This window comes from Ceratotherium simum, chromosome 5 (assembly GCF_057802395.1).
Source record: "Ceratotherium simum simum isolate JZ-2026a chromosome 5, ASM5780239v1, whole genome shotgun sequence".
NCBI lineage: Eukaryota > Metazoa > Chordata > Mammalia > Perissodactyla > Rhinocerotidae > Ceratotherium > Ceratotherium simum.
Window position 1 is genome coordinate 28,351,400 of NC_141904.1, and position 72,089 is coordinate 28,423,488.

General features: G+C 39.9%; 1 pseudogene; it reads right to left on the reverse strand.

The window, feature by feature from the left end:
• Positions 1 to 8,297: 8,297 nt before the first annotated feature.
• On the reverse strand, positions 8,298 to 52,799 carry LOC101396147 (small ribosomal subunit protein uS2 pseudogene; annotated as a pseudogene).
• Positions 52,800 to 72,089: the final 19,290 nt, after the last annotated feature.

Here is a 72,089-nt window from a genome sequence, read left to right on the forward strand (position 1 = left end):
ATTTCATTGGCCAGAACCGGTCACATGTTCCACCTAAATGCAAGAGTTGTTGGGAAATATGTGAGAGTAGAAAGTTTGGTGAGCACCATTCTTTCTGTCTCATTATCCCATTTAATTCTTACTACAATTCTCTGAGGTATGTATTATTATCCCTACTCTACAGATGAACAAACTGAGACTTAGAGAAGTTGAATGAACTACCCAAGGACAAAGCTAGTAAGTGGAAGATGCAAGATTGAGGTACCAAATTGGTAGGACTAGGCAGAGGAATTGCAACCAGAATATACTATCTACATCTTTTAAGTACTTCCAAATTCATTCATTTACCAAAAATTCATTGATTCACCACACAGAAGTCCAAACGTCACCACCATAGTGTGATTTTGTACAACTCATGACTTCAGTCTCACAGAGCTTAGTAATGTGAGACTGAAAAAACACCACGTGAACCTCAGTTTATTTATCTGTGATTGAGGAAAGTGGACTAGTAATTCCTAATGCCCCATCCACCTCAGATGCTTGTGATTCAATTTAGTGGCCAACGTGAAATTGCTTTAAACCTCAGATATAAGCCCTCCAACTGTGCTGCTTCATTACAGAACTGTGGTGGCCAGGACGACACATCATGAGAAAGGCGATCAGTGTCATCAGTGCTTCTTTGTATTCACTAGAAATCCTTGAAATGTTTTATTTCTCCTTCTTTTCTGGGGTTAGGCTATTGACATTACTTCCAAGTGGGATCCCCTAGATAAGAAAAGTTAAATTTCTATTGTTTCAACCCATTTTAAAATTGACCATAAGAAGAGAGGGCAAAGGATTTTTTTCTCCAAAGGAGATTTTTCTCCCAAGTCGTCACCTACAAGCTGGTGAGGCCTTTGGTCAGGAGGGGAGGGATGGGGTCAGGCATTTGGGTTACATGTGTCTATCAAAACAGAAATATCTAGTCCCCTCCCTGTTGTACCTATTCATGTCATCCCCAATCAATAAACATCAGCCCTTTTTTAATTGAAATGGAAGTCAACAAGTTACCAATAGATTGAGGATAACTAGGACTAACTACTGTCTAGGTTCATTTGGAAAATTTATGGACTGTGCCCACCAGAAGCCTCTTGACACAGGGGTTCTTCTTTCTCTTTAGGAGAAAGAAGTCTGGAGAAGATGTAGATAGCCCCAGTGGGTCTCTGTATGTAGAGAGGCTTCTCAGCCTTCATGTGAATGAAAGAGGAAACTGAGCACTAAAGGCTTCGCCCAGTAAAGAAGACTGAGCTGTAGGATGGACGGACAATTCTGAGTCTAAGCAAGCTCAAAGGCATAAACAGCACTGCTCAGGACACCTCTGCAGAGCAGAGCACAAAATCCAAAAGGAAAGCAAGGCATTCTACTCCAGTGGTCTATTGCTGCACAACAAACCATCCCAAACGGAGAAGTGTAAAACAATAATCATTTTACCATATCTCGTGATTCTGGAGGTCAGGAGTTCAGACAGGCCAGCAGTGGGAAAGGCTCATCTTTGCTCCACAATGTCTGGGGCCTCAGCTAAGAAGAGTGGGAGGGATGGAGGTAATTCAGACCACTGGGCACTGGAATTATCTGGAGGCTTCTTCACTCACATCTGCCTCAGATTACTCAAAGTCTGGACATAGCTGGGACTGTTGACCAAAGCACTTACACGTGGCCTCTCCAGGAGGCTTGCTCTTGTCACAGTGTGGCAGCTGGGTTCTGAGAGACAGCATCCCAAAAGGGAGCACCTGGAGAAAGAACAGTCCAAGAGAGCCAGGTGGAAGCGCGTGGCCTTTTATGATCTAAACTCAGAAGCCACATAGCACCATTTCTGCCCTACTCTGTTGGTCAAAGTCATGACTGGCCTGCCCAGATTCTAGGGGAAGGGACACAGACTTGACTTTTTGATTGAAGGAACATCAAAGAATTTGGAGCCATATTTTAAAACCATCGCACACTCTTCCCCACTGTGGCTTTGCCATCTCGAGGGCTGCCAGGCCTCACTTGTGGCAGACACAAAATTGGTGACATGGTGGTACCTAGCATGAGCCTGGCTGGCTTGTAAGCACATATGAGATACCCAATGGGGACACCTAGAAATACTTGAGGGATACCTCACAGGAACCTAAGATCCATGTGAATAGAAGAGCAAAAGCCAGAGAACCAGCTTATTCTTAACACTGTAGTTCCACTTGTAAGCAAGCCTGGAGAAGCCTGGACAAAGGGTAAGAGGAAGGTGGCTAATGCTTAAGAACAGACAGATAAAACGGGGCAGCCAAAGAGGAAACCCACAGGGACTCGGAAAGACAGGAACTAAAGCAACACCTACTGTCATGCTACCCGATTCTGGATGGCCACAGATTGTAAACTAGATGAGCTATTTTGTTCTGTTGAAATAAGGAAACAAGCTGTGCTTTTCAAGCCAATTCTTTAAGCCAACCTTGAGTTTTCTTTAAAGAATTGCAAGCATGATGCTCTTCAAAATGCCAGCCACGAATGCTCATGGAAATGCAAGCTTCATGTGTAAAAGGAGGAAAGAACTTCACATCAGGAATTGGCTTTTCAGCCACACACATCCCCCTCATGTCTTTAAAAATAAAACAAACCACACAAAATTTATTTCCAAGCACTTGATCATTCTGAAAAATCAGAGGGAATTTGAGCCAAAAGGGAGGCGAGTAACCCCTTTCCACAAAGGATAAATATCTGCCCCATAATTTATGGAGAATGCAAATCATCCGAGCAGCGGTCTATTGGCATTGACTGTTATTTCATTTAATTAGATGGCTATACAAGCCTCAGAATGCCATGTCTCCTGCCAGCTGACCCTATTCCCACGACCTTCCCTCTGCAGAGTTCAGGGGAAGGCAATATTTGAGAAAGACATTGCATTTTAACCTCCAGGAAAATATGGATTTGTACATGAAGCAGGGGGCTGGGGGTAGGAGGGCTTTTCCCTTGATTGGTTTGTGCCATTGAAGGCTCTGTGACAACTGTGTGTGAAAAACTTACACTGCCTTGTTTTTTAAAAAAATTCAGAGAGCAGTCAGCCTCATCGCTTTTTTGTTATCATGCAGCTATATTTTGCATGCAATGTGCGTCACTGTTTATGCTGTTTTTAAACAAATTCCAGTGCTCAGCATTTCCAATTCTTGTTTTTGCCACTAAAATCTTGACTCTTGAGCAAGGTTGAATCTCCTGAGTCTTCTTTGGGAACTAGAGTTGTGACCCCATGATTAGGTTGATTAGGTCTTGGAGGGTATGTAGGTAAAGTCTTAATGGGAAATTTCACGCTGGCTTATCTCACCTACCAACAGAGCCCAAGGATGGTGGGTCCATGCTGGGTCTACCTTAAATGAACCTGCACACTCTCATCTCCCTCTCTTTTCCTTTTACCCATGACCCCCTCCTCAGTCTTTTTTTTTTTTTTTTTTTTATGGCTACACCCATGGATTTTTAAAATATTTTCATTGAGTTGTATTAAATATAAAAGGGGATACATTTTTACATTTATAATATAGAATATTTCCAACATTCTAAAAGTTTCCCTCATGCCTCTTCTTCATCAATACCTTCCCTCAAAGGTAACCACTGTCCTAACTTTAACCACCATAGATTAGTTTTGCCTGTTCATGAACTCCAAATAAATGGAATCATAGACTATGTAGTTTGCATACTGTTGCTTCTTTCATTCATCATTATGATTGTAGGATTCATCTGTGCTGTTGCATGTACCAGTATGTCTCACTTTCTTATATCCCATTGTATGAATATACAACAGTTTATTTAGAGACATTCTACTGCCACAGTTCCATTCTACTGCTGATGGTGCCCTCAGTCTTTTTTCTCCATTTGTTATCCTTCCCAGAATTCAGCTCTATCACCAAAGGAGAGAGTCAGATTCTTCTAGAAGCTATGAGCCATTCCAGGCTCCACAAGGTGAGTAGATGAAGGGGATATATTCAAGCCTTTGAAGTTCTATCCTGGAGGAGACTTTAGAGTCTTCTAAGTGAAACAACCGAAAAATAATAACAATAATAAGCATTTCCTTGCTAATGTCAATCCCTTCCAAAGTTTAACTTATATGTTCAACTAATGGATTGTTTTTAGTACCTATTGTACGCCAGATATTTTTTAGGTTCTAGGAATGAACCATCAAATAAGACAGATAAGGATGCTGTTCTTCTGAAGCTAACCTTCAAAGAAAGTATCAGATGTGAAAAAAGCTATGGAGAAAATTAAAATAGGACAGTACAATAAAATGGTCAGAAAAAGCCTCTCTGGGGAAACCACAGAATGACAAGAAATAGTCATCTGCAAGAGGATCAGGGGGAAGCCATCAGGAGCAAGTGTATTCTGGGCTGGCAGGAAAACTAGATCAGTGCTCTTAAGTCAAGAATGAACTTGGCTTCTTAAAGAATAGAAGGAAGACTCATGAGGCTAGCATGTAGTAGGCAACGTGAAGATGAGAAGGGGATTGGATCTGCATGACTTTGTGGTAAAGAGTTTAGATTTTATTTTTTCTAAGTATGATGGGAAGCCATTAGAGGGCTTTAAGCAGGAGTGTGACAATTGCTCTGGAAATTGAGTGGAAAATGGCTTAAAAGGGGTCAGAAGTAGAAGCAGAATACCAACGAAGAGGCCACTTCCTTCAATGATAGATGATGGTATTTTGGATCAAGATGGCAGCAAAGGGGTCAAAGAAGTGGACAGAGTTCAATGTGTTTTGGAGAGAGAGTCAACAGAATATGCTATGGAAAAGATGTATTATTACGCTAAACAAGTTTTTGTCTTCTTACTGCATCTTACTCAAGACTCCTTCTATAAGCTAGAATGTGGTGGAAAGAATGAAGAAGCTTACAGGGAAAGATGATCCTGCCTCATAATAATCACTTCCATTGGCCCACGACATGCAGAAAGTACTCTTACATACACATTCTTGTTTGATTCTTACAACAATCCTATAAGGGAAGGAAGCAGACATAATAAGTTCAATTTAACAAATGAAAAACTCAGGATTTGAAGATCAGAATGGACTAACCCAAGGATTAGGATACACAATTAGTAAGTTCCTAATCCAAGACGTGTACTCATCCTTTTGGCATCTGGCCCTCCATATTGTTTTCCTGAGATATTTACTCCCGTGACCAAAAGTTAAAATCTTAACTTTTATTGAGTGCTTTCTTTCTGCCAGACACTGTGGTCATTCACGACATATACCACCTCTTTTAATCCTACAACGTAAGTACCATTATTGTCATCCTTATTTTGCAGACCTGTAAACTTAAGGTTCAGAGAGTTTCAGTAACCCTTCAGAGCTGTCCCAGCTGCTGACTGCTAGAACTAGAATTTCAGCTCAGGCAAACTCACTCCAAAGCTCATTTCCCCAGTCATAATACTAAGCTATTATAGACAGAATGAGTAGAATCTGTTGAAAAGCCCATTTGCCACCTCCAGTGTTAAATATCTTAAAATAATTTCAAATACTAATATTCTCTTAGACCTTTAACAACACCATACTGATAAATTAATAGACAAACATTTTGGACATTTTCCTCCTCTCCCATGATATTCATTGAGGGATCTATTTATCAGCTTCTCTCCCTTGTCTCTGAAAAATGTCCATGACGTGAGATCTGATCATTTTCCCTTTATCATTTGATCCTCAGTGACATCTATCTATAGCCACCAAAGTAATTAAAGATGTGTCAAAACATCAGGGCTGTCGGCAGGGTTGACTTTATCCTTTTCTCAGAAAATATAAAATATCCATTACAGAGCCAGCACTTCATAATTATACACATTTCTTGAAGACAAATAAATTAGCAATAGACACACTAACTTATCCAGATTAAAATAACTGTTTGTGAGATCTCCTTCAAGATGTGTTCTATCATTTAACCAAACATTACCTTACTTTTCTAAAAAATCCTATTCAGAATGCTTTCTGAGTGAAATTTTCTTTTGGTTTCATAAATCCTGCATCTGCTATTTAAATACACTCTATTAAATTATATACCATTTGGAGTCAGAAGAGACATCTGGGACTATGTAATCTAATGGCCTCAAGTTATAGATGGAGAAGCATAGTTCCACAAAGTTTACTAGGCATCCAGGGTCCCCCAGTGAGTTGATAACAAAGCCCGGACTATGTCTGCCCCTGGCCTCTGACTTCCAGCAAAGCAATATTTTACCATCCTCCTTTACATGTTACTTTTACTAGCGTATTAACATTCTCCCTCTCTCATAAAGAAAGTTTAGAAACTTAGTCTATAGTTATGTACATAACCCTATACGTAACCATATAGTGATGATCTTTTTCTTTTTTTTTTTGGTGAAGAAGATTGTCCCTGAGCTAACATCTGTGCCAATCTTCCTCTATTTTGTATATGGGACACCGCCACAGCATGGCTTGATGAACAGTGTGTAGGTCCACGACCAGGATCCAAACCTATGAACCCCAGACTGCAGAAGCAGAGCACTCAAACTTAACCACTACACCACCAGGCCAGCCCCACTATATAGTGATCTTTTTAAACAAATTTTCACATACTTGAGAGTTAGGTAAACTCTTCCAGATCCAGTTCAAATGGGGCTGTGTCAACTCCCTCAGACAGAATGAGTCTTTCTGTTGTCATGTTCCCAGGGAGTTGTGCTCATCTCTCAACTATAATAGTTATCACATTGTATTCTAATTTATCTGTTTAAACTTATGTCTCCTCCACAGGACTGTGAGCCCATCTAGGCAAAGATGGTGCCTTAATCCTCCTTATGAACCCCTGCATAAAATATGCACTCAGTAAAAGTGTTTATGAATGAAAGTGTTGTGGAATCAATCAGTTATTAGAGAACACCTTGTCCACTCCCTGAGCTCAAAGAGATAGGAAAATTGATTTACTGGTGTCATGCAAAAATGCCTTTGTATAAATAAGTCATAAATAAAGCAAAATAGACAGTTGAAGAGATTATTCGGAAGGAGAGAGGGAATGTGATTGTATCAGTCTGAATCCAATTAGGAAATCAGGAAACAGTAATTAAACAGAAGTTTAATATAAAGAATTATTAAACTCTGATAGGAGAATAATTACAAAGATGTAAAGAGAACTCTAATGGGTACCTTGGACCAAGGGAGCATGTCCAAGGAAGGACAACTTGGAAGGGGGCCCCTCCCCAAGGCAGAGGTTCAGACCTCACGGAAGAAAGTGTGCTTGTAGCGCACAGGATGGTGGAGAAGTTCACTGGGTTGCCTGGGCCAGGGCTGGGCCAGAATTGCTGGGCAAGCAACAGGGACCATTCTGGACACAGGCAAGGTGTGGCTGGTGAATGGGCATGCAGAGGGAGTGTGGCACCACTGCAGGTGCAAGGCCTGGAATGCATGGTGTCCACTGCAGGAGAGCCACAGAGAGCAAACCTTGGGAGCACAAGCCAGCCAAGGTTGGTGGGAGGGCACACAGAAGGAGTGGGGATGCCACTGTGGGCACAAGGCCTGGAGCACTCAATGTCCACGTCAGGAGGGCCAGAGCAAGGTGGTCACTGGGCCCAGGCTGCAAAGTTGCTAAGGGACTGCACACTCCGGTGCACAGCTGGGGAGGGCACCACCGAACAACCACCCACACGCGAGTCCCTGACTGACAGCAGCAGGAGCAGGAGAAGGCTGACACAGCAGCCAGAGCGAGGAGAGCACCTTCCTCCTACAATGTCCCTCCAGCTCCCTCGACTGACAAAGCTTAATATCACCCCTAAAATGTGGGGGGAAAATGTCCTGCCCATTATTCCAGAGCAAATACTGAAGGCCAAGTCTGGAGCTGAGAGACAAGAGACTGATAACTGGGACAGAGATCCAACACTCAATAAATAAAAGATGTTTGGACCTAAGTTATAGTGTCCCCCAGCTCTCAGTTTCCTCATCTACAAACGAGGAGAGTAATAGTATGTACCTCCCATGTGGTGTCAGTATACAGGAAGACAACGTGTGTACGCAGAACAACATGTGTGATGATCACAGAACAGCGCCTGGCACAGAATGAGAATTCAATAAACGTTCACTCTTATCACTTTCATGTCTTGGAAAAGCAGAGCTGGAATCAGAAGACTGAAGTTCCATCCCCAGCCCTGCGGTTCCTCTGGAACACAGAGCAATCACTCCCCACCGGGCCTCAGTTTCCGCTGCTGTCAAGTGGCCCTCTCCCACTTTTTTTTTAGAAACTGTTTATTTTCTGACAGCCTTATTTGCCTTTTCTGTTTGAGTCTGTTGTGAAAGAACAGCTTAAGACCACTCCGTGGTTGTTCTGGCCCTTTCAGTGGTCCGAGCAGTGGGAGGTCTTCAGTGGCGGCTGAGCGCTCCAGTCCTCACGAGGGAACCGCGCAATAGGCACAGAGGACGCTGCACCTTCAGACCCGTCTGCGGGCTCGGTTGAGTAGCAGTAAATTCGGGAGCTGGAGCAGCCCGTTACCCTGATGTTCCTCCTGGGTCACAGCCTTTTCAGCAGCGGCCTGCTCTGCCTTTTCCATCTCCCCAGGATCTCTGTAGAAGCAGACACCAGGCGTGACCTCCCATGGGTGCTCACGGGAGACGGTGCCACCCATGCGCAGAACTCCCCGAGCCGGCATGCAGCACCTCAGGCTCGCTGAGCGCGCTCCCTTGTTGCACGGGATGGCAACGTCCACCTAGTGCAGAGGAACGTTTGTGTTACACAGAGCAAGGGAAGGCAGGTGAACATAAGGCGCCCCTGTGAGAGGCTGGTGGTGGGCCGGGGATTGGTAACCACCAGAAGCCACAACTCCCCAAAGACCGCCTGGATCCGGTTAGTGAAGTTCCCAGGAGTGAAGTGGCCAGCAATAAGAGTGGCTCCAGTGACAGCAGCACAGCTCCTTGGCCAGTATTCCTGGAGGATATGACACTGACATCAACTAGGTTTTCAATAGCAACAATGACACAAGCCGCCAGCGGAAGCTTCTCCCAGGTTCTCATCAGATTTATGATGCAGATGCCATCACTTTCCCTTTTAGATATACTAGCCCATTTGGAAGTCAAGGCAGGGGCCTCCTAAGTGGGTTCCTGCTGCAAAGAATTTGAAGACATCATCCTCCTTCATTTGCAGGCTATCAAGAGCTCCTGGACACTGCGAAAGTTTCCCTTTAAGTTCCTAGGGGAACCCAGAGCACCACCATAGAAGCCCTCTCTGGGGAGTGCGCAAAGGCCCTTTCCCGCTTTTAACATCCCATTTTCCATTTCACATGCCTGACATCCGTGCCCTCTGCTCCATACCAGGGAAATCCATTTTGGAGTATACGGTAAGCCTAACGCTCAAAACTGTAGCTAGAAGATGAAAGAGTAAGGTGAGTTAGCCACACTGAGAAATGTTGAAGACATTTACAAGACAAAAATAACAATCCAATGTGACAATTTTTCAGTCTATACATTTAGAAAATCTTCCTTGGACAAATTTGTAGACACTTCTGAGATTTTTTTCAGAGCCAGCCTTGGTTAGAAGCAATAGCAAAAACTAGGAACCAACTGATATGTGCTTAGTTAGATCGGATGACTTCTCGTAAAAGATGATAAGAGGAGCATGAGGAAAGTTCTCTTGCCTTGAAATTGTTATCCCCCATCACTACCCCACACACACATCTGCACACAAACTGTCCTGCATTTATTCAAGGGAAGAGAATTGCCACATATTGAATTGCAAGCACACATGGGAAGAACATTGCATTAAATTACGATTTGTCATATACCTCAGTTGAATTCTCTTTTCAAATACCTTCCAAGTGGTCCAGAATCCAAGAACACACCTGGATGCAGGAGGCTGAGAATAGTTCTGGTCACATGGAAGAAAGGCAGGGACTGTAAGGGAAGCTGGAAGGGTCTGAATGATAACATTGCCAACTTCACAGGTTTTCCAGGAGCCAGTCCTCAGTAGGAGGACCCCCTAAAAGGAGCGGACCACTAATATTTTCCTGCTGCTCCACAACAAATATCCCAAATTCCATCAATTTTATTCCTTGGCTTAGAAAAATTTTCCCCAAATTACCTAATTATCAGAATCATCTAGGGTGTTTGCTGAAAACACAGATTCTCGTAGGGTGTCATCCCAAGCACCCGGAATCAGAAGCTCCGTGGGAGAGTCCCGGGAGTTTGCGACAAGTCCTCACGTGATTCTTATAACCAGGTGAGTTTGGGAAATAGTGGGTTAATAAAATATCTGATCATAACCCTCCCTGGGTAGACTGTATATAAACAAATCTCTGGGCCACAGGTCTACTGAATCAGAACATGCAGGGCCTCTCAAGAGTGCCAGGTACTGGCTATGCTCAGTGTCTCAGCTCAGCCTGCCAGAACAAAATGCCATGGACTGAGTGGCTTAAACAACAGAAATTTATTTCTCACGGTTCTGGAGGCTGAGAAGTACCAGGTCAAGGTGCCAGCAAAGTAGGTTTCACTCTGAGGCCCCTTCTCTTGGCTTGAAGGAGCCATCATCTCGCTGTGTGCTCACATGACCTCTTCCTTGTTCGCACACCAGGGGAGGGAGCAAGCTTTTTGATGTCACTTCTTAAAAAAGCACTAATCCCATTATGAGAGCCCCACCCTCATGACCCATCTAACCCTAATTATCTCCCAAGGTCCCTTTCCAAATATTATTCACATTGGGGGTTAGGGCTTCCACACATGAACTGGGGGGTTGGGAGAGGATGCAAACATTCAGGCCATAACAGACAGATATTTTGAAATCACTGGGTTACAGAATTGTTTATATGAAGGTTCTTCCAAAATTCGTAGGTTACCTAGGAATGATAACACATTTCAACTATTACCAGGCACTAATTCATTAGTAAGATTTAGTTTAACTAGTGGATAGTAAGGCCCGAAACAAATAGGGCACAGAGAAAGTCGTTTTAAAAACACATTCAAAGGGAATGAGGGATGCCACCTAGGAGGGCTGAGGTGGGATGTGACAGGAGTGGGAGAGCAGTGCTTCTCACACCTTAATGTGCATCTGAGTCACCTGGAGATCCGGCTGTCATGCAGGTGTGGATTCAGCAGGCCCGGGGCGGGGCCTAAGTTTCTGCATTTCTAATGAGCTGCTGGTCTGCTCACCACACTCTGAGCAGCACAGTGGGAGCAGACAGATCCGTGCCTGTGGAGTGTGATGGGAAAGACAAGCTTTTTCCACTTAAAATTTTTGCTTGGAGTGAATGAAGTCATTGCAGAAGCCTGACATCCAAAATCTCATCTAGAAGAAATGAGCTTCAGAAAAGCCAATCTCTGAATTCAGTTTCTCCCAACATTTTAAAATAACTTCAGAAATGGTGTAATTGAATAAACATAACAGGTCAAAAATTATTTTAAATGATCATCAGATTATACCAGGGGTTCCCCAAATTTCTCACTTTCAAGGGATCCTTAGTGACTCTGTAATTTTTTCACAGTGTCCCTAGCCCAAAAGAAATAATCGTCTGTTCTATTTACTAAGTAGTTAGGTCCATACAACTTGGTGAGGTTTTTTTTGCCCTAACAACTTAGTAGTATTTGAAAAAATAATACACAGAAACTCAAAGTTAACATGTTTTTATTTCATCCTTAAATAACCACAAGTACTTACTAATTGGGACGTGTGCCTCTGTTGGGCACTGCACAACTTCTCAAACTTTGGAATCAGATTGGTCACCGCCCCCCTCATCCCCCACTCCACTTTGCTTTTCGGGTGGTAATTGCTATTTATCACAGCAACTGTCAAAAACTCAGCTTCGCAAATATATGACACCCTTGAGAGGAATGTAGTACAATCTTACTAAAGAAACTGTGAACTGTCTTGGGCTAGCAGTTTGTGTGGTTTCCAACAAATACTGAATATCGCTGTGCTTCCCTCAAAAACTAAACGTTTCCTGAGGCTTTCTTCCTAAGGTAGCTTGGCTCTGTTTGGGAACGACAGGATCATGCCATTTACAAAGTATGAATCCTGACCAACGGCAAAGTAAGAATACTAAAAGACGATAGAAATTTTTGCAAGGAATACCTACAAAGAATACAGCAAAATTTCCCTTAGACGTTAAGAGAAATTGGTGATTCTCTGGCTTGTTAGATTGAAAGCACATCCCTCTTAAATTAAGATTTTTTTTTTAAACAAAATGCTATATCTTTTGAAGGAAAATGATCTTCCTAATATTTTCCCAGTAACAACACATCACTTTCCCATCAGAAAAAAAGACTTAGCATGTAATTATTATTATTCTTTTATTTTTCTTACATTCACCTTCTATTTCCTTGACATTCAACTTCAAATGAAACATAAGGAACAATTTTGAACATTCAAGCTTCACAAAAAAAAAGAAAAAGGAACCTTGATTGATTCAAAGTTTTACTTTATGTACCTACAATTTCCCAGTAGTCCTATTTCTCAATCAGAATTTGAATAATCTTTACAACTTGTATTCCCCCAAACTCAGATTTAATGACTCAGTATGTTCAGAAAGAGAAATAACAGCTGTAGCTCATCCCGATTTGCTCTTCAGTAATGACAATGTTATACCACATTAGCAATTGTGACATTAATAAAGAGAAGCCCATAGGATTAACCAAAGACAGCTGACTTTAGTCAAATGTAGGTCAGGCTTTGTTTGCTCAGAAGCTGGTAATAAATTCCCAGGTAAGTACTCTCGTGTGTCACACATATATGTCAGGAACATAATTTCAGCCCCACTAAATGATTCACAATTTTATGTTTCGGTAAGCCATTTTTGAATTATTGTTAAGCATTTAATTCCACTGCCAGGCCTATAGGCTCCTTAAAATTATTAACTTATGTGACATTACCGTGTGTTTTTCCTTTAGGCACCACTTAAGAACACCTTGGAGATTTTCACGTTCACCTTCCGGATACTGAAGCTCTTACTCGAAGAGGTTCAGGGGTCACCCCTAATTTATAGCATAATTATGGGGAAAACGGTGTTGATGGCTAAGCTAGCCATCTGTAATCGCAAAGTCCTCATTGTCATGGGAAACGTTACCATAAGCCTAACATGAATATTGCATTCTTAATCAAGTCTTGCAGTCGGCTTTATACCAACAAGAAGTCCAGATCCACATAATTCTAAAATATACTTTAAAAATATAAATACTTTGGAAAAGAGTTTAGCAGCTTCTTAAAAGGTTAGACATATACCTACCATATGATCTGGCCATTGCACCCCTAGGTATTTGTCTAAGTGGAACCATATGTCCACAGAAAGACCCGCACAAAAATGTGCATAGCAGCTCTATTCTTAATGGCCCCAAACTGTAAACAACCCAAACCAACAGGCAGATGGCTAAACAAAGGGTGGTATATTCTCAAACTGGAATACCACTCGGCAATGAAAAGGAAGAACCAAAGAGCTATGCAACAATCACGACTCATCTCTAACCCACTATGTTACACGAGAGCAGCTAGACACAAAACAGTACATGTTGCATGACCCCACGTACGTGAAATTCTAGGACAGTCAAAACCAATCTGTGGTGATCAATCAGAACCACAGTTGTGGGGCAGGGAGTTGTGCAGGATTGTCTGGAAGGAGCACGAGAGCACTTTTTGGGTGATGCAAAGTTCTGTATCTCAATGGGGTGAGGTTATGTGCATGTATACATTTGTTGAGGTCATCAAGCTGTACATTTAAGATCTGTACATTAAGATCTATATGTAAATTATACCTCAATAAATAAAATACCTGTGAGTATTCTGTAAGCTCTTCAATTTTATACTTAAACTTCATTAAGTCAAATACCTTTATTGAATGCTTATGTAACTGTAAAACATTATGGGGTCCTTTAGATAAAAGTAAAAAGAGACGTCACCTGAGAGTTACTAACCCAGTATTACCCAAGTAAGGATAATAAACCGCATATTTAACGAGTTAGATCATTTCAATCTATTTACATTTTAATACCTTCTACATGCAAATGGCATAACTTGAGAGATCTGAGTTTATAAATTTGAAAAATATCAATTGGTATAAATGCAATTAAGTACTTAAAGCTAGTTTATATTAATGTGGAGGAATGGTTGCCAGATGAGCCAAAACCAGTGATGATACAAAAATCATTTGAATTTCTAATACTAAGCAAAGTCCAGTTGACCCTTCCAGTCAAACTCTCCCCGTGCCACCTCTCTGATTTAGGCCTTGTTATTTATGTCACTAAGTACAGCAGATTCCTAGCTGGCTTTCCTAACTTGACTGTCATCCTCCTTTGATCTCTTCAACGCCACCACGTTAATCTTGAAGCACGGCCTGAGCATTTCACGCCACACATCACAATTACAGTCAAGGTCAGCTCCCTAGCCTGCCGTTCAAAGACAGGTGTTGGTGTGACCACAGCCTCCCCGCCGTCGTCCCTAACCTCCCGGCCACTTTTTTCCCCGGCCTCCCATCGGTCCACAGATCCCTGCACTGAGGCAGCTGAACGGTGTTCCCATTCCTGCCACTGGGCCTTTGCTTATGCTGCCTCTCCATCTGAACTTTCTATTGCTTTGTCCCCACATTACCATGTCCAAGTTCATCCCAGCTTTCAAGACCCACTTCAGCTATCACCACCTTGCTCAGGAAGTTCCTCATTTTTCTCACCCAGAGTAATTTTTATTTCTTTAAACACTCATCACATCATATCCCCAGTTCTCTTATCATAATCACCACAGTCCGTCTTACGTTGCGAAATGGTTTGGACTTCAGCTCCAGGCAGAAACACACAGCTTCAGAACTGAGCTCCCCAGCTGTCGGAATTTAGGCAAGATGCTTCATTTCTCCATGCTTCTGTTTCTTCACTGCAGAATGGTGATGTTAATTCTAAGCAGGAAGAGTCTGCTGAAAAAAAAAAAGAATAAAAAAAGAAGTAGTCCAGGTAGTGAAGAGAAATGGAAACACGTGTCCACACCAAGACTCAGCCATGAATATTCAAAGCAGCTTTATTCGTAATAGCCCAAAACTAGGAACAAATGCCCACCAACAGGGAAGTGGATAAACAAAATGTGTTGTATCCTTTCAAGAGAACACATCTCAGCAATAAAAAGGAGCACACGACTGAGAGAGCAACAACATGGATGAATCTCAAAATCATTAGAAACAGGGAAAGAAGCCAAACACAAAAGGTACCTTCCGTATAATTCCATTCATATGAAATTCTAGAAAATGCAAGCAACCTATCATGACAGGAAGGAGATGAGCAATTGCCTGAGGACTGCGGATGGAGGGAAGGAGTGGCTGTAAAGGGCGTGAGGAAACCTTGGAAGGTAGTGGAAACTTATGTGTCTCAGTAATGGTGGTGGTTTCAGGGGTCTATACATACTTCAGCCAAAATTCATCAAATTGTACACTTCAAATAGGTGTAATTTGTTGTATATAAATTATTCCTAAATCAAACTAATTTGTGGAAAAAAAATAACCAAAACAGGGCTGATTGGGATACGATACATTTTCATTAAGAATATGGGGCCAGCCTGGTGGCGCAGCAGTTAAGCATGCGCGCTCCGCTTCAGTGGCCCGGGTTCACAGGTTCGGATCCCGAGCGCAGACTGACGCACCTCTTATCAAGCCATGCTGTGGTGGCATCCCACATACAAAATAGAGGAAAGATTGGCACAGATGTTAGCTCAGGGCCAATCTTCCTCACCAAAAAAAAAAAAGAAAGAAAGACAATGTCATGTTTGTCTGAGAGTTTTTCCTTCTCCAACAGGGCTACCAGGTTGCAGTATCTGGGAAATGCAGTGGATGCAACTGCCTGGATATTTGAAGAGATTTTTCACAATACGCTGTTGGATCAAATGAGGTTTTAGGGGCTAAGTGCAAGGACAGTTGGAGAATTGAGTGATGATTCCTGCGTCATCCTAGATTTCTAGTGGCAGATCACAGGGTTCTATATTCAGTCTATTTAACATTTTTATCAATTATTTGCCCAAACACCTAAGGGCACAGCCATCAACGTCGTGTGGACTGAACATTGGTACGTTAGACAAGAGATGAAACTCTAAATTATCTTGTCAAGCTAGAGCAGTAGTTTAGACATAACAAGGTGAAACTATACAAGGACAGCTATTAAATAGCTGAATTGTGTCTAAAATCCAGCTTTCCAAGATAGAAGTGCCATGCCATACCAACAGGACATTAGAAAAGTAGTCTTAGGATTATAATCAACAATAAGTTCAGTGTCAATTAACAATGAAATGTAACTCTTAAAGAAGTTAACATGCCCTTGGGTCGCATCAAGAAAGATATAAGCTTTAATAGAAAGGAGGTGAAAATCTTGTTCTATTCTCCATAATAGGCTTACATTAAAATATTGCAGTAAGTTCTTGGTGAGATGCTTGGTGGGGGAATGATTAAAACTATATCGGATAAGGAAAAAAACAGTATGTTTCTAATCTATGATTTCCTTAAGGACAGGGTCCATGTCTTAGTCATCTTAGCATCCCCAGCACCTATCTCAATTCCTGGCATGACCATAATTATTATTTACAAAATAAATGTTGTTTATACATTGATAAGATTCAGATTGAAGCCAAGGAACAAGGGCTTTTTAGCCTAGAAAAGAGAAGACAGAAGGGTGGGAGGAGGGGTGAAGCAAAGAAGATAGGGCAAGATGTGCCTATAGTGACTGTGGTGGATTATAACAGGCTGCAAAATCCTTGTCAATTCCCTCCATCAAGTGGTGGGGTTATATCTTCCAACCCTTGAATCTGGGCTGAATCTGTGACACTTTGACCAAGAGAATGCAGGGAAAATGGTGCTGTGCCAGTTCCAGGCCCGGGCTTTAAGAAGACTGGCAGCTTCCATTTCCCCTCTCCTAGAACCCAGCCACCATGTTATAAGGAATCTCAAGCAGCTACAAGGACAGGTCCCCATGTAGCAGGATTGAGGCGCCCAGCCAACAGCCCCCACCGAGCTCCCTGCCAGCCCGTGTGAGTGAACCACTTGGAAGTGGATCCTTACCTCATGAAGCTACCCCGGCTAACACCATATGGAGCAAAAATCAGCTTTCCCCCACTGAGTTTTGCCAAATTGCAAGATCATTAGCAAAAAAGTTATCGTTGCCGTGTTGAGACACAGTGTTGGGGTGATTTGTTATGCAGCAGGAGAAAACTGTAAGAGGAGGCACCTTCAACTATATGAAGAGCCTTCATATACATGGGCCCACGGGCTGGAATTAAAGCCCATATGCAGAATTAGAACCAATATGCATACCTTGGAGAGACTCACTGAGGGGCAGGCTGGAACCCCAACGATAAGACTAGGAAGAGAAATCCAGAAGAAGAGAGTGCAAGAATTGTGGGACTCATCTGACGTTAGGACCGGCCTCAAGGAAATAGGCCAAGAATCTAGATTAGAATGCTCAAAGGTACATGGCTAGCTCAGGCTCAATTTCAGATGGTATCAGTTCCCAAGGGTTCCATCTATACTGGCAGATGGGGGCACCATAGTGCCAGGGGGAGGATCATTCAGGTTGAAGCCCATCCATCCAATGGCTGGGGATAGAGGAAGAGGAAAAGGCTAGAAGGTTGTCAGGACCCTAGTTAGGGTGAGATTCAGATTCAGATATCAGTCCCAGAGGGACCCTAGAGTGACCGCCCCACACCAGAGGGAAGCAAAGGCACAAACGCTGGGCACCGGCGTGGGAGCTTGAATGGGGTAGCTTGCAATGGGGGCACACCTCAGACCTAGCAGACCTCAGACCTGGTCTTGATCCCACCGTCTGACAGGAACGCACATCCTAATGTGCCATCAAGATTAGCTCAAAAACTAGCCAGTTGACGAATTGGCTTAGGAGTTGGGATGGGCAAGTAGGCAGCTAGTGGCTCTTCAGTATCCTTAGCTGTTTGAGGATCAGACAAGAGGCTTCTGATGGGAACTAGAGGAAAATAGGTTTCAGTTTAACACAAAGAACTTTCTCAGTCAGGGGTGTATTGCCACGATTGCAGTAGCCTGAATTATCACCTGCCATGAGTTCTATAGAGAAGACGCATTCATCTAATAAGAACTACGACTAACTTTTAAATTCCCTTCCAACCTAAGATTTTCTGACACTGAAAATACACAATGTGAGGGCAAACTGCTTGCACAGAGTACGCAGGTGCTCAACAAGGAGTGGATGGATGAATAAATGGATACATGAATAGATGGACAAATGGATGGATGGAAATGGATGGAGGGATGATGGATAATGCAGTCTAGATGGATGGATGGATGGATGGATGGATGGATGGATGGATGGATGGATGGATGGAAATGGATGGAGGGATGATGGATAATGCAGTCTAGATGGATGGATGGATGGATGGATGGATGGATGGAGGGATGATGGATAATGCAGTGTGACATTTTCAAATACTCAGCACCACCTGTTCATGAACACATTAGCTGTATGAAATAAGCTGCACTCCAGAGAAAAGAAATTAAAACGTATTTGTGCCTCAAAGAGTTTGCCAAACACTTATCTTTGAGTATCCAAATATAGGCTGCATTTTTGTGCTTACGAAACCAATTTCCTAAGAAAATTAGAATTTCATGTGAAAGTCTCTTCATTTGTCCTGACTGGCTGAGTCCGAGCAGGCATCACCGTGACCCTGTCTCATATGGAAGTGGGTAAACGCGGTGCAGCTCTGCTCTGACAGTCGGGAACCCCGAGCTCCAGTGCAAAGGAAAGACTTGAGCAACGCGCAGGGACCTGCCGGTGTCCATACGTTCTCCTAGCTTTTCTCCCAGGGGATTTCTCATCTCCCATTGGGCTTTACATGACTGGCACCTGTTTTTTACCCATGCTTCTGTCACACACTACCAGGTGTGGGACGTTTCTGCGGGCCTCTGACACACAGCACATACTGTCCCTTCAATAACAGGGCTCTTCATGGCAAAGGTCTTATTTAAATAAATTTTCTAACATCTTCATGCACAAAGAACATCTTGGTGTCTAAGGCAGAGGATGAAACTCTGAGTTCTAGGGAGGGGCTTGTAAAATTTTTTTAACCCCAACCCAGAGTCAGAAAAACATTTTATATCACAACCTAGTACACAGAATACGTACAAAACAATATTTACCTAACCCTGTGTCATGCATTCTAATATTTTCTCTTCTATTTCATTTTTTCCTCTGCCAGTAGAACTCACTTATTTGATTTTATGACACACTAATGCACGGGGACTGGTGGTCTGAAAAGCACTGCTTAAGGAATAATTATCAATTAGTATTTGCAGGGAGTGTGGCAGTGGACCAAGTGCCCAAAAATTGTGTTAGCAACATTAGAAGCAAAGCCCAGATCCCCCCAAACCTATAAATAATGTAACCATTTTCTAAGAATGAAATTAATAAGAGTTAATACATAATGGATGAGATTAGCTAAATGTAGAAATTAATTCAAAAAACTGTAGGGCCTCAGGGATTTGAAAGTATTGAAGTCCAATCAAAGTGTCCAGGATGTGCGGTGTGACAGAAGTCGTACTGGATTATAATTCTAATAGGAAAATTTGAGACCTGAGGGTTTTCTTTTGCCTTGTCTGAAGAAATCCTATCGATAGCAGGAACTGACTGTATTGGAGTCTTGTAAGTGGGAAGTCAAAATACAAGGATTTTATGGTGAGTCCCCCATCCAGGGCCCCTGAACACAAATATCCAGTCTGCTTGGCAGCTGGGGGCCAGGAGGGACATGGAGCATTAGACTCCTGGCTCAGTGACAAACGTCCTGGAGTGACAAACTCCTTATTTGGACCCGCTATGCAACCTGTGATTTAAACACTGGTTTCCCATACATGTTTTCCTAAAGCAGTAAGAACACACTACTTAGCTAATATGAATTTCTCATCTGCTTGCCAGTTATATTTTTCCTTGTAAATTAATAGTTCAGGATCTTTATTAATATACATCTGTCTTGTGGGTTTGGTTATATGATCCTTTCTGCACTGAATGAAATATCAAGTTTGTGCAAGGCAAAAAAACAGACCAAGAATAGGGCAGCCCTGCTGGGACAATGACCCTCGAGAGAGAGCCTGCCTGGGCAGCCAGCCAACCTGGCTCCGAGAAATCCCTCTCTCAACTCTATCACTCCACCTATAACAAGTTATTCAGAGGTTATAAATGACAAACCGAATAAAAATGTATTGGTTTTGTAGAGAAAAGCATTGTCTTACCTCCCTTTAGCCAGCTGGAGCAAAGGAATATTATTGAGACCCATTCAAATTTGCTTTCCCATACCAGGGCTGTGTGTGACCCAAACTTCCATAATCTAAAGTTAATATTTTTAAGAGAAGACAAAACAATTTGCGTCATAGGGTCTGACGGCCACATCACACCTTAGTATCTCAAATCAACTGCTGGCTGTGGCTTTTCATTGCTCCTCAGCATCATTCATTCAATTATCCCACACACATTCCGTGAGCACCCAGGTTCAGGGGTCACAGAAGAGACTCTCCCTCAAGGGCTCTCCCTCAAGGAGCTCAAAGACTAGACCAACATCTCAAAGAAGGATAAATAATTATAAATCAGTGTGGGAAGTAGTGTTATATGCAATATACAGCCATGGCATCAAGCAGGATCTACTCAACTTGAGAGAGGAAAGTGCGGGAAGATTTCACAGGAGAGCCATTTGGGGTGGGTCATGGGGGAAAACTGGAGATCAGGAAGCAGACCAACAGAGAATTCTAGGCAGAGAGGACATGCACAGAACTTTGGACTGGCTTGATCATGGCGGCTCCCATGAGTTTAAAGGGGGCATTTTTGTTGTTAGAGATTTGCTTTATTTTGAGGAGAAGAGTATCGCGATCAGCCTTGCACTCTTTCAACGACTCTCTGGCAGAGATGGAGCCTACACTGGAGGAGGTGGCAATACTAGAAACAAAGTCTAAGATTATTTAGTGTCTCTGACACCAGATTTGTTGGGGGTTGTTTAGAAACTAACCCCCACAGACAAGACTATTGTACTGGTTTTTGTTTGGTTTTCTTACAAAAAATGGAATTAAAGCTAATGTGAACTCTTGCTCCAAGAAATACAGATAGTTTTCATGATGATCTGTTTTGTTTTATCTCTTTTCTCAAAACCATCCAAAGTGATAGGAGAATCTTTTTAGTAGGAAAGTACTACAACTGTAGCTAATTTTTCAGACACATAATTTGTCTCTTTTCACATAATCTTAAGAAGTATAATTGTGTGAAAGGCACTCATTAGAAGTGGCGATGCCTGGCAACTTTCTGCTCTGTTTCCTAAATTATCATGCACAGGAGGAACAATCTCTGTAGATGTCCAGTTCCACTTCTGGTTTAGTGAAGGTCCAGAGCACCAAGGGCCCAGCTAGGAGGGGTGGGGATGCCAGACGCCCAGGCCCAGACTCAGGATTATTTGATGAGCACTGGAGATGGCAGGAAGGGCTGTGTGTAGAACAGGGATGGCTGTCGAGCCCAAGCCACACACCGAGGAAGAGTCCAGGTGTGCAGGCTACAGGATGGAGGCAGGAGAGATGGCTCAAAGCCAACATTGTGAGGAAAGACCCAGAATGAGCCCTCCACCAACAAATGAACAGTGACAGCATCACTGTCATGCTGTCATGACATTTTTTGTGGGATGAGTGGTTAAAGACATATTCAGGGAAGGGATTGTGTTGAAAAGATTTTCTCCCTTCATAGTTAAAAAGGATTAGTGTTTCTACCAAAGGCAGGTGCTATACATTACTTTATAAAATCAAACTCTTCTATGATATCAGAAATAAACATAGCCAAGCAAATTTAGTTCTAAAATCAAAGTTTGAGAGGACCTGAGGGCAAGGACAAGTCACATTTTTCCTAATTATTATGTTTGTAATTTTTCATGAGTCACTGATCTACATAAAAATAAACCCTGAGTAAAATAACATCAATTTTGTTATGACATCAGCACATGGTCAAATTGCCCATTTTTGTTTAAGCCAGCATTTATTTCTTTGTTTATATGTTTGTTTATGTATGCTTCATTCCCAGAAGAATTGGAGACGGCTTATTCAAAAGAGCGAATACAAAAGTGTTTGCAGGGCCGGCCCCGTGGCTTAGTGGTTAAGTGTGCGCACTCCGCTGCTGGCGGCCCGGGTTCGGATCCCGGGCGTGCACCGACGCTAGGCTCCTCTGGCCATGCTGAGGCCGCGTCCCACATACAGCAACTAGAAGGATGTGCAGCTATGACAAACAACTATCTACTGGGGCTTTGGGGGAAAAATAAATAAATAAAATCTTTAAAAAAAAAAAAAAAAAAAACTGTTTGCATACCATCTTCCTGAACTACAGAGTTAGGATGCAGCATTGATGCATTTAAAATATATCTAAATAAAAATATTTGTATTTAAAAATAAATACATTTAGGAGCCGGCCCAGTGGTGCAAGCAGTTAAGTGCATGCGCTCCACTTCGGCAGCCCGGGGTTCGTGGGTTTGGATCCCGGGCATGCACCAACACACTGCTTGGTAAGCCATGCTGTGGCGGCGTCCCATATAAAGTGGAGGAAGATAGGCACGGATGTTAGCTCAGGGCCACTCTTCCTCAAGAAAAAAGGGGAGGATTGGCGTCCAATGTTAGCTCAGGGCTAGTCCTCCTCACAAAAAATAAAAATAAAAATAAATACATTTAGGGGCTGGCCCTGTGGCCTAGTGGTTAAGTTTGGCAGGCTCCACTTTGGTGGGCTGGGTTCTGTTCCCAGGTGTGGACCTATACCACTCATCAGTGGCCGTGCTGTGGCAGCGACCTACATACAAAATAGAGGAAGATTGGCACAGATGTTAGCTCAGGGTGAATCTTCCTCAGCAAAGAAAAAATAAATAAATAAGTAAATATATTTATATAAAATATATTTTAAATTTGAAAATAAGAAGCAGCCACTTAACGCTGTCATGGACACTACATATAACTTCATGGGGTATTACCTTTCCACTTATACATTTAGAATAAAAACCGTATAGTGTAGGAGATCAAACTTAGAGGATTTCATTTACGTACTTAAAAAACAAAATTAACACAAACAAAAGACCCCTCCAGAAGTACCCTGATTAACACTTTGCATAAGAGTAAATTCAGGGGATACAAATTATTTCATTGGTTTTCAGGAGTTTTAAATGAAAACGTTAATGCTAATAAGTGTAGGAAGTCTTATTTTCATTTCAGGTGCATGTCTTTCCCTCTCTGCTACAGTTTCTCGCTATTCCATGTGTATGCTATCACACCTCCAATTAGCAGCTAAGCATGCACTGTTAGCATAACAATATTCCAGCCAGCTTTAGGCTTCTATGGTTCAACAGGCAATACTGCTCTCTCCAATTTCACTCACAGAAGTGGCTTCAAAGCAGTTAAAGCGCTCTACAAATTCAAAATAATGATGAAAAGAAATGGATGAGCTTTTGAAAACACAGAAATAATAAGGTAGTTGATCATACTGTGCATATTCTCATCTCTGAGGCTATTTGAAAACCTACAAATATTACATTTTATTCAAGGCTTTATTAATGTTTTCATATCAGAACCCCTTCTCCCAATTTTTAATTTATTGAAAGTGTGCAGAGAAAAATTATTTCATTTTTTATTTGAGTTGATTCTATTATAATATTACAACAATTATTTTTACCTGTATGACTCATGCACAAAGGAGAAGCTTACGAATACTTCCCCTACTCCAAGACTTTTGAAAACTGCTTGAGATGACTAACCAGATTAGTGAGGTCATGGTCAATTAATAATTAATTATCACAAGGTTGAGGAGCAAAGTCACCTTTTTTCTTTTTTTAACAAAAGTAGACTAATATGATTCATGAACTACATAATATAGCCAGGAGGGTCAAAAAAGGTATCTGTATTCTGGTGTCTAGTGTATTTAAATGTCATTTTAAAGATAGTGAGCACATTTGTATCCTCTCTCAGAAATTAACTCACTCTTGCATTTAGAAAGTTATTTCCACAATTCCGTTTTTCTGTGTTCAGTGAGCTGATGACACTACCATCCCCGTGATAACCTAATACATATCAAGCAAAATGAATTATCTGGCAGCAGTGGCGGGATGGGGAGAGGGTGATTGAGGCTCAAAAATCCCATTTTTACTGGAATATTGAATTAACTGATACAAAGGTTTATATTTTCTTGAACTGTTTGGATGACTGTATTTGTTCATAGAGATAAGTAGATTTAGTCATTCAACAAACATTTGCTAAGTGCCTCCTAGGAGATTCCATGCTAGTTCTTGTCCTTGAGAATAAGAGAGGAGTGATGTTTCCTATCAACTAAGTGGCTTCGGGAAGTCATTTAACCTCTCTCAGCCTCAGTTTCCTTATCTCTGGGTCCCAGGGCTCTCACCCCACATGGTTTTGTGCATCTTTTACTCACACCTAGTCTCCCACTTCTTTTCCATCACTCAAACTCTTCCATTGTATCCCCTGGAACTCAGTCTGTTACCAGCCAAATTCTTAGATCCTACATTCTTAGGAGGCCCTTCACTTTCTGGTTCTAAGCAAAGCCTGGCTGTCCTCCACCGCTCTTTCCATACAGCTCTCTCAAGCGAGGGCTGTTTTTCTCCTATATCCCGCATGTCACTGGCCCTGATGTATAGATGTCCCTCTTGCTCTTTTTCACCACTTCCAGACCCGAGTGCCTCCTCCAAAAGACCTCTAACTCCCCTCCAGAGGAGCACTATCCTCATACCATTCCTTAAGCTCCTTGCTGCAGCATCTATAGTCTTGCAATCACCACCCACCTCATTCCTTGACAATTTTAGTACCAGGCTCTCTGTCATCTTCTTTAAGAAATAAACAACTTTAAATAAAAGATATTGGTCTCCAGCACAAACATTCTAGCAAATGTAGTTGCCTATAAGAAATATTATTCCTTGGATCTATTAAAGAAACACTCTCAAGATTACATGAAACTTTTTGCCATTCTCAATAAACATATTTTAGACAGAAGCTCAACGTTATAATGACAAGATAAAGAATAACCATAATATTAACTTAAATATTATGATAAATGATATGTAAATATCTTCCACCGTTTCTTATCTTTTCTCATTAAAGGGCAATGACTTAAATCAGTGTTTTACATTTTCTAAAGTCCTTGTGTAAATGGTTTCTTTACTTAAAGGTTTCATTAAGCGACACCGAAATTATTTCAACTCTAATTTTGAACTCAGCACAATGAAAGAAGCTAGGACTTATAATAATTTATTTCTGCATTAGCAAAAATTCTTTTCTTTAGTCGTAAAAATTCAATTGGAAAGGGCATCGTAAAACAGCCATTCTTATCTATTTTTTGATGAGTGAAGAAATTTGTGTAACCTTTTGAAGAGGCAATTTGAATATATCAAGAGCCTTATATGAGTCATCTATTGTTACATTAAAAATTACCCTAAAACAACAGACATTTTTATCTCACAGTTTCTGTGGGTTAGGAATTCGGGAGCAGCTTAGCTTGCTAGCTCTAGTTCATGGCCCCTCATGAGGTTGTAGTCAAAACATCGGCTCGGGCTGTGTTCCTCTAAAGGCTTGTCTGGGGCTACAGGATTTGTTTCGAAAAGGATGCACTTGCCTGACTGTTGGATGGAGGCCCTGGAGGAGGCTGCTAGCAGAGGTCACCACATGGACCATCTGACCTGCTTGAACTTCCCCGCAACATGGCAGCTGGCTTCCCCAGAGCAAATGTCCCAAGAGAAAACAAGAAGTTGTCACAGGCCTTTTATGACCTAGTCTCCAAAGTCACAGCCATCACTTCTGCCATAGTCTACTCATTAGAAGCGAGTCCCTAAGTTCATCTCATTCTCAAGAAGAGAGGAATTCAGAGCCATCTCTTGAAGGAAGGAATAATCAGAGAAATTTCAGACATACTTTAAAATCACAACAAGCCCTAGAGTAGTTTGGAAAGTTGTCCAGAACACACACACACACACACACACACACTCCTTTATGATATTGTTCATTGCAACGGCGTTTATAAAACAAAATCATGAAACCTTCAATATCCCACCATCGGGAAAATGTTGAGTAAAGCAAGATATATGCACGTTATGCAACAATTTCAAATAATCGAAGAATATCAATAGCATATGCAAGGGCTTCTGTTACAACATTAGGTGGAAAAAGCATTACATGAAAAAATATTAATGGAAAAATATTTAAAAGAAATAAATCAAAATGTTAAAGTCAGTTGCCTTTGGGTGTCAGAGTTGAAGGTTAGTGTTGTCCTCTCTCTACTTTTCAATATTTCCACATAATGAAGCATCTAGTTTCCTCTATCCCAGCTTGTGGTGTACATGCTTACGTGTACTCAGAGGGGCAATGCTCTTTTAAAACTTACAAATCCAATCATTTATCAAATAGTTTCCGAACTTTTAACAGGAGAATAGCTTCATCCCATTTTAAAATTATAAAATTAGTGATTTTTTAGTTATAAAACCTCAATATGAAAGACATAGCAAAACAGACATTCCTGTTCACCGCTGACAGCAGGAAGAATGCCCACCCTCCACTCCGCAAGCGGTCTCGTTACATTCAGGAGAGGCCTGGAGCGGTGCTGGAAGGAGACAAGACACTCGTAGTGAAGGGCATTTGGAGGCCGGGTCTCTGAGTACAAGCAAGGTAGACAGCTGGTCCCAGAGAGTCACTCCTGGACCCAGAGAGGAGTCGTATGAACTCACACTGTAACTTGTATATAGCTTCTCATAGCCACTCCCCTGAGGGCTTCCCAGAAAACAGACCTGCAAGGGGCCACTCTCAGGAATGGAATTCAGGGGTCTGATCAGTCAGACCCACCCACCCTTCTCCTCCTCCTTGCACTCAGCCTCCACCCACCCTGTTCCATCCATGTTCCCATTACAGACACCTACAACAGAGGCTGTCTGTGCTCCACCCAGGTCCCCTGGAATCCTCCTTACCAGTTCTGAGCATCCATCCCCCAGCTTCTGGGTGCTTTGCTTCTAAGGGCTTGCACCTGCAACTTTCTTCAATGATTTCTTTTGAGCTACTAGACTACTTTAGCTGCAAACACAGAGAATTGAAAATGCTTGGGAGTTCATATCTGACCACTTGCACCAAACACCCTCATCCCCATTACACACACTACACACACAGAGCAGTCCTTAGCCAATGACTGATAGAAGTAGGAATATGAAAACGCAATGCCCTTGTGTCAAGCCAGGACAATCTTGAGGTGTAATTTACGCTCAGAGCTTCTCTGGGGATCAGCCTCAGGCTGAAACTTGGCCTGAAATATCGTTCTGTCTTGGTGTCCCTCCTTTCCTGCCACTTCCCCACACTCTTTCCAATTCTCCTGGGAGCTCTTTCTCAATAAACCCTTTGTACAAATTCTTCCTTTCAGGGTCATCTTCCGGGGAACTGATGAAAAGCCCAAAGGCTAGATAGGATTTATATGACTGGAGACCAGAGATGTTAAAAGTCCTTCAAGGCAAAACATCCCACACAACAAAGAATTGTCTTGCCCGAAATGGCCATAGCACCCTGACCAAGAAACACCGGGAGAGAGAGGAAAAAAAAAGTGTACTCAGTTCAGACCAAAACCAGAGAAAGTCCGCAGTTTAGATTTGGTTGAGGAGGAGGAGCCAACAAAGGACATTGAGAAGGAGAAGCCAGAGAGAGAGAGGAAGAAAACCAGGAGAATGGGAAACCAAGAAAGGGAAGTGTTTCAGAAAGAAGGGGGTATCAGCAGTGCTGAGTGCCACTGAGATCACATAAGTCAAGAACAGAGACTGGCCAGTGAGTTTGCTCCATGGAAGTCACTGGTGCCTTTGATAAATGCAATTTCCAAGGGGCAGTGAGAGTGGGGTCAGATAAAGCGAAGAATGAATGGCATAAGGGAATAGGAGAAAGCTGGTGTGTGTGGCCTTGAATGGGTGCAGAATAATAGGAAGGTGATTGGAGAGGAATTTAGGACAAGGCAAAATTTTTTAAGAACATGTTTATATAAGGATAGAAATAATTTAGTAGAGAAAGTGCAATAGATGATGCATGAGAAAGGAGAAAACAGAAAGAACATAGCTAGAGCACTCAAGAAGGGATGGGGTCTAGATATCCCAAAATTTATTTACCCTTCCCCAAGGGCCCAATTCTTAGAACCATAATGCCTGTTCTCTCCCCAACAACCCATCTCTGACCCCTCCCTAGGGTCGGAGGGAAACACATTAATTTTTCATAATGACTCACTCTCCTCAAACAACAGATTGAAAGACTTCCTGTTAAAGCACACACAAAATACATAATAATAACTCCTCCCCTCGTATATTCAGTTCTCATGCCCTATGTGGTCTTGAATAATGGTCAGGGCAGGTGTGCGAGGTTGACCTCGATTTTTGAAAGGCACATCCTCCTTGCTTACCTCTTATGGCCTTCTGTGACCTCTCTGGAAGTACACTGCTCAAATCTTTCTAGACAGAACTTGCCGCAAGGAATGTGGTTAGCTGGCTACCTTCAGCTGCTGCATCTTTGAGATCTGTCCCAGCACTCACATGGAGGCCATTCTCTTCCCAGGTCGCTCCCAGCCAGTGCCTGAACTCCCCAGGGCTACTAGAGCTGGGGTTCCTGGCCAACACAAGACTCCGCTAACCAGCAACCTTTGCTCTGAGGCTCCCCATCAGCCTGGTCTAGACTTTCTCAGAGCTGCACTGCAATCTGAGGTTCTTCCCACAGATCCTGCTTCCTCCTCCCTCTTCTTTCACAGGTGTCAGACCTGCAGCGTGGTCTGAAGTTTCTCTCTCACTGCTTCTGTGACCTCTCCCCTTTATCTTTCGCAGGCATTTCCTCCTAAATCTCTTGCACTTCTAATTCTGCCACGGTGTCTGCTTCCCACAGGACCAAACTAACACAAATTCCTCTTCCCCTGGATAGCCAACACATGCCCCATGACTGAGATCTTGTTAGCTCACCAGTTTGAAGATTTTACGCATTTTGCATTTTCAACCAAAGGTTTGGCATCTGTGGAAATATCAAATTAAATTTTTGTACTTTCAAGAAGTAGATGATTGATAAATTGCTGTTATTATTGATAGCTATGCTAATTTCATAACTGATTTTTATAACCCCCAAAGGATCTGGCACCAACTCATATCTGTCTGTTCCCTATTGAATAAGCATAGTTCAATAGATTGTTATTCTTGTTGTTTGCTCTTTCTCAACAAAGAAATCACAGTGTATAGTTGCCAAATGAATAGACTGGAATAATATCATGATACAAACAGAGCAAAGAATGCCAGCCAGGCATTCTGTATCAGCAGGGTTCTTGGTCACAGGCGAAAGCTAACTTAAGCAATAGAGACTTTACGGACATGCTATAGGGTAGGGGGAAGGAGATTGACGGAATGAACAGGGGGCCAGGGCACCAGGCTTGGGAAAGGATTGAAAGAAGCAAAGGAGTTCTGAGGGCCAGGAAGCTGGGACTCAGCAGTCATTTCATGGTGGAAAATCCTGGACAGGACTATGCTACCATTTGTGCCACTGTTGTAACAAGTCACCTGCAACTATCTCTGACGTCCGTGTGTCCAACTGGTTGGGCTTAAGTCAAACAGCTGTCACCTGGCTGCACCAGGGAAAGGGAGCGAAGAGACCCAGGAAGTTGACCTTCATGGTGGGAGGACAGGCACTCTTACTACCAAGGCTATGAACAAAGTGGGGAATAAACTCCTTCAAAGGAAACTAAGGAGACATTATGAAGGTGCTGAGTGCTGGGAAGACAAAAATAAAAATAAAAAAGACAAATTCCACCACACACTTCTAGATCTCAAACCAGCCCTTTTCTATCATTCAAAAGGCATAAAAAGTTTGTTCAAAGAAAATATTAGAGCAGCAGTTCTCAGCTTTGGCTGATGGAAGAATCATCTAGGGAGCTTTTATGAATCTTAATGCTCAGGCCAAAACCCAAACCAATGAAATAAGAATTTGGGGGTGGGACCCAGGCATCAGTATCTTGTAAAGGTCCCCAGATGATTCTAACATGAAGCCAAGGTTGAGAACAGCTGTATTCGTAGAAAGTCCAACACATAAAACAGACAAGGCAGAGCCGCTCCAGTTGGGCAGGTAGATTGGCATCACTCCCATCCTCTCAGGTCCCTAAGGCACCTCTAAGGAATCCTTTTATACCAGCACTTAAGACGGGTTGTAATTATACATTTGTTGACTCCTCAATTTTCCCACACCCCAAATCCAATCTGTCAGTTTGGCTCAACCTTCAAAAGATCATCAGAATTCAATCCCCTCTCACCACCTCCCCTGCTGCCACTGTGATCCGAGCCACCATCATCTCCTGCTTGGATTGTTGTGATAGCTCCCTGCTTCTACCCTTGGCCCCTGCAATCTGTGCTCAACACAGCAGCAAGAATAATTCTTATAGAAGATAAATCAGAGCATGGCCCTCCTCTGCTCAAAACCCTGAGATGGCTTCCATTTCCTTCAGAGTAAAAGCCAAAACCTCTGAGGCTTTACCAGGGGTCAACAAACTTTTTTAGTAAATATTTCAGGCTGTGTAGGCCATATGGTCTCTGTCACAACTATTCAACTCTGCCTGGTAGCCAGAAAGCAGCCACAGACGACGTGTAAATGAACAAGCATGGCCGTGTGCCAATAAGACTGGATGTACATCGGGCCGGCCCTGTGGCTTGGTGGTTAAGTGCGCGCGCTGCGATGCTGGTGGCCCGGGGTTCGGATCCCGGGTGCGCATCGAGGCACCACTTCTCCGTTCATCCTGGGGCCGAGTCCCACATGCAGCAACTAGAAGGATGTGCAGCTACGACATACAACTACCCACTGGGGCTTTGGGGGGAAAAAAATAAAATAAATAAAATCTTAAAAAAAAAAAAAAAAAAAGACTGGATGTACAAAAGCAGGCAGAGGGGCCGTCAGGCCGATGTTTGCCACCCTCTGCTGCACAAATCAGACCCCCTGTTACAGTTCCAGCCTGATAACCTCATGCCCTCCTCCTTGATCTCTCCTTTGCAGTCGCACCGGCCTCCTTGAAGCTCCTGGAAAGCTCCAGGCATTCTCCTGCCTCAGGGAGTGTGTTCTCTGTTCCCTCTGCCCTTGACGGTTTTCCTTGGGCTAGCTCCTCCCCACCTTCAAGTTTTTGTTCACATCTTAGGTTCTCAATACGGCCCATCATGACAGCCCTGTTTAATGCAGCACCCGCCTCCACTCCGATGGCACCCTAGATTCCCCTTACTCTTTCCTTCTCTAGTTTCCTTCTCTAATTTTCTTTCCATCACACTGTCACTCTCAAACATACTTTACAATTTACTTATTTATTAAGCTGTTTACTGTCTGTCTCGAACGTAAACCGCACAAGGGCAGAGAATCCGTCAGCGTTCAATCAGAGCAGCAGAACCACAGTGGGAGCCAGAAGGCAGGGATGGCTCAGAGGGATTCGTCATTATTCAGTTGTGGGGGCAGGGGGGGCAGCTGTGCGGGCTGTTGCCTCTGCATCTGGTGTGGAGCCTGAAGTCACCCTGAGTCAACCATTCCGGCTCAGGAAGGAAACCTGCATGTGCACGAGAGCAGGGAAGAAGTGGAGCTCACGAGGACAACCGCACACAAACTAGAACCAACATCTGTCTCTCACTGACTCCAGCCTCAGTGCTGTGGGGAATCTGCAGAAGCTGGCCCCTCTGCCACGGAGCGGCACCGTGCTGGGCCCGGGCCTCAGAGAAGCAGGAGGAGGAGATCCAGCAGGGCCCAAAGGTCCCCCACAGCACACCAGGAAGGTGAGCCAGGAGATCAGCTCCAAAGTGCATGAGCTGTAACAGTGCCCGGCAGCCACGCCGACCTTCAGAAACTAATGGCTGCAGCCTCTCTCCCACCTCCCAGATCTTAGGCAAATTTCTCTTGGAGCCATCCCTAACCAGGAAACTCACAGACATGAAATTCTGGGAAATGTAGTTCCAGCTTAGGTGGGTGGGCACATTATAAAGTCACCACAGGCAGGAATAATATTGTCTGTTTTACTGATGAATCAGGACCCCAAGAATCTAAAATAGCCCCTGGCACGTTATAGGTGCTTAAAAAATAGTTGATGAATGAATGAATGAATGACACTTTGGTGGTTATTTGATCATGCCAGCTCCCCCACTAGTGTGTAAGGTCATGAGAGCAAGAGCATGTGTTTTGTGCCCACCGTTACTTCATCAGCACCCAGCATGCACATTCAGTCTCTGTGCACTCACTCTTTCCAGGAAACACTGCCCAGCAGCCAAAAGCAGAGAGAGAAATTCCTACCCGAATGGTATCTCTGCAAGAATGTCAAAGGGTATCCAACGCAGACCCACAGCGACACTTCCTAAAATCCTCTCTCCAAACTCTCAGGGTCTCCTATACCTGGAAAGCCACCCCAAGGCTTTCTAATCTTTCCCTCAGCAACCCCTCCCCGAAAATTACTCCCTCACCCACTCTTCGCCCTACTCACCTCACCTTCCTGCAATGAATCTTCTCTCCCCTACCTTTCTAATGGAAATCTCCTGATGCCCACACCCCAGTCCACTGCCAAGCACCCTAATGTACATCAGAAGCACCGCTAGTGAGGTGCCAGATTCACTCTCCCTTAGAAGATTTTCTGTGATGTGTGTGTGTCTGTACACGTAAACATATATATAACTTTAATATATTTATTATATGTAATTTTAATAGATTTTCTCTTCTCCCTTCTACTGAGTGAATGAATAAACAAACAAAACAAATGAATGAATGAATTTGTAAATCACTGGCCATCAGCAGCTCTGCAATTGCATGAACTCTACTGACAATAGGACTGGGAACTTGTGATAAATTAAGTCCTTTTGAGTACTAATGTAACAGAACCAAACCAGGTGGTAGTTCAAAGATATATTTATATTTTATATATGGACATATATATTGAGGAGAATATTCTGCAAATTCTTGGATCATAGTAATATTAAAGACATAATAAATTAAGATTATTGAGAAAATTACACAAATGCTACAGATACGAACTTATTTAAATCTTTTTAAAGGATGATTCCGTTTCATGCCTTTGTGCTTATCTATTAAGCAATAGAAATATAAAGTCAAAATTTTTCACTTAGTAAAGGCACTGATAATAAAGAAATGGATAATATAAAAATATTTTCATTTGGCTTTGAAACACATTATATATATTTTTTTACAGTCAATTTGTAGTTCTACTGATGTCATGCTAGTATCGAAATGAATTTGCATTTCCTAGCACATGTTTATATTCAGGAAATGTAGCCTAACATTCACCCCTGACAATTCACAAAGTGGATAATCCACAGGCAAAAATAATCCAGCCTTAGCCTTCTTCAAACAGAGAATTAAATGTTCTCTGGATACAATAGACAATAGAGGACAAAGAACAGGGCTGTTCGTCTCTGACACATTTAGAGCAGGGCAAAGAAATTCCCAGGAAATCCCCAACCCACTGCCACAATTATTCTGAGCCGAGGTCAAATTCAAGAGGGAGGTAAATCATGCACCCTTAATACTTCCTGAAACATATTTCCCAGAACAAAGAAAAAGACTTTCTCTAGACTTCACCCCCAAATCAGGGAATAATCTCATGTTACCTAAAAGATGATCTAATATGTGTGACTAATGATTAGGCCAAGGATAAAAATCCTACAACCATTCATTCAATTAATTCACACTGATTCTGGAATTCATTCTAATTGATTCTGGAATCAGTCAAATCCAGAATAAACCTCTCTGTCTCTAATGTCCTGGGCCAGTCTTGGTCTTAACCCCTGATCCATAGCAGATCTCATTCATTTAAGAGCTTCTGGGACAAACTCTGCAAATCGTCCTCGCTAGTTTTCCCCTCACTCTAGAGTGGCTAGAATCAGACAGCTTTGGTGTTTTATATAACACAAAACCACTATCTATTGTTCGACTGAGTCCACACAGTCTCAAAGTAGACTGCTTCTATATGGGGAAACAGCATGGCTCAGCAGTGAATGAGCGTCAGACACCAACACCTGTAAAAGCCAACATGTGGGTCATCGTTAAGTAGTCCTCTTAAAAGACTCGTGGTTATGAATCAATTTGCAATCAATTATCCATAAATAAAAAACAATTCAACGAATCATGTAAATCCAGGAAAGTAAAGTGAAAAATTAAAAAAGAGTGACTCACACTAATATGGAAGTGTGGGAAAATATGGTACTATTGAGTTAGATTTCACGGCTGACAGTCAGAAACCAGGAAAGACACATTATCCCTTTAGGCCCATTGACATGGGGATACTGTGTCTTATATGGCAAAAGGTATCTGTTTGCTCTCAGAGTGCCCAACACTTCCTAAATGCACGACCTAAGTTATTTGCTCAGAGAATCTGACCAAGCCTCTTTGAGCTTATAATAATAATAACCACATGGAAATAATGAACTTGACTTCCACTTTGAAATAACAAAAAATTTGTTTCTTAAGCCTAAAGGGAACAGAAAGTTCCACTATTTACCCTCCTGAATTTTCTGCTTTACCCAGAGGAAGGAGGAAATGACTCAGCTTCCTCTAAGTACTGGCCATCCTCATTTCTCCGACTTATTTTTACATGCATAGTGAGGGTCTTCTACTCATTCAGCAAATATTTAAAAAACATATACTCTATGTCGAGTATTTTGGGCAAACATACATAACCCCTGCCAAATTTATTATTAGGTGTGTTTCTTTCAAAATTTCCTTCTGATATTTTCCTTTGGTTTAGAACCATATTTGCAACCATCTTTAAATTTAATTTATGTATGTCTTGAGCTTAGTGCAAACCCTTTTGTACAATGATTTCCCCCTCGCTGAGTTCTGTATCTTTAAGTCAGCTAGAGTTCACCTTTGAGCCATTTTTTTCAGGGAACTTTCTTTGGTAACCTCTTCATTTACCTTTCCAGAAATGAAATGTTATATTTTGGAACATTTGTTGGAATAAAATTCTTGTACCAAATCTTTGCCCCATCATCCCTATAATCAATGCACTTCTAAACTTTAATATTGCAGACAGAAGGTCAGAGGGAAATATGATGTCCCCTTTTGCAGGCCACCTGATTTTCTCCCTGGATGCTTTGGAAGTATTTGAAATTTTAATCTATGCCCAGGATATGAATGGATATTTTTTCGTTAATACAGACAGATGCTGCATTAGCCATTTCTGTACCCATCATCAGGTCTTCCAGAGCTCAGGCAAGTTTTGTTCTATTATATATTTGAATGTAACTCTCATCCTTTTGCTCTGGTCTCCTTTTTAGAAACCTCAATTATCTCTGTTTAACCACTACCCTCTGCTCCTAAGCTATCTATTTGTGATTATTTTTAACTGTTTGTCCTTTTTCTCTACATCCTGAAGAGTGGGTTCTCCATTTTTCTTTCCATGAGCTCCTCTGGGTTTTCCTACTTATTCATCCTAGAGGAAGGTAAGGCTTACTCTGGCTTGGTGTTTCCTCCTCATCCTGAAAGGCTGGACTCACCTATTTCTCCTGCTTGTGCTTGGACTCCTCCTGTAGGATTACAATGCAGAGGGCTAGCTGATGTCAATGTCTATTTCCTGTTCAGCCTGAAGTAAACGGCATGCAGTGGGAGTCAAGGGCATTCTTCGCAGAGAAATGTCTTTGCACAGCTTCCTCCCAGCAGTGGTGAAGCTGTAACTTTCTGCTTCTGGCTTGTTGTTTGCCAGGCTTTCGTGCCAGGTAACAGCTGTGCCTCTGCCCACCCCCTTCTCAGTCCTGCTGCCAGCCAAATCGGGCACAAGCCTTACCACCCTGCTGGATGCATTCCCTGTGGCTGCTGTGTGAAACCAACTGCCTCCCAGCGCTGCTAATTCCAGCTCCCTGGGCTGCCAGAGTGGAATGGAAACCCAATAGTGTGTTCTGTGTGACCCCGTGACCCTGTATATCTCCAGACTGTACTCAACAGATTGGCGGTGTTAAATTTTCCCAAGGTCTCCCCCTTGACTGCATCTGAGTGCAGCTCCCCTGTCACACAGTCCTTCCACTCAGCATAGCGACAGCACTCACAAACCCTGGAGATTCCCTTTGCCACTAACAGATGCTGAGCTGCAGCTACAAAACAAAACCCACCATGAGTATTTTAAATCTCGTCTCCACTCTGTCAACACACCACACGTGATCCCCTAGAAACCATAATGTTAGAGCAGTATTTTGCAATGGTGTTGGTTCTTTTCTTGGTACACTGAAATATTCTCCCCTCAGAACACCTGACAAAGATGAAAAGTTATCTCTTCTCCTTCTTTGTCAAAACAATCTTCTTACTTTCCTCCTAGTCCTAAACCCAACTGAAGTGTCCTAGATCAGAAATCCATAGCCCAGGCTGCTGGGACAGAAACACAGATGCAGAGATTCATTTTATCTGGCCTGCACAAACGCAGACAGCCGTTTGTAATACAAATTCTCACTTTAGAGTTTGCAAAGTTGCACATGGCTATTTCACTCACTCTTCATGAGATTCGTGCGAGAGAGACATTGTTATTAGCTCTGTCTCCCAGATCGCAGGAATGTGCTTGCACCCTTTGCAGCTCTGCTCCACCAGCATCCTTTGCCCTGGACATCCACTAAAAAGTTCCCGTTACCCAAGTCTCCCCAGACTCTGGCAGTCTTTCCAGTCTGCCTCCCAAACTTGCTTGCTCAGTCTTGCAGGTTCTCTGTTCCCAATCCATCCCTTTGGATAGCTGGACTGGGTGGGGGCATTTCCCACGCCCCCTTGCTTCCTGCCCTGCCCTCCCATGGCCTGCAGCCCTGCTTTCAGCCCCACTTTGCTCCGTGCCCTCAGCTGTGAGCCAGCCCCGCTCACCCCCACGCTAAGTCTGGAAACTTGGTCTGGGCGGAGCCCTGGACTCCCCAGTTACCTAGGAGAGGAAAACAAATATAGATGTGGAAATTAGGCCCCAGAGGAGGCAGAATATACAGTGAATAAATGATCTGCCTGGCCAGGCAGCCCCATTGGAAATACAACCAAGTCATCTACTAAGAGAGTGACCCTGAACAAGTGTCTTAACCTTTTAAAGTCTCTATTTCTCAACTATAAAAAGGATATAATGATAATATATCTCCCTCTCAAAGTCTTTTTGCAAACATTAAATGAGATGGATATAAGTTAAGCGCTCAGCATAATGCTTGGGACCTGGTAAGCTGTCATAAATATTAACTGTCATTATTACTATTATTATTAATAAGGTCAAAGAATGAGTAAGTGGCAGAGCTATGAACTGAATCCTTCTCTCTGTCTCTTCATTTTATTTTCAATAGCACATAATTATAGAAAATTAGTATATGATGGTAGACAGAAATGGTCACTAAATAGCTTTTGACTAAATAGCTTTCGACTAAATGCGGAAAGGTTTGATTACTTTAAGAGCTTACTAGAGGTCAGAAAAATATTACTTGCCCTAGATAAATATTACTTAACAGTTTCTATTGTTTTATTAGACTTCTCTGACAGGGAGGTCTAAAGGAAATATCACTATTGACAGGTGAATTGAAACACATTTTCTTGGTCTTTGTTGTTGTAAGTGAATACACGTTATTAAATCCAATGGCTTTCTCTGCGGACTCATGAAAGCACACTGCTAAAAGCATTCAGGGTGGAATTGTTCTCTCTTGCAGACAAGCTCTGGAATCACTGCATATAGTCATCTGGGCAATTAACATATGCAATTTTGCAATAGCTTCTTCGGAAGCTGAACATGGCCTAAAGAAGCAGTAGTATTTTTGATGGCCCTCGACATAAGGGCTACTTCAGAATCTTTCCTGAAGTAATAATATCCATTAGAGTGCACGGTCCAGAGGCAGGCTTTCAAAGCCGCCCGTAGTACATGTCAAGCTCCGTCGGGTAATTAATTATGTGTGTTCCAGTGGAACTGTGTTAGCACTTCCAGTTTTTCTCAGTAACATGTCTGTAGTAGGTTTCTAATTATATTTGATGGACAAATTGGCCAAAGTGTTTATTATGGGCCACAATCTTTATGGGTTTTGACAGATTATCTTTTGATGGTTTGCAGCAGACGCTACTACAGGAGAGGCGATTTGTTCCTTCTCAGATGATACACTTATCTTACATTTTGCAAGCTTTTAAAGCATGCTTCCAGATTTCCTGGCCAGGAGATAAACTCTGGGGCAGCTAGAGCTCTAAATGGATCCAGATAATCTCTCTATATAAAATGCTTAGTTATGGTTTCTCGGGGTTTACCAGCGGTGGTTTGCACTCCGTTGTCCCAAGGTTCAACTGGGTGCGATTTTATTCTGCTCATTCTGACAGTGACCCTGAAAAGACGCAAAATCCATGGCAAATTGAACATCAGGCAAGCAAATCTAATCTAGATGCAAGAATAACTCCTCTGGGCCGGGGACTGTGATAAACATTTCACATGCATGAGCTCATTTGATTCTCATTACAACCCTGTCACATGGGTGCTATTCTTAAGCCTATTTAATGATGAGGAAACTAAGACTCAAAGGGGTTAAATAACTTGCTCAAGCTCAAACTGCAAGCAAGATGAGGAAGAGGACTTAGCCAGATTCCCTAATTCTAGAACCCCAGCTGTCTGCTAACCAGGGCCCAGCCATATTTGCCTTCCTTTTTTCTGATTCCAGAATATGCCAAAACAAATCCCACATTAGGGTCTTTGCCAACTTATTGCCTCAGCTGTGAACACTCTTCCCACGGATGGCATCTTGTTGTCCTTCACAGCTCAGTGTAAATGTTCCCTACTCAGAGAGGGCTTTTCTGTCACATAGGATGCTCAGAGTTGTCTCAAGCAAGGGACGAGAACGCTGAGTAGTCTTCCATCATCTCCTGTCCATCATTGGTTGAAGGCTGCTCCTGGGGGCTCCTCTGGCCTGCTCTGCGAGTAAACGGAAGCTGTGGCTGCACGGGAATGATGAATGCTGAAGAGCAGGCTTTTAAGATGGGTTGGTTTAGGGGTTCACTGATGTTCTCAAGAACCTGATAATATCCTTCTCTATGCTCAGCTATCCAGAGTGTCAGGTTTCCTATTAGAAGTATTTCCTTCATGGTCATTGGCAAGTTGCCAAGAACAATTGTGTCTGCTTGCTTCCTTGTTCACATCTAATAAGAGAGACAGACCATCTATTCCTATTAAGAATAGAAAACTTCCCAGACATCTCCAGAAAACAATCCTGCACATCTCACTGGCTCAGACTGGATCATGTGCCCATTCCTGAACCAATCCCTATTGACGGGAAAATCCTTTATGCTGATTGGCTTAGACCCAGATTCTTAGACTAATCACTGGCAAGGGGATGGTGTTACCATGACTGGGTGATATTAACCAGGGCCAAGCACTGAGCTGGGTCACTCAGCTTCCCTGAGACCCATGGACACTGGGAAGTGGTTTGTTTAGGAAGGAATAAGGGGGAAATGGATTCCAATAGGCTATCAAGTCTCCACTGCACTTAATAATCTTGGGGCTATTTTAAGAGTTTCCTAGGTCTTTGGCATTCTTATTTGGATAGGCAAACAACTACATCTTCTCAGTACAGTACCCCCACCCCACCCCAGTCAATATCACATGCCCTGGTTTTATTTACACCACAGCACTTATCACCATCTAATATACACTTGCTTGATTATTTATTCACTGAGTCTGTTTTCTCCACTAGGAAATAAGCTCCAAGAGAGTAAGGGTCTTGTCTGCTTTATATATTGCTATAGCCCTCACCCATAAGGTAATGCCTGAAACACTGCAGATGCTAAATAATAAATGATAAATGTTTGCTGAATGAATGCATAAACTAATAAATAAGCAAATCAATGAATAATGGCTCTTACTACACAAAACCAGGGAGTGAAAGAGAGATATTGAGGCCACTGATGGGGAGTCCCTTAATCCCTGCAATGCTAGGTGAGAGTAAGAGACTGGGAGAGGGCTAAGGGGAAAAGAATCTTGCTGCCCAGTTCTCCTGGGTCCCAGGCTGGAGTTTGGGAAAGGTATAACCAGTCACTCTCATGTCTATTGGATGTCCCTGTTGAGGAGTGGCTAGAGCTAGGATGGGGAAGGGCAGGCGTGGTTCCTCCTTCTTTAGGAGAGGAGGTAGCTATTTAAGAGACTGAACAGCCAAGCCAGAGTAACAACCCTGGGCAATGGAAACCCATGTCCCCAAGTGGCAGGCAAAAGCCCCATGCACATACCCAGACCCCCCTGCCATGTATGTCCTCAGACCACTTTGCCTCCTTAACGTACTAGAGTTCATCTAGGCCTAGAGAAGACACCAGAGAAATGCAAATAGCTTTGCAGACTCCGTTGGGCTGGACAAATTGACCACTGTGGACACACTGAAGACTTAGATTAATTACACCCAACACACTAACCATTTCAGACACGCCAGCCACTCTGGACAGAATGATCATGTTCAAAATATGGACCTGCCAGGATTTGTGAACTGGCAAGGGCACCGACCACTCTGGGCATACTGGTGCTTTTGACAGCAGTGGCAGCCTCCAAATCTCTATACAGGGGAGCATTAGAGGTGGAAACCTGGTTAGAAGTGGGGGTTAAGGGAATTGTCATAAAATGCAGTGTGCACATCATTGTCACATAGATGATATGTGATTTGAGGTGCCACTATTGCCCTGACCACTCTGGAATTCTGACTGCTCTATACACGTGTCAAGCCTGACTCAAGGCATACTTCCAGCTCACTGTTATTCCACTGGATACAATGCTTTGCTTGTGTAGGTTCTAGTCCCCAAAACAATGAGCCATTGCTGGCCCCTTGCACTCCACTCCCACCCCAGCATTGTCTAGGATATTGCTCTCTAGATTTAGATGTAGAAGAATTGGTGTCACTAGGGGGCTGGGGAGCAGAGAACGCTCTGCCTTAAAAAACAGTACCTGTACAGTAGAAGAAAAGCTGCATAGAATCCAAGTTAGTACAGTGCTTGCATTCAGGGAGGCAGACGAGTGACTGACATGGAGCTTCTCCTTCTTGACTTTCTAGTGGGCACGTGGACTCTGTTTCTGCTGACACAGCTTGGATGGGCTATCTATTGCATTTTTTAAATCAAACCATTATCCTTGTAGTTTGCTGAAATTTCTCCAAGATTATGGCAATACGTTGAATAAGAGCCCAGCTTTTAATGCTAATTTTCCCTGTATTTCCTAGGGATTACAGAGGGCCACCTGTATGGCCTATGGGAGATCTATTAGCCTTCCCAAACTGAGCTCCTTGATGCAAGCGTATGCATTCTAACATGTTCATGTCTTTTAATTTTCAGAGATACATCCTCCCTATCAATCTTCAAGGAAACGGTCCTTCGCCTTTTCCTTTGAATATGCTCCATGTTGGGTTTTCTTTCTCCTGAGGCTTTCTTTTGTTGTTGTTAATTGAGGTACAACTTAAATACGGAAAAGTGCATCAGCTTAACAGATGGGCTCAGTGAATCTTGACAGACATGTAACCACCACCTAGATCAAGATATTGAAGGCTTTCATCACTGGAGAAGCCTTGTTTGTGTCCCCTCCCTGTTAATATCCCCTCACTCAAAAGTTACCATTACTTTAACTTCTAGCACCATAGATGAATTTTCATCACATGCACAGTCCTAAATGTTTTTAGGAACAAGGTGCCCCAGGCTTCCGGGCACTACAATTTGTCCCCATTGACTTCCTGTCATAAAAAGTGAAAAGAGAGAGAGTGAAAAGAGAGAGTCTAATGGTGACAAAAGAGAGATGGGACAGAGAGAAAACTCCAAGCTCTAGCTACTCTAGTCATGTAGTGTGGTTCTCAACTTGGCGCCATTTTGCCCCTCGAGGAATTTGGCAATGTCTGGAGACATTTTTGGTTGTCTCAACTAGGGGTGAGGGTAGGGAGTGCTACCAGCATCTGGTGGGTAGAGACCAGGATGCTGCTACACATCCCACAGCACACAGAACAGCCCCCACAACAAAGAATTAGCCAGTCCCAATATCAACAGAGCTAAGGTTGAGAAATCCCGAATTTAAGGATGGCAGCCTTTAAATAGGGGTTGACTTACTATCTCTATCACCTGTGAGACTCTTTATACAGTTCTGATGTAAAAAGTGGGTGGGCATTCCGTGTAGTCCAAGAATAGGATTCTCAATTCATCTCTGTCCATGATAGTTAGCAGAAATTTCATCCAAATTTTCACTTCCTGTCTTCCCTGTAGTTTTCTCCTCTGTTGTCAGTTTGGGTCTTCTCTGTGCATCTTTTCAAGATACTGTAATGGAAGTTGGGGAGGTGTGTCAGACACAGCTAGCCTGCTACCATAATTATCCAGAAGTCCCTATGTATAACTTTTGTATTAAAAATGCAGTGAACATCAACATTCATTTTTTTACATGAAATGCTTTCATGACTATGAAATAGGGAGCAATTTCACCTGATGGGAATTCCAGGGGAGTAGATGAAATTGAACAAACTGTTTTCTTAACTGTCAACCTTAGCTTTTTCTAAGGAAAGGCTGTTAGCAAGGTTCTCTTTTAACAGGGTGTTATTGATCAGGTTCCCAGGGAAATTTTCTAGCTCTGCAATGTAGGTCAGACTCACAATTTATAAGTGACCACTGCTGCTTTTTCGCTCTAAAATAACAAATGCATCAATCAAGGGCAATGCATTCTAATTTCCCCTCCTGGATTTTAAGAGCATCTCTTGAGCCTCATTTTCATTAAGATATAAATTGTACAAGTGTGTGAGAAACACAGTTAGAAAGAAAAGATTCACAGAGCCAATGACAGTTTTGTTTTATGTCCATTTAGTTTAATCAGACAATAAAAATTCTACAGGAAAATATCCACAATCTCTCCCCACCCCTAATCCTAATAGCAAATTCTTTAAAAATACATCTCCTTTATCAGGCATTATGAGAAACTAGGTATTTTACAAAAGCAAACTTTCCAAGTAAATGACACTTAACCTTTTAAGTAAGAAAACTATCATTTATTTTTTTAAAGCATAGAATTTTCTATCTCTACGAATAAAAATTCTACTCATGCTTTAAAGCCCCTTCTCTTCCTTCATGAGAAGTTTCCCTTATTGACCTAATCAAAAAGAATCTCTTCTACTTAGAAGTCCTTCTATATTTTAATTTTGTTTCCATATGTTGCACCTATATTGAGGGTCACTCCAAGAACATGTAAACAAAATAAGTGAGTTTGCTCTCTCAGATAGATAAGGTATCAAACCAACATGTGATGAACAAAAATGGAGATAGAGAAAGACATTTTAAAGAGGATTAAATGAGTCAATGTATTTAAAGCACTTGGAACTGTGCCTGGCATGTCATAAGCCCTAAATAAATATGACTGACTGTAATTATTGATTTTATTATTAGAGTTAAATAACATGGATTGCTCCTACAGAATAATACTTGATTGTACTGGAATAGAATGTACCCATCAGATGGAGGATTGTCCATTTTTGAGAGCCCAGAAAGGAAAGAATGCTAGAGGCAAATATTGGCTGGACCCATCCCAGCAGTGTCCAAAGGGAGAGGATTTTTCTTTGCCTAGGAGATATCTGTCTGACCAGGATATATCCCATATTGTGGAGGTGGTAATTCCTGTAACTAACTCCACTCCTTCTCCTCCCACACTCATTGATCAAGATTATAAATTTGTTTTCCTAGTTGAGAGGTTTCACACAGACCCCATGCCAAATGGACTGCCATGTGAATACATTGTCTAAAAAACTGGCTAGCTGGCTTCAAGTGATAATTTGGCTTTCTATGTGGGTTATCCAGGGACATAAGGTGACAGGTGGAGGACACATCGGGACCCTTTGGCACTTCTAATCTTCCAATTAATAAATTGGTTTTGTACTTGACGATCTGTGAGTTTGGTTATTGTGAATCTAGTCCTAAACAATGAATCCACTCAGTGGGCCAAGAAATCAGGTTTCTGAGCCTACGCTTTTGGCTGGGAAGAATTCATTAAGGCATCCTGGAGATAGGCTAACACCCTTTTCCCATTGCCAAGCACCACAAGCTGTTACTTCTACAAGTTCAGCTACCTTTAAGGCATTATTTTTAATGCCTTATATTACAACTATTTATATACTTGATCATATTCAATGTAAATTCCATGAGAGTGATAATCATTCATTTTTACCATCTCCCACGGTGTTTAACATATGAAGTGTTAATAAGAGGGTAGAAATGAATTTTTTAATACATTCTTGGTGGGCATGCCAATCGGAAAAATATTTATAGAGAAGAATTAGACAATTTTAATCAAAATTTCATATGTGCATACCCTTTGACCAATTCCACCTCTCAAAATCTACTTTAGAGAAAAACTTGTAAATGTGCACAAGGAGATGTACATAGGCTGTGGTTTAGCATTGTTTATAATCATAATAAATTGAAACAATCTACGTATCCATTAATGGAATGGATAAATAATCCATAGCATATCTAGTCTATTGAATACTAATTGGCAATTTAAAAGAATGAGGTAATTCTAATGTTCTAGTATGGAAAGAGCTCTAAGCCATATTGATGGGAGGGGGAAAAAAAGCAAAACCCACACACAAATATGGATTACGTGATACAATTCATGTAGACAAAATCATGAGATGATACCATACGTCTTCTCTGGGTACATTTATACATATGTAGATGCGTAGAAAAGTTTGGAGGGAGACACCTCAAATCGATGACTGTGGATAGCCCCATGGAGGGGAAAGTGATATATCTGAATTTGGGATTATAGGCTTATTGGTAATGTTCTAATTTTTTAACAACACAAGTGTATTCACCATGTGATTATAATTGAGTTTTAAAAAGGAAAAGTTACTAATACTAAACGGCATGAAAGAAGACAAATAAATGGAGTGATATCATAGATATACTTACCTGGATGAAAGAAAATCTATAAAGATGTCAATTCCGGGGGCCGGCCCGTGGCTTAGCAGTTAAGTGTGCACGCTTGGCTACTGGCGGCCTGGGTTCAGATCCCAGGCACGCACCGACGCACCGCTTGTCCCGCCATGCTGAGGCCACGTCCCACATACAGCAACTAGAAGGATGTGCAACTATGACATACAACTATCTACTGGGGCTTTGGGGGGAAAAAAAAGGAGGAGGATTGGCAATAGATGTTAGCTCAGAGCTGGTCTCCCCCAGCAAAAAGAGGAGGATTAGCATGGATGTTAGCTCAGGGCTGATCTTCCTCACAAAAAAAAAAAAAAAAAATGTCAATTCCTCCCAAATTAATTTATAAAGTTAAAGTAATCAAAATAAAAATTCTAGTTAATTTTGGGGCATTTACAAAATAATTATATGAGGAAACAATTAAAATTGTTTCAAAACAAAAGAATCATAAAAGTAACATTACTGTCAGAAATTAAAATGTATTATAAAACTGGCAGAATTTTAAAGATGTGAAAAGGAACAAAAGACAAACAAAAAAAATCACAAAAACAAAGGGTAAAAAATACTCTCTAGGGTAGGAAATTTGTAGCATGTATCAAGGACTCTTCTTAGTAAAAGAGTTTTTTAATAAATTTTACTTTAATGATTCTGCTTAAGTTCAAATCAATGTTACAATTAAAATCAAAGGGAGATAAAGTTAATCTCTTCCTAAATTGAATACCTACTTGTCTATTACTTTTTATTGAAGTTTAACGTGAAGACACAAAGGTGATCATAAGTACACAGTTCAAAGAAATATCACAAAGTGAATAAATGCGGGTCAAGAAACAGAACATTGCCAACACCCAGAAACTCCCCTCTGTCTGCTTCCCATCACTAGCCCCCTCTACTTCCCCAAATTAACCACTATCCTGACTTCTAACACCGCAGCTTAACTTTGTCTTTTTCAACTTTATAAAAATAGAGATTATACAGCATGTTTTACTTTGTGTCTCGCTTTATTCACTTAATATTATATCTTCGAGATTCAAGCACATTGTTACCTGAACCCTAAGTTCATTTCCCTTGCTGTATAGCATTCCATTGTGTATCTATACCACCACTTAGTCATCCATTTCACTGTTGATGGACCTGGGCTGTCTTCAGTTCTACCTATTAAAATAAGATGGAGGGGGCCGCCCCCTGGCTTAGCGGTTAAGTACGCGCGCTCCACTGCTGGCGGCCCAGGTTCGGATCCCGGGCGTGCACCAACACACCGCTTCTCCGGCCATGCTGAGGTCGAGTCCCACGTGCAGCAAGTAGAAGGATGTGCAGCTATGACATACAACTATCTACTGGGGCTTTGGGGGGAAAAACAAATAAATAAAGTTTAAAATAAGATGGAGGAATGACACTCAAAAACTGGTGGTGGGAGTATTAAGAGATTTAATCACTTTGGGAAATGGTTTGGACTTACCGAACAAAGCTGAACATGGCCTTTCTCACTATCCAGCAGTTTCACTCCAGGTATATACTCAGAAGAAATACACCCACTTGCTTACCAAAATAAAGGTACAGGAGTGTTCCTAGCAGCATCATTTCTAGTTTATTTTAGTGATAATAAACATTGCATTTACTACACTTGTCTTAGGAGTTTGAGATAAGTGGAATAAACATAATGGATATATTTATATTTAGAAACACTGGCTGAGATGCTGTGAAACACCCTAGGTGACTTAGCTAAATAAAATTATGATCAGAAATGAACGGAAATACTCAACTTCAGCCTGCTGGAAATAATACCATGTGCAGAACTGTCATCTGTCACCCTCGCTATGGTGCTGCTTTGTTAACAGAGCCACACACCAACCAGCTCACAGTCTGCACAGCACTTGCACCTAAGATTTCATTTCATTATGAGCTTGAGTATCACAGTGAGTTTTCCATTTAATAATTAGCTTCACTAATGATTTAATTGTCATCTTAAATTACTGTTAACTGAACCTGAAATCCACTTCATTAACTTTAAAAATATAAGGCCACTGCTAAATTGAATTTAAAATGTCAGCAGCTAAAATAACAAAGAAGAAAGATATTCACTCTGTGATTTTCAAACCTCCTGTTCCTCAGATTATTTTAAAGACAGAACTAACTCCATATGTTATATATTCTAAAACAATAATTTATAGAACATCTTCATTTTAAAGACATTTTTAATCAAATCACAAATTGAGCACCAAGAAAAAAATCAATGAGCATAGAGAAATTATTTCTCATTATTTCAAACATTATGAAATGCAAAGACATTCCTTATCAAATAAGCTAAAATTTCAAGTATATGACAAAAGCTAGTTTTACAAATTTGCTTAACAGCAAAACAATCAAAAATTATTTAAGGATTGTAATTTATCAAAATAAAGTCATCATGGTGTAGGTTATTCTGGTTTTATTTTAGGACTTTGATAATTAATGTTAAATATAGATTTACCAGAAGACCCAGCAACTCCACTCCTCCTAAAAGAAATTTCCACCCACAAGAAATGAAAACACATGTCCACACAAAGACTTATACAGGAATGTCTCAAGCAGCTTTATTTATAATAGCCAAAAGTGGAAATAACCCATACGTCTATCAACTGTTGAATAATAAACCAAATGTAGTATATCCATATAATGGAGTACTATTCAGCAACAAAAATCAACGAGGTCATGATACATACTAAAGCATGGATGAACCTCACAAACATTACACTAAGTGAAAGAAATCAGACTTGAAAGATCACATACCGTACGATTCCATTTATATGAAACGTCCAGAAAAGGAAAATTTATAGACAGGAAGTAGATTTGTGGTTGCCTAAAGCTGAAGGGGGGAATGGGAAGTGACTACCAATGGGCACGAAGTTTCTTATTCGGGTGATGGACATGTTCTAAAATGAGAACGTGGCCATGGTTGCACAACTCCGTAAATGTACTAAAAACCAGTAAATTATTCACTTAAACTGGGTGAAGTTTATGGTATATAAATTAGGCCTCAATAAAGTTGTTTAAAAAAATCAGATTGAATTCTGGAAATGAACCAGGATGGTATGGACTGGTTGTGGTTTGACATCAGGGATGCTGATACGATGCTTTCTGTTCTTCTCAAAAGTTCTAACGTTGCATCATCTGCATTTTCATAAATTAAAGCTCGCTATGCAAAAAATAATAAAACATAACAATGTAAAGCTATTCCACTAGCTAATATAATAAAGAATCAAATAGATTCGAGGAGGTATTTATATACTAATATAACTTTTTAAAAAATATATCCAGGGGAAACAGAATTAGCATTGTTCACAAGGATTCTTTTTTTTTTTTTTTTCTTCATTTACCTCCTCCCTCGTAAAGTTCCTTCTCTACTCGGGATCCAGGGCACATTTTTAAAAACCTAAATCAGATCACAGCACTGCACTGTTAAAAGTCTCCAGTGATAAGAACAATCTTGACCTCACTCGTTAGCCCAGTCTATAAGGCCTTCTATGTTCTCGCCTTCGCCTGCTTCTCTGAACTCAGTTCATATTGTATTCCTCACCCCTAAATAAACCAGCCACACTGGTCTTCTTGCTGTCCTTCCAAAAACTCCAAGTTTGTTCCAGCCTCAGGGCCTTCGCACTGGCTACGCCTTGAAAGGCAGCAAAGCATAGTTGTTAAGGGTGCAGGCTCTGGCCTCATTTGCCTGGCTTTCTGCCTGTATTTAGATAATGGCTGTATGATTTTGGGTGAGTCACTTAATCTCCCTGTGCCTCATTTCCTCATCTGTATAATGGGAATTACAACTCTACACATATCATAGGGTTGTTAGAGGATTAAACGAAATAATGTCTGAAAAGTGCTTAGAAGAGCTTTTATATAAAATCTTTTTTTAGAAGTATCTGCCTGAAATGATCTTTCCTCAGATTTTTTCAGAGAAGGCCTCTTATTCAGAACTCAGTTCAAATGTCATTAAGTCGTCCCCAGCCCCGTTTATTCAATACATATTTATTAAATGCTTGCTTTGTGCAGGCAGCATTTTGGGGGCTGGACATAGACCACGAAGAAAACAAAGATCCCTGCTCCTGTGGAGTTTACTCCTAGTGGGGTAAGACATACGATAAATAACAATCTCAGCAAGTACAGCGTGTCGGAAGCAACATGTGCTATGAAAGCAAGAGGCAGAGAGCAGCTAAGAAGACGGGCAGTGCAGGAGTCGGGGTGGGGAGGAGCGGGTTGCATCATTATGTGGGGCGCTCAGGGATACCGAGAAGTGACACAGAGGCAAAGAGGAGGAGGCAAGGGAGTTAGCCAGAGGTGTGTGCAGGAAGCACATTCCATGCAGTGGGAACAGCCAGAGCAGAGGGCCCAAGGCCTAAGAGTGCCTGGCCTGTTTGAGGACATCCCAGGGGCCGTGGGCTGCAGTGGAGGGGCAAGGAGAATGGTGGAGCCATGGTCAGAGAGGTAGGAAGGGCAGGAGAACTTACGTGGGGACTCCAAGGTCACCTAACAGCTTGGCCTTCCCATCTCAAGCAGATAGACTCTAAGAGGGCCCCCAGTCACCCCTGACTCCTGACCCACTGAAACAGTGAGATGAAAACGTGTGTTGTTTCAAGCCACTAGTTTGTAGTAATTTGTTATCCAGCAGTTGATAAAGAAGAGGGAGCCATCGGAGGTTTTTGAGCAGAGGAGTTGGGTCATCTGATTTGTGTTTTAGAAGGATTCCTCTGGCTGTTGCATGGAGAATCAGCTAAAAAAGAGCCCGCCTAGAACCAAGGAGCCCAATTAGGAAACCCTTGCAATAATCTAGGCAAGAGATGATGATGGCTTGGACTAGAGTGTGAGGTCGTGAGTAGTCATATTTTCTCTTTCTCATAGAACTTCTATCTAGAATTTTCATAATTTTTTACTTATTTGCTATAACTTCTTCCCTTCTCCAATCTGCTCCTAAAAAAAGAGTGAAAAGTCTATGATGACAGGTACCTTATTCATCTTGCACATCATTTTAACCACTACATCTAGAACATATAGAAGGTGCTAAATAAATGTTTGTGGAATGAGTGAATGGAAGAATGAAGAAGTGAATTAATGAATGAGTGAGTAAATGAATGAGTGAATATGAGTTCAAATTCATTTTCTATTCTTTGTGCAGTATACATATACATATAATTTTAATATATAATAAATGAAAAATTTCAAATTGATAAAAGAGACTTTATTTGTAATAGTTGTTGCTGGGATAGCTAACAATTTAGAACAAAAATTAAACTAGATACTTAGCTTATACTATACACTAAAATAGATGGCAGATGTTTTAAAGAGTTTAATATAAAAAAGAAATCCTAAAAAAAACAAAAATATATAACAATTATTTCAACACAGAAAAGGACTCTCCAAAGGTAGAAATTTCCAAAAAAAAGATTGATAGGTTTGAAAACACAAAAATTGTTAACTTCTGTACAGCAAAATCACTACAAACAAAGTCAAAAACCCAACAACAAACTGAAACCTATGAAAAAATGTTACTACATGTGGGATAGTGGAATAATATCCATCACACATAAATGACACAAATATATAAAGGAAAAAATCTCCCATAGAAAAATTTGGCTAAAGTATAGGAATAAAGAATTTATAAGAAAGGCATATTTAAGAAACATAAGAAATATTCAACCTTACTAGAAATCACATATATGCAAACTAAAATACAAGAAAATAAAACTTTTCACCTATCAAAAATAGGTATTGATTTCTTTTAATACTAACACCCAGGTTGGCCAAATCACTGGTTAATTGGCACTATCATTCATCTTGGCTCACCTGAGTATAAACTGATACAACATTTTAAGAGGTGAATCAGTAATATGCAGCAAATACCTTTCAAATGTCTATAGCCGTCGACCACCTAATTCTACTTACTTTAAAGAAATTATCCAAGATGCACACAAATGTGTATGTCCATACAATGGAATATTAGACAGGCATAAAAAATGTTATTATTATGGGAGAGATCATAATTGTATTGAAAAATGTTCTCAATACAAGGTATTGTTAAATGGAGAAAAAAGTTATACAGCAGATTATACAGAATGATCTCAATTTTTTAAATGTACATGTATAATTTTTATTGTGGTGGTGGTGGTTATATGAATATATATATGTGATAAAAATGACAGAACTAATACACATAATTATACCAATGCCAGTTTCCTGGGTTTTGATATTGTACTATAGTTACGTTAATATGTAATCATTGGGTGTAACTGGGTAAGTGTACAGAGGACAGCTCTGTACTCTTCTTGTAACTTCTTATGAATCTATAATTATCTCAAAACAGGAAGGTTTTTTTCTGTGCATATATATTTTAGAATACACAGAAATACAACAACCTGCTAACAGTGGTTTCCACTGGTTTATAAGATAGGGCGATTTTTATTTTCATCACACTTTTATTAAACTTTTCTTCAATGAGCAAAGATTATTTTTAAAACCAGAAAATGTTATTATATTTTTTAAATAACATAAAAACCTAAAGATGTCCCAAGAATTAAAATCTTTTTTTGAGTGTGTATGTCTGTATGTGTGTGTGTGAGTATGGTATATACATGAGGAAAGATGAATGGATGGATGATAGATAGATGATTGATAGAGAGAGAGAGAGATGGCCATTTACAAAACTTATCAGATATTCAAATGAATTATCATATGAATGCTTCTGATAATGTAAAGAACATGGATATGTGAGCCACAGACAGAGCTTTCATATTAATTACTGGTTAGTGACCATGTTTTTAAATAAATTCAGTTAATAATCAGTTCCTTACCTTTATACAATTTTGTGTTATATGTTATATTATGATCAGCTACAAATATAGATGTCAACACTGATAATGTCCATTACAAATGTCATAACATAGTCTTGTTTCTTTTTCTCCCCTCTCCCAGTCAATGCAATCCTTCACCTGTTTCCTTTATCCTTGCCCTCAAGTATTATGGTGAAAACAGTGTGAAGTGGAAGAAACCACAATTGGCATCTGGTATCTCCTATTTAGGATCTGTGGTCCCGGGCCAATCTCTTACCCTCTCTCTCAGTTAACTCCTCTGTAAGATGGAAATACTAATACCTACTTACTGAGTGGTTGGGAGAATGAACTGAGAAGTATGTGCAAAGCGGAACTAGCAGATTCTCAATATATGTAAGTCCCCTCCTCTTTTTTTCTCCATTTACTGCCCATTTCTTGACTTCTCCTTGTTGCCAACCCTTTGATGTCTTTATTTTCTAAGAAACCATGAAAAGAAAAAAGAAAAGTTCAGAGACTAGGGCACTAATTTTCTCAGCATGCTCCCCTTTCAAGAATTAAGCATCACTAAGGGCTCTTTTCTTTTGGGGGAGTGGGGTGGGGGAGGGCGTGGAGGAAGACGACGGAGACTAATACTTTTTGTCACCACTAAGAGTGCCTTGCTGTATGGAGGACAGCGTCTCCCGATTAGAACAGTTGTTGTAGGTTCAGTTTTACTGAACCAACCAAGAACACATTTCTCTGGAAGAACTCCCCAGAACTCTAAAGAAAGCTGAGAGAAATTCTATTCTTGAAGCACTATTTCTCCTCCGTGTCGTTTTTAATGCTGCCGAATGCCATTATGCAATGATTTTAGTGGAAGACTGCTTTTCAAAATGGCATATTTTCTCGCCTATCCCCAAGAATTCATCTTATATTTCAAATGGCCTCGTTTCAAGCTGTTATATCAGCCAGACTAACAATAGTCTCAGAGTTAGCAATTTAGGGATGAAAGGTCTTGATTTGCCACTCTGAGATAGCACAGCCTTAAATCTTAGGATTGCTCACGTCCTGGGTTGGCCTCCTTTGCTTTTCCACGTCGCCGCAGACTCCGAGCATTTCACGTTCAGGTCCTCCAGCCTGTATTTCCAGCTGACTTGCACAAGCCTCCTCAGGGCAGCCCACTGTGGTCATTCCCATCACGCAAATAAATAACAATAACATGTGTGCTCCATAAACAGCAATAAGTGAGAAACGAAGACCTGCCTGTCTTACATCTGACTCACAATGCAGCAAGCAAGGGAGCTTTAGTCTGCTGATCTCATTATATAATACCCCTCTGGTTTGGAGCTGCGGGAGGCCTCTCCATTTATATCAGCATCTGAGTTGTTCACCTTTTACCACTTTGGCATCCAGCTCATATCTATTTTCTCTTAGTTCTAATCTAAGTGAATGGAACAGATTCTGCAGAATCAAGCAGGTAGGCCTGGTTTTTAAATGTGCACATATTGAGCTAGAAATTCTAGTGCTTCATTGTAGTGGGCATTTGTTTTCCATGTTCTGAGTCTGGTTGGCCCATCTCACCCCCATCCTGGGAGCTGCCAGTGCTTCCAGTAAATTCTTTTTCTGTGAAATTTAGCCAGAGTCAATTTCTACTGCTTACAACCAAGAACCCTGAGTGATATAACCTTTAAGACATCATGATACATTCTCATAATCTGAGATAATAGCAATAAAAATATCTGAAGAACTTTAGATAATGTGGGTACTAATAAAGTGTATACTTGAAAGAAAAATGTTAATGAAATACTGTTGGAGGAAAAAGCAATTTACAAAACAGTATGCGCAGTATGGTCCCATTTTTGCAAAAGAAAAAAATAAATGTATATATTTACATGTCAAAAAAGACTAGAAGGACATGTACCAAAATGTTAATAAGGATAGTCATGAGAAGGACATGCCTGTGATACTTATTTAATTCTTTTAGTATCTCCATATTTAGTGTATTTTCTAAATGAATACACATTCCTTTTGCAATATGAAAAAAATGATAAATGTTATTTTAAGGAATGCATGCTCAAGGATGAACTTTCAGAATAATTAGGGGTTAGTTACTGATTGAAAACTATGTGGGCAATTAATGAAATGTTATTCCAAAGACCCGCCTTTGTAACAGCTCTTGAATCTTAATAATACCACTGGAGTATATCACCTATTGTTACTCAATCCTCAAAAACTAAACATGTACAAATAGGTCATGTTGTTAATCATGACTCACAAAGATGAATCACAGCATATAATGCACGCTACTAAAAGGCTATAGTTAAACATACTATCAATCTACATGTAAAATTATCCCTACTATTTTAAGAATCCAAGTTTTTTTTTTTTAATGATTACTACATTGGCTTGGTATTTGAGCAGCTATTTCTTCCTCATATCAGTTAAAACAATGCATTATAATTGCCAGCACGTATAATAAAGAAAAATATTAATAAAGGAAATTAACAAACTATTAGCTAATTAAGCTAGATTGCAATTTCAGAAAAATCCCCCCTCTTATAATAAAGAAAATAAAAATAGGAATTTTTTAGAAACTTTCAAATCTAACTAGCTAAATTCAAGCTTTTTCCATTTATTTTAAAAGACTGTGCCATTACACAGACATGATAGTTTATCCACCTCACATCAATTCTTCTCCTGCTAGAATTCTTTAGAAACATTTGTCTGTTTTTTCCTTTTCATTAATTATTCTGCATTGTGTCTGGTTTTGCTTAAAAGGTTTGAGGCAAAACTTTTAAGTGCTCTTAGAATTTATTTATTCTCCTTCAAAAGTTCTTGAAATAAAGTATCCATAATAATATAACCTGTTAAATGCTAATTGATCATTAGAAATTCTACATCTCTTGGCTGTACCATGTCCTTGAGTTTGGTCCAGTCTCTCTTCTTCTACATCATTGGTTCTCAATCTTTTGATCTCAGGAACTCTTTATACCTTAAAAATTATTGAGGACCCCAAAAAGCTTTTTGTTCATGTGGTGATATTTTTCAATATTTACCACATTTGAAATTAAAACAGAAAATTTTGAAATATTAATTTATTAATTCATTTATAAATAACAAAAATAAACTCATTATATGTTACCATAAATAGCACATTTTATGAAAAATAACTACATTTTCCAAAACAAAAAAAATTAGTGAGAGAATAGCATTGCTTTACGTTTTTGCAAATCTCTTTAATGTTTGGTCTAACAGGTGATAACTGGATTATTCTCTCTTTTCTGCATTCACTCTGGCCTCCAGAAACTCTACTGAACACTCATGAGAAAATGAGAGTGAAAAAGGCAGATGACATCTTAGTATAATTATGAAAATAGTTTTGGCTTCATGGACCCCCTGAAGGATCACAGGGAGCCCCCTCTCCAGGCTCCCCAAGCCAGGAAAGACATAAATGAGTTGATGTCATCTCATGGTCGTGCAAGAGCTAAAACAGATATCTAACACATGGTACTAAATGTTTTCTGCATCAAGGAATACTTTCCTCGTGGCAGCTGTTGGCCTTTTAAGCCACAGCAATGGATAAAGGTGTCCTTGGACCTTTCACTGAGAGGTAAAGAGAATTACCCTACCTCCCCAATTTTCAGCTTGGACAAGAATCAGGACTACAAGCATAGTGGACCCTCTTTTTGGACAACTCCCGACTCTATCCCTCTATCTCAGAAAGAGATGAAACCAATGTTTGTCCCTAAATAACTGAAGGATCCCAAACATTCCTAAAGAAAGGAACACCTTCCATCCCCATCAAAGACTATCCCAAAGACATCTCCTGAGGCTACCTTAACTTTCTCATGTCTTCAAAGGAGGATGTGGATTAAGATTCAATAATAATAGTTGGACATCTACCAAGTGCCATACACTGTGCTAACCACTTTAATGCATTTTCTTATTTAATGCAAGGAGGATTCCTACCTTCCTCTATGAAACATTACCATTTGATAGAAGCACTTCAGTGGCCATTCTTTAATGCAATAATTGTTCCAATGAGCCATCATGGTCAAACCATCATCTAAACTAGAAGATTCAAATGAAAAAATGAACATAGAGAGTTAAAGTATGGAAGAAGCCCCTATAACTATCTTGCACTCACACAACTGATCACAGATTAACTGATGCTCCCCCAGTCCCTCCAGAAAATACATTGACTGATGCCAACAGTATATTGACCCTCATGACAAGTACACACACACACACACCCTACTTAATGACAGAGATTATACCAGTTGAGTTATATTTTAACAAGAGTCAGTTAAGTTTGTCTCCAACTTATTAATGCCAGTTGGGCTTGTTATTATAATTATGTAATTTAATTGAATATTCTATAAACTGATATGTATGAGGATAAAAAAGAAAGTTGTTTATATGAATTCTCAGCTGAGTGCTTTTAGAAAGTTTCAATAAAGACAAGGCCCTTAAAAATACTAGAGTCAAATTAAGCCTGGGTGTAACAACTTTTAAGGGACTGGAGAAAAAGGTAGAATGTTAGAAGGATTCTATTCTCAACTTTCTCTACAGAATGTCTTTAATATCTTGTTCAAGAAATTAAAAATTGTAGATGATTCATAACAGGTGAATTTTATATAAAGAAGACAAAACGGTACTTCAATCAACAAACTCATACTCCAAGAGAAGAATTTTGCCTTACAATAAGATTCACAAATGAATGTCCATTTACAATCTAAATAAAAATAAAATGTTTATGTAAGTAAATTTTTTAAAAGATCTTTCTCTTTAGCCAACTTTTTGAGTACTTTTTATGTGATCATGACTTTTGAATCCACGGAAATATATAAAGAATGGGTAAATTTTATTTGGAAGATGGCCTGTCCATAATACAATTAGAAAATAAACAAGTTAGCCCCAATTAAGTCCTAGTATTGATTGTAGCATTGTGAATTATAGGGTTTGTTATGAATGCTATAAAAATTCAGAAAGCAAACACCATACTGTGCTGAATTCACCAGGAAGACTCAATGAAGGGAGTGGGACACAAGCTGGGTCTTGCAAGATTGGTGAGGAGCGGTTCCTCTTTCTGTAATGTGTGATGTCTGCATAATAAGACAAGATGAACTCAGTGAATCACTCACGAAAATCAGTGACATTACTTTATAGTCACATTTCACCTTCTCTGCATTCATTCTCTCATTGCTTATTGCTCTGTATTTCTCACCGACCAAAATCTAGCAACTAACATACTTTATAGTCACGGCTGATTTATTTCACCTTTGGTCTTCTCAAATTCCCACCTTATTGTTTTCTCTGTGAAAATTCCCCTTCCTTATATCTTTAATAACTATGACTTTGCCAATTCCACAAGCCTTGATCTTTGGTCTTCTGCAACTTGGACATCTTTTTCCTAACTTTTATTGCTCTTTTTTTCCTGATTATAAAACGATGTAAGCAGAAGAATGACTGTTCAAAACATTTTATGATGCAAGTATAAAAAAATAAAAATCACGAATTTACTCTAGTATATTCTGTTTGTACAAAAGTATTCCCTGAATCTACACCCTTGAGCCTCTGAGCTCAAAAAAATTTAAAGTGTTGTCTGTTCACGTTCTTTTCATTTCCACACCTCTGATGTTCTTCTCCTGGCTGTTCAAAGGGCTGGCGCCTTTCCTTCCTTCAAATGCCAAGTTGAATATCACCTCCTGAGAGAGACTTTGTGCAACTCACCAACCTATCTAAGTAACTCCCCATGTCCACCCTATTATTCTGTGCTGCAGCATCCTGATATCATCCTGATATCATAGCTTATTTCCTTCTGAGCACTCATCAATAATGTCTAATTAATTTTATCCATCTACTTACTTGTTAAGTATCTTTTTTTCCTCTAGAATTTAAATGCCATGAAAGCACGAAACATATCCATTTTGTTCACAAATATCTATCTAGAGCCCTGCACAGTGCCTGGCATGTAACAGATTCTCAATGAACACTTATTGAGTCAATTAATAAATGAATAAATTCATGATTTTGGTGCTATGAGTTAGTCACTTGTAATTCTTTGGTGAATACACTTTCAGAGTTTTCCCTATGCCTGCACATATGTATTGTTTCTTCACAAAAAAATAGGATCACACTCTGTGTACTGGTTTATCTATTTTGTTCACCTAAAATGTCTCATAAACATCTTTCTATGGCAGACGCTGCTGATCTTCATCTTCATTCGAAGGCAGCAGAGATTTCCAATATATGGTAGCTAACCAATTCCCTGATTTTGAGCCTTCAGGATGATTTTTAACTAATTCAGATATATTGAATCTCTGTTTTTGAATGTGAAAGAAGTATTGTCTTTCTCTTTGAAGACTACTCATTCATTAACGGTAGTAATTTTCTCTTTTTACATCTATCATCTAAGAACTCTTGTTTTCTGTTATTTATACTTACAAAAAAATTGTTGTACGGGGGCCGGCCCCCTCGCGTAGTGGTTAAGGTCAGCGCATCCCACTTCAGCGGCCAGGGTTTGCATGTTTGGATCCTAGGGGCAGACCGACACCACTCATCAGCCACACTGTGGCAGTGACGCACATATAAAGTAGAGGAAGATTGGCACAGATGTTAGCTCAGGGATAATCTTCCTCAGCAAAAAAATAATTAATTAATTTTTAAAAATTGTTGCACATTCTATTTTAGCATAGCTTGTCTCTGTGCTACATCATATCTCATGCTATTTCAATGTGGGAGGAAAAAAATGGTTTTTTTTCCTCAAACTGCAAGAGTTTACTTCTCAAACTACAAAATTTTCTACTCAAAGAGCAACACTTTTTATTAACATTTATTCTATAAGCCTCTCTTCACTCTATTAATCACTTCATTTTCTTTCTTCTTCACATTTCAACATTGAGATTTTTTTATTTTCATTGAGTATTCTTCTCCCTTGCCTGGCTTCTCATAAGTATAGTAAGGTGAATACCATATTTATAGTTATTGTTCCCCTCCTTTTCTTGGCCATATTATTATTTTTCCAAATATAGCCAACTTTTTTTTTATTTCTGTGCTATAGCAACTGACCGGTTACCACGTAAGTCAGTATCTCCAAATCCCAGATAAGTTTTTTGTGAATTGTCTTAAATACACAATTAAAATATTACATCTCTTTGCTCTAGACTCTCTTATTTGTGACTCTGTTCTCTACTTCATACATACTCTTAGTTTTTCTTATGTTACTTCTATAATTAGAAGGAGTACTAGGGCTTACAAAATGTGGTCTTTAAACAACCAAACTGCAAAAGCAGACATTCCATGAAAGCCAAAGAGAAACTGAAGCACCAAAAAAGAATGATGACTTATCCACATTAAATCCTCCAGGAAATTATTTAAACTACTGTGAATGTGTTTTATAGGAAAATATGATAACAGTAGAAAGCAAGAATAAATAAATAAAGACATAGATATCTGCTGCAAAGCTTCTCTAGTGCTTAAGTAGGTGGATAGATATAGACAACTAGATGATATTTACCAATATCAAGAGATGTCATTTTCCCAAGAGGATGGAGAATTCTGGCCAATTTTGGAATTTAAAGTGCATTTGGTATGATAAAGCAATTTGCAAACTATCCTGCTGGAAGAGGACTTGTTTGAGCTAGAAAAAGATGAGTTATACCACATACCCAGGTTGATAGGAAAGTAACCTGCTGTGGAACCATGAAGATAGTAAATCCAGCACCATCCAAAAGGTCGAGGCAAGGACTGCTCATTTCACAGAAATTCTCTGTCCACTAAGAAATGCTTACTTAGCACTACTCAAAGGAAACTCTCTCTTCTTAGTAATTTCTCCATTTTGACCAAAACAAGACATGTACCTACTTTCTTGCTTTTTTTCAGCCAATCTTCACTCATTAAGTTTCCTACCAAATATCTAAGTTGTTGATTTTTAAATTTGTATTAATTCTACATGTGAGTATTGTAGCTATAAACTAGCTACAATTTCTTGAACTCCTACTATGTGTATAGCATTTTCTATATGCATATTTCTTATCTGTAGAACAACTATATGAAGCAGGCATTATCCTGATTTTACAGAGGAGAAAACTGAGGGGTAGGTGAAGTAACTCTGCCAAGATCTGCCAGTTAGTAAGGCCAAAGGGAGACTTGGAACTCAGGTCTGACTCCCAACCAATATACACTTTCCACATTCTTCTACTTTATCTCAGAGAGTAGTATTTTGACAGCACACAGCTAGGCATTCATTCATCCACCGACATGGAAAAGTAGGCTTAATTCATTTTGTAATCATTGAACCAATTCAAAATAGTTACAAACAATCTAAATAAACTTGTAAGGGAAATATAATATTTCTAAAAGGAACGCTTTCTACCTTGGGAATGCACAGAATACTGACAATAACCTGTTGTCTGCCTTTTAAATTTTGCCATTTTTCTGTCTAACACATTTAGGGATAAGGCAGAAGTTCAAACCAGATTTTGTTGGAAAAAAAGGCAATAACTTCACATATGTTCACTAACCCCTAAGGCAGCCAGAATTTTCCCTTCCCATTGATCCTTTGCAGGTTTTTAAAATCACTTTTCTCTTCTACTATATCGAAATAAATTGGGCCAGGTCCAGAAGTTAAGGGCTCTCCCACACACTTGTGCTCACGTGCACCCCTGTGAAAGTAGATGGAATTTGCGTTCATAGTACTTCTAGAGGTACTCCCTCATTTAGGTCTAGTTTAATGTCAAAAGTCCTAAGCCATATCCTACCCTGCAGAATTGCCTTTTTCACAATAGGAAAAAACTTTACACAGTCAATTATTTTACCACCCACTGAAAATGCTCTAGTAAAATTATTCCCCCTAGTGATAACAAGACTTAGAGCCAATTCCATTCCTCCAGAATGATAGCCACAATAATTTGGTACAAAAATGATTACACAAAGTTTGCTTTTATGAAATAATGCAAAAGAAAAAATAATTAAAATTAAGCCATTGACAATTTCCCATTACAACCATTCACGGAAATATTCATGATAAATGTCTCCACTATATTTACACTTGCAAAATTCCTTTCTCAACTTAAAACAGCTAAACTATTCCTACATAAATATTAAATTGACATTAAAAGAGTAAACTATTTAAAAAATAAATAATGGTCATACTCAGACATAGTAAAAACGACACCTATAAAAAGACATCAACTACTTAGTTTCTGTTCTACTCAAATGAAAACCAGGACTATTATCCTTTTCATGTTTTATATTTTTTCAAAGAACATTTGACTTGGTTAAGTAAAGGATCATGGAGAGGGGAAAGTACATTAGTTGCATGAAATAATAGTTATAAAAAAACTATCCGTTTCACCCTTCTCCCAAATAAAATTAATAGTGGAAACCAACAACTTTATTTGCACTCTATATTCAATTATATAATAGTCCATCTATGACTAATATCAAGATTGTACCGTGAGTCTTGGCATTAGGAACTACCACTCAATTCTACAAACTATCTGTAAGAACTGAACTACACTAGGCACAACAAGGCATACAAAGATAAACAAGACATTCTACCTGCCATCGAGGCATTTATTAAATGGAATGATTCTTAAAGCATATGCATCAAAAATTATTAAGTATATAAGAGAGGCACAAAGAAAATGCCAAGAAAAAATAAAGCATTTATTTCAGATGAGGAAAATCAACAAAAACAATGAAACAGTTAGTTTGAAACAGTAACTCTCTCTGCTGAGAGTTTGGGTAGGATTTTAAAAGGTAGAGAGGAGGACAGAATGATATAAGCAAAATACGAAAATAGGAAAGGAAAAGATAGGTTGACTAAAGCCTCGAGTTACAAAAGGGAGAGACTCGGGGACACTGTATGCAAACTAGACATTGTGAACTTACTCTATAGGGGTAAGAAGTTTTGAAGGTTCTCATTTCTCTTTGAAACCTTTGAGCAAGAGGACCATGCTCTGACTTGTCCTCAAAGACGTCACTGCACAAAGGGCCAAGAAAAATGACTTGGAGAGATGATAGACTGGCAAGGAATCTCTTGCAATTGGAGAAATTAAAAGTCTAAAGAATCTGAACTAAGACAATGAGCAAACATATAATAATATAAGCCACTTAATCTTCTCATATCTTAGTTCAACAATTTGTTAAATACACACAATACGTATGTTCCATCCTGCAGCTGTATCTTCAATGAAACATTAATAATAAAAGGAAAAGCCCATTAAACAGATACCTCACCAAAGATGCAGCCACTTTGGAAGACAGTTTGGCAGTTTCTTACAAAACTAAACATACTCGTACCACATAATCCAGCAATTGCACTTCTTGGTATTTACCTGCACACAATGTTTACGCAGCTTTATTCATAATTGCCAAAACTTGGAAGTAACCAAGATGTCCTTCCGTTAAGTGAATGGATAAACTGCGACACATCTGAACAATGAAATATTACTCAGTGCTGAAAAGAAGTGAGCTATTAAGCCATGAAAAGACATGAAGGACACTTAAATACATATTCTTAAGTAGAAGAAGTCAGTCTGAAAAGGTTAATGCTGTATGATTCCAACTGTATGACACTCTGGGAAAGGCAAAACTGTGAAGACAGTAAAAGGATCAGTGGTTGCCAGGGGGAAGGGGGAAGGAAGGATGAATAGGTAGAACACAGAAGATTTTTAGGGCAGTAAAACTACTCTGTAGGATACTATAATGGTGGATACATGTCATTATAACTTTGTCCAAAACCGTAGAATGTACAACACCAAGAGTGAACCATAACATAAACTAGGGACTTTGGGTGATTATGATGTGTCAATGTAGGTTCATGAATGGTAACAAATGTACCACTCTGGTGAGGGATGTTGATAATGGGTGAGGCTATGCATGTGTCGGGGTGGGGGGAATATGGGAAATCTCTGTACCTTCTGTTCAATTCTACTGTGAACCTAAAACTTCTCTAAAAAAGAAAGTCTATCTAAAAAAAAAAAAAAAAAAGCCAATTAACTAAATTCAGGAATTCAAAACAATGCATACAAAATTTAAGTGTGCTATAGAAGACTTAAAACTACTTGGAAATTTCATTTGGGGTATCTAAAAAGATTTTGTAACATTAATAACATTTTCTACAATGCTAAACTCATTTCAAAAGTGAATTAGAGGTAACTTTTTTAAAGCTATATATTAACTGTGCTTAAATTCTCTAGAGTTAATGTTTAGTATTCATCTTATTGCAGTAAAAATTGTTCATGTTTAGAGAGAGCTTTGGGAAATCTAGGGCTATTCAATCTGGACACAAATTTTTTTAACATTGGTGTTGCTATGTTGAAAATGTATGTATATGGAGTTTTTCTTTTTATAGATAATTAATTTGTATATATGGATTTCTTTCCTCTAAGGTTATTGTGGGATGCCACTAACGTTTGGTAAGATTTCAACTATAAATATTAAGGTACTGTATGGTATTAGAAGTAGAATCCTCTTAGACATTTATGAATTAACAATTACACTATATAACACATCACTATAGATCAATGTGAAATTGCTGGTTCAGTTACTGTGAGTACAAATATTAGGAAAAAGTTGAAATGCTTTGCAAAGTAGTTTATAACGAATTTGAGTTTAAATTTGCTAGTGATTTTTCAAAACTCAAATAGGAATAATTCTGTCTTTCTCTCACCATATCTTTTCATAACAAGAATAAAAGTTTCACAATAGCAATGATAGTTTATTTTTAATATAAGAAATGTCCAAGACATGTGAGGAAACTTTACTGAGACATTAAAAGACTTAAGTGAATATACATTAACCTCATATCTGGATTGAAAGACTCAAAACTGAAAAGATATCAATTCTCTACAAAATAATATGTGAATATAATACAATGCCAAATAAAATCCTAAGACACTTTTGGAGCAGAGGGACCTTGAAAAAAAAAATTCCTAGTTTGTTTAAAAGAAGAAATATGAATACTGAATACCCAGAAATTTTCTGAAAAAGAAGTGTAATGATGTGAATCTTATTCTACTATATTTTAAAACATATTTTAAAGTTAAAAAAATGGATAAGGCTTGACAAGGGAACCAAAATAGACAAATAAATCCATGAAACAATAAATAAGTGATTGACGATCATAAAGGGAGACCTTCGAATAAGTGGGGAAATGGTAAATATTCAATAAGTGTTATTGGGAAAGCTGGAGAAAAATCGGTGGTTAAAGAAGAAAAGAAAATTTTATCCCTAAATCATACCTTCATTCAGAATAAAATCCAAATGAATTAAAGATATAAAGATTAAAAATGTAATTGTAAACATAAGGAAATTCAGGTGGATATTTGCACAATCAGGATGGGGAAGAATTTCAAAACTTGACGTTAACGAGGAAAAGGTCAATAAATCTAACTGCAGGAAGCCATTAAACGCTGAACTGCAAAAAGGCTGTAAATAAGGTTAAATGACAAATTGAGGGAGAAATTGTCATATATGAGGCAAAATGTTACCATAAAAATAAGATATTATTTTTCACATCTATTAGTCAGGGTCCTGGCCGAAAAAAGGGCATACACAGGCAGGGTGATTGGGAGAGTTTAATGTAAGGAGGCTTTTTACAAAGGTGTGGGCAGACCCTAGGGATGGAGAAGCACCCCAGGGCTAGCACAAGTCCAGGAGGGAGGCATTTCTCACCCCAGGTCAGAAAGGGCAAGGGAGAAGCAGTTTCTGAAACACAAAATGAGTAGAGACCATCAGACAGCAGCTGTGGCTCTTGGCAGAAGGATACAGCCCATCCACCATCAATGTGGCAGAGAGGCAGCAGACCAAAGCCTTGACTTCACTCTGCTCCTGTCTGCCCACCTCCTGCCAATGGCTCCACTGGCTGACCAATGAGGGAGCCAGAGGGCAAGGAGCCCACTGATGCTCCAAAGAGCAAGGTGGAGAAGGATGGAAAGTGAATCTGCAGATGGGAGCAGAAAACTTGTCATTGGCAAGACAAGTTAAAAGAATGTTTAGAAACATTCTTTTAAAGAAAGACAATTAAAAGAATGATTAACACTGGTGCTGTAGAGGGAGTGGAGAATCGAGGATTCAAATACATGTTTGTGGTCGTGTAAATATTTCCACCCTTTGGAGGTCACGTTGACAATATGAAATGCGCATATCCTGTAACCCAGAAATTCTATTTCACAAGATCTATCCTTCAGAAATAGTCAAAAAACCAGCATTTGAATATTTATCACAGCATTGTTTATTATAATGAAGATTTTAATGGCAACCTAAATATCCATCAATAGGAAACTGGTTAAATATATTATTGTATTTATAAAATGGAATAGTATGCTGACATTATAATTGATTTTTGAGGCTTTTATTTCTTTTTTTAACCTTTTTATTTCAGCTTTATTGAGGTATAATTGACAAGTAACTGGCTTATATTTCTTAATAGGACAGATGGTCATAATAAACCATTAAGTGACAAAATTAACACAGAGAATAATGAGCATGTATGTACAGAAAACAAATCAAAAGGGATATATACCAAGAGGAAAGTGGTAAAAACTGTGGGTGATTTTTGTTTATTATTTTTATTTCTGGTTATGTGTGTTTTCCAATTTTTCCAACAATGAACGTGAATTATTTTTCAGTAGTTGGGTTTTTATTTTTTAAGGAAAAAAAGAGAGAAATCTGAATGTAAAGCTAACTCTAACATCAGATATTTTTGGCTCTTTTCAATTTGGTTTCTGACTGGTTTCAAAAGAAAAAATTGTGTACTTTATTAACCAAAAAAAACTAGATAGAGCTCTGTATCAAAGTAAACGAAGGCCTGTGTAATAAAACGCCTGGGAAATGGAGAGCTATAAATATTTATGAGAGAATTGTATTGGGTGAGGGAAGGACATGTTTTCAATGATAGGAAAAGGTACATTATAGAGTTGCTTCAGCTACAAAAGTGACAGGATCACCAGTCATCAAACCCATCTTTTTCTCCAGCTTCTAAAATATAGCATCATCTTCACAGCATGAAGCCCATTATAAACTGAAGTCCTAATTTTACATTAATAACAAAATAAGACTAACAAAAGTTAAGCGTCAAGCATCATACAGCACATAGTATTACTTATGTCTTATAGATAAACTGAAGATTTTTTATAAATGCCTCAATATCAATTAGATTAACTAGTTCTTCTTCGGTATTAGGGGAAGGCAATTTATTAAGAGAGATCACCAGAAAACTAGTCCATGAAATAAAATTATGTCCCATTCTAGGAGCTGCCTTAAAAAAACAGAATTTCTGTCTTTAAGTTAAAAATGACAGATTGACCAAATACATTTCTCTCTTCTTCCTCCTAAGAATCACTAATAATAGTGAAGGAGTAATATATATACCTACCATAATAAAAAGAACAGGAGGGAATCTATTGGCAGACAGGAGATTTCAAGAAAATTCTGAAAAATGGAGAAGAGGAGTGCTAGGGACACAGGTGTAGCAGTGTGTACACAGAAGTGTGTACACAGAAGCAGATATGGAAACAAGGGCACAAAGCGGCCTGACTTCTTGACAGAATCCTAGAGCAGCTTACATTTAGAATCTAAGTTACATCAGAAATTGAGAGTAAGATGCAAAGCTAAAAACAGGAAGATGAATTGGAAGTCAGAGTGATAGCCATCTTCCAAGACGACCTCCAATGATCCTTACCTCCTGGTATTCAGTTGTTTAGTCCCCTCCCATATTAAATAAAGGATGGCCCTATGTGGCCAGCAGATTACAGTAGAAGTGACAAGGGGTGATTTCTGAGACTAGGTCTTTTTTTTTTTTTTTTTTGCAGTAACATTGGTTTATAATATTGTATAAACTTCAGGTTTACATCATTATACTTCTATTTCTGCATAGATCACATCATGTTCACCACCCAAAGACTTATGACAATCCATCACCACACACATGTGCCTAATCATCCCTTTTTTGAAAGGCTTTACAGCTTCCACTTTGTTCTCTTGGATTGCTCTCTATGGAGAAGCCAGTTACCACGCTGTGAGGACACTCCAGCAGCCCCATGGAGAGGCCCATCTGGAGAGGCCAATACCAGCACCAATTTTCTCGACATGTAAGTAAGTCATCTTGGAAATGGATCCTCCAGGTCCAGTCAAGCCTTCAGATGACTGTAGTCCCAATTTACAAGCAATCCCAAATCCAAACCACCAATCAAGCCACTACCAATTTTATGACCCACAGGAACCTTCAGAGGTAATAAATGATTCTTGTTGTTTTAAGCCACTAAGTTTTGGGGAAATTTGTTATGCAACCATAACAGCTAGAACAGTCAATACATGGATGAGTCAAGTACCACAACTTCACACAGAATGTTTCACACAGGGATCTGCTTCCCCAGACAGGAAATAGGAAACTTCTCCTTTAGATAAGATAAGGGACCTCCACAGTCTCACATTTGGGAGTACCCTAGAGTCCCAGGGCAGGTTGGTTCCTTGCTCAATCACTCTGTACCCAAAGGTACCAATCAACAAGCCCCAACGTTGCAACAGAACTCCCAGTCAACTTCTGGTACCTCATTTTAAAATATAAAGAGACAATCAGAAATCACCAGATATTTGTAAAAAGTCTTCGACATGAAAGGTCAGTATGAACAAAGAGAGGTTCAAAAACAAAAACATCTTAACTATGTTAATTCTTCCAATCCAAGAGTACAGAATATCTTTTCATTTCTTTGTGTCTTCTTCAATTTCTTTCAGCAATATTTTATAGTTTTCAGTGTACAGATTTTTCACCGCTTTGGTTAAGTTTATTCCTAGGTATTTTATTCTTTTGGTTGCAATTGTAAATGGGATTGTATTCTTAATTTCTCTTTCTGCTACTTCGTTGTTCGTGTATAGAAACACAACTAATTTTTGTATGTTGATTTTGTATCTGGCAACTTTACCGTATTCATTTATTACTGCTAAAAGTTTCTTGGTGGATTCTTTAGGGTTTTCTATATATAAAATCATGTCATCTGCAAATGGTGATAGTTTCACTTCTTGATTTCCAATTTGGATCCCTTTTATTTCTTTTTCTTGCCTGATTGCTCTGGCTAGAACTTCCAATACTATGTTAAATAGGAGTGGCGAGAGTGGGCATCCTTGTCTGGTTCCTGTGTGATGTCCATGCTTCCTAAAGCAAGCTATAGATTCATTGCAATCTCTATCAAAGTTCCAACAACAGTTTTCACAGAAATAGAACAAAGAGCCCTAAAATTTATATGGGACAACAAAAGACCCCAAATAGCCAAAGAAATCTAGAGAAAAAAGAACAAAGCTGGAGGTATCACACTCCCTGATTTCAAAATATAGTACAAAGCTATAGTAACCAAAACAGCATGGTACTGGCACAAAAACAGACACACAGACGAATGGAATAGAATCAAGAGCCCAGAAATAAACCCACACATCTATGGACAGCTAATTTTCGACAAAAGAGCCAAGAACATACAATGTAGAAAGGAAAGTCTCTTCAACAAATGGTGTTGGGAAAACTGGACAGCCACATGCAAAAAAATGAAAGTAGACCATTGTCTTACACCATGTACAAAAATTAATTCAAAAGGGATTAAAGACTTGAATGTAAGACCTGAAACCATGAAACTTCTAGAAGAAAACATAGGAAGTACACTCTTCGACACATGTCTTAGCAACATATTTTCAAGCACCATGTCTGACCAGGCAAGAGAAACAATAGAAAAAATAAACAAATGGGACTACTTCAAACTAACAACCTTCTGCACAGCAAAGGAAACCATCAACAAAACGAAAAGACAACCTAACAATTGGGAGAAGATATTTGCAAACCATATATCCGATAAGGGGTTAATCTCCAAAATAATAAGAACTCATACAGCTCAACAACAAAAAAACTAATTAACCCAATTAAAAAATGGGCAAAACAACTGAACAGACATTTCTCCAAAGAAGATACACAGATGGCCAATAGGCACATGAAAAGATGTTCAACATCATTAACTATCAAGGCAATGCAAATAGAAACTACGATGAGATATCATTTCACACCTCTCAGAATGGCTGTAATTAACAAGACAGGAAACCACAAGTGTTGGGGAGGGTGTGGAGAGAAGGGAACTCTCATACACTGCTGGTGGGAGTGCAAACTGGTGCAGCCACTATGGAAAACAGTATGGAGATTCCCCAAAAATTAAGGCTAGAACTACCATACAGTCCAGCTATTCCACTGCTGCGTATTTATCCAAAGAACATGAAAACAGCAATGCGTAAAGATACATGCACCCCTGTATTCATTGCAGCATTATTTACAATAGCCAATACCTGGAAGCTGCCTAAGTGCCCATCGAGGGATGAATGGATAAAGAAGATGTGGTATATATACACAATGGAATACTACTCAGCCATAAGAAAAGATGAAATCCAGCCATTTGTGATAACATGGATGGACATTGAGGGTATTATCCCAAGTGAAATAAGTAGAGGGAGAAGGTGAAATACTGTATGATCTCACTCATAAGTAGAAGATAAAAACAACAACAAACACACACATAGAGACAGAGATTGGATTGGTGGTTACCAGAGGGGAAGGGGGGAGGGGGGTGAAAGGGATGATTAAGCACATGTGTGGTAATGGAATGTAATTAGTATTTGGGTGGTGAATAGGATGTAACCTACGCAGAAATAGAAGCATAATGATGTACACCTGAAATTTATACAATGTTATGAACCAACGTTACCACAATAAAAATAAACAAACAAACAAACAAAAACAGAAGAAACAGTGTTGGAAATAAAAAAGAACTTCAAAAATCTCTAATTGGTAGCATCTGAGAAACTTGACAAACTATTGAATCTATTTTTAAAAAAACAGAATGATGTAAAACAAGTACATTTCTTTGAAATTTAGATATAACTACCTAAATTAAAAACTCAATAGATGTGTTGGAAAACAGAATTGAGGAAATTCCCCAAAGAGTAGGACTCAAAGATGAAAAATATGAGAGAAAAAAATTAGACATAGAGGATTGGTCCAGGAGGCCAAATATCTAGGATTTGGTTTTCCATAAAGGAAGAATGGATAAACAGGAAAATTTGTCAAAGAAATGAATCAAGAAGTTTTTCTAGAACTGAAATATTGAAAGGACTTGCTGACTGAAAGTGTGATGAAAAAGAGAAAAAGAAGAAGACGTATATCAAGACATATTCTGTGGGGGGGGAATTGGAGGAGGGTGGTGAAAGGTACAAACTTCTAGGTATAAGATAAATAAGCCCTCTTCGGCATCGGTCTTAGCAACATATTTTCAAACACCATGTCTGATCAGGCAAGAGAAACAATACAAAAAATAAACAAATGGGACTACATCAAACTAAAAAGCTTCTGCACAACAAAGGAAACCATCAACAAAACGAAAAGACAACCTAACAATTGGGAGAAGATATTTGCAAACCATACATCTGATAAGGGCTTAATCTCCAAAATATATAAAGAACTCATGCATCTCAACAACAAAAAAACTAACAACCCAATTAAAAAATGGGCAAAAGACTTGAACAGACATTTCTCCAAAGAAGATATACAGATGGCCAACAGACACATGAAAAGATGTTCAAAATCATTAACTATCAGGGAAATGCAAATCAAAACTACAATGAGATATCACCTCACGCCCATCAGAATGGCTATAATTAACAAGACAGGAAACAACATGTGTTGGAGAGGATGTGGAGAGAAGGGAACTCTCATACACTGCTGGTGGGAGTGCAAACTGGTGCAGCCACTATGGAAAACAGTATGGAGATTCCTCAAAAAATCAAGGATAGAACTACCATATGATCCAGCTATTCCACTGCTTGGTATTTATCCAAAGAACTTGAAAACACCAATACATAAAGATACATGCACCCCTGTGTTCATTGCAGCCTTATTCACAATAGCCAAGACTTGGAAGCAACCTAAGTGCCCATCAAGGGACGAATGGATAAAGAAGATGTGGTATATATACACAATGGAATACTATTCAGCCATAAGAAACAATGAAATCCAGCCATTTGTGACAACATGGATGGACATTGAGGGCATTATGCAAAGTGAAATAAGTCAGAGGAAGAAGGTCAAATACCGTATGATTTCCTTCATTAAGTAGTAGATAATAACAACAATAAACAAACACATAGAGACAGAGATTGGATTGGTGGTTACCAGAGGGGAAGGGGGGAGGGAGGAGGGCGAAAGGGATCATTCGGCACATGTGTGTGGTAATGGGTTGTAATTAGTATTTGGGTGGTGAACATGATGTAATCTATGCAGAAATAGAAGTACAATGATGTACACCTGAAATTTATACAATGTTATAAACCAATGTTACTACAATAAACAAGAAAATAAAAAAAATAAAATAAAAAAAGATAAATAAGCCCTGGGAATGTAATGTGCAGCATGATGACTATAGTTAAGACTGCCATTTGGTATATTTGAAAGCTGCTAAGAGAATAGATCCTCAAGTTCTCATCAAAAGAGAAAAAAATTTTTTTCACTTTTTTTTGTATCTATATGAGATGATGGATGTTAATTAAATTTATTGTGGTAACCATTTCACAATATAAGCAAGCCATGTCTGTATGCCGTACACTTTAAATTTATACAGTGCTGTATGTCCATTATATCTTAATAAAACTGCAAAAAAAAATATGTATTATGAAATTTAGAACACTAGCAATAAATTTAAGATGCTAAAAGCCTCCAGAGAGAGGAAGGAAGGAAGTGGGAGGGAGTGGGGGAGGGAGAGAGAAAACCAGATCGCATACAAAGCAATTGAAATGCGGACTGTATTAGACTTTCTCAAGAGCAAGCAATACTGGATACTAGACACAGTGGAGGACTGCCTACGCAATGTTGAGACAGATAGTGCAGTGGTTATGAGCGTGGACTCTGGAGTCAGATCACCTGGGTTTGAACTCCTTCTGTTTCCACTTACTAGCTACGTGACATCATTTTAACCATTTTCACCTGCCTCCAGCTAAGTGTCAATCTGACCAGAGGCAGTCAGATCCATGATAGACAAGACAGAAAAAATGATCCGGACTTCTGGGTCGGGTTAGACAATATGGTTAATAGGAGTAAGGCCTAACCCAGTCCTAGGAAGCAGTGCTGACAGCAACCAGGATGAAGGTCTAGGTCTTCAATCTGTCAGCTGAGGTAGAGGGCTAACCTCAAGGCAAAGGAAACCAAAGCCAGTTCTGGGGACAGTGACCAAGAGGGATCAGGAAGTTGCAAGGAGGTCTCTAGCCCCCTTTCCCAAGAGAGAACTGGCAGAGAAACCAGACAACATGGGTGGGACAGGACCAGTTTGGCAGATTGGCTCCGTGTGGTGGGAGTTAGATTTACAAAACTGATGCAGCATCAGCCCCAGACACTAGGGCACAGGGCAAAGACTACATCTATGCCTCGCTTCCTAGAAAGAAGGGTGGGAAGGTCAACTT